The 72,089-nt window shown below is 43.2% G+C and overlaps 1 protein-coding gene across 9 annotated transcripts; it reads right to left on the bottom strand.

Annotated features, from left to right (window-relative positions):
• Positions 1 to 19,718: 19,718 nt before the first annotated feature.
• On the bottom strand, positions 19,719 to 57,397 carry tle3b (TLE family member 3, transcriptional corepressor b). 9 transcript variants are annotated; one of them, XM_061067750.1, is made up of 22 exons: positions 56,901 to 57,397; positions 56,243 to 56,483; positions 55,570 to 55,670; positions 54,957 to 55,020; positions 53,542 to 53,586; positions 47,758 to 47,820; positions 46,562 to 46,666; positions 43,178 to 43,219; positions 40,368 to 40,572; positions 39,275 to 39,291; positions 33,920 to 34,042; positions 33,066 to 33,116; positions 32,500 to 32,655; positions 31,342 to 31,477; positions 30,303 to 30,475; positions 29,345 to 29,421; positions 28,991 to 29,240; positions 26,358 to 26,605; positions 25,360 to 25,507; positions 24,175 to 24,325; positions 21,379 to 21,455; positions 19,719 to 21,147 (listed from the first exon to the last, which is right to left on the bottom strand). In XM_061067750.1, exons 2-22 carry the CDS (start codon positions 56,264 to 56,266, stop codon positions 21,040 to 21,042), a joined length of 2,364 nt encoding a protein of 787 aa, XP_060923733.1. In that variant the 5' UTR covers positions 56,267 to 56,483; positions 56,901 to 57,397; the 3' UTR covers positions 19,719 to 21,039. The 9 variants fall into 9 exon arrangements, with proteins under 9 accessions (XP_060923733.1, XP_060923735.1, XP_060923734.1 ...); XM_061067752.1 differs by having other exon boundaries at positions 40,368 to 40,569; XM_061067751.1 differs by having other exon boundaries at positions 43,178 to 43,216.
• Between the last annotated feature and the right edge of the window lie 14,692 nt (positions 57,398 to 72,089).

Here is a 72,089-nt window from a genome sequence, read left to right as displayed (position 1 = left end):
TTTCAAATATATTATTAAATATTAAAGCTTTGATTTACACTTGGGACTCGAGCTGTAACTGTAGCTTCCAGTGCAGACGTCTGGACGTTAAATGTTTCACTTCCATCGTGTAATCAGCTGTTTGAAGTCAGGTCTGATCTGATGGAAACAGTCCAGTGATGCTCCGACCAGCTCTCTGTGCGATGGCCCCACTTCGCTCTGTGGTTTCTCTTTGTTTTAATCACGGTGCCTGTCTGTGCTGCTTAATTACCAGGACCAGTGTGGTGCCCACGAGGTGCCCGAGGTGAAACCTGCATGACGCGGTGGCCAACAGCCAGGCACTGGGATTTGGCCATGACGCTTTCTCTTTTTCATCCCAAAGTCTTTGTTTATGTAAAAACAGTAGTGAGCCCTTTACCCCCAGATTACTCCCTGCTGGGAGGATAAAGACACACACACACACACACACACACACACACACACACACACACACACACACACACACACACACAGCCCGGGAACAGGCGCTGGTCCATGGCCAGCTCAGTCCAGGGATAAAGAGATTGAAGCACAGAGACAAGAGGCTTGACTACAAAACATGGACCCTTTGCCACAAGGTTCTCACTTGTTTGCTCTCAGTTTGAACGCTGTGGAATACAAGTGTGCACGTTTAATATTCACAATGTCATTCAGAATTCAAGGAATGGGCTGTATTTGGTATTTGATACAATTCTTTAGTTTTTCGAGCGCCCATATTGGAGAAGTCTGGAAAAGCTTGTCACAGGCTGTGTTCTGGTCCTGACTGGCAAAATACACAGACATTCTGAATCAACAATTCATTCACCTGCATCATTTACTGTCAGTTCCACCATGTCTTGCGTTTTCAGGTGTGTTAGTACAGACAGGAGTTATTACTGATATGGTTCAAAGATTCTTGTGTGGCTGGAGATTGTCTTAATTCTAAAAAAGAAATTCTAAAATATTGTGGATGTAAGATTAAACCTGTGATTAATGAACAACTCGCTCTACTGGCTAAGCAACAACCGATCCCAAATCTTGACAGTGAGTCGGGTTTGTGTTAAATCGAAAATATCCTCACGTCAGATTTATACCATATCAAACCCTTACTGACTTATTAGTTAGATTTTAAAACCATAGTTCCTGGCAAGCACAATCTATAAAACTCTATTCACACACACACACACACACACTCACACACACACACACACACACACACACACACACACACACACACACACACACACACACACACACACACACACACACACACACACACACACAATGCTCATCTCTTATAGCAGAGGAAACTCATTCAGCACCTTGGACAGTGCCCATTTTCCCAGAGCAGAAAGGGTGCACGTGTCGTGTGGTCGAGTTCTCTCCTCTTTGAGCTTTCAGATATCTGCCAATAATCCCATAATATAAATATACAGCAGAAAGGAACTTCATTGGAATCTGCTCCTCAGGCCAGTATGAGACTCAGTGTTTAATCCCTGTTTATGTGGGTTAGACAGGTTTTTCAAAAAACATTGAGGTCATACACAGTCTTTTTATCACATGACAGTTAGAATAATGAGTGACTCCTTGTGATTTGTAATGAACTGAGGAGATATTGATTACTGGAGAGATGATGCTTAAAGACAAATCCATAATTTCTTAGAAAGTTGCCCCATACATCATCTGAATGTGTCCGGATGTTGTGGTTTCTGACTAATCAATGAATAACCACCAGCCTCTCCTTCACTAAAAAGTACTTCAGTGAGATTTCGAGCCTTTAGTGAGATATGAATCTTACATTCTCAGCATCCATCCATGCATGGAAGTTATTTCAGTGTGTCTGGGAGACAGTTATCAGTTTATATCTTTGGCTGAGCACTGATACGTTTCCAATGATGACGCATTTTTTCAAATCAAAAGTAAAACATGGAGAGATACAATTTGTTTATTTGTGTATTTTGTCAATCGAAATGATAAATTGTAAACATTGTCTTCATGTTGTTTTTAAAAACAAAGTTATCTAGTGCTTCATACATTTGATTGATTTAAAACAGATCAATTAGAAGAGTTTTTTAAATAAAAATCTGTCAATATCAGTATCAATGTGTTAATAATCCATTATTATTCAGGCTTTACTTACTGTTGTGAGTTGCCTGACGACTGAAACACCATCTTCCTCCTATTTGCTGTAACAATCCTCTGTATACATTTCACAATAAGAGCGTTGACCGTGTGAGGCCCCTCCCTGTCCTCACCTCATCTCCCACCACACTGAGCTCATCCAGAGCCGATGCTTTATTCTCTCCAGCACCTCGTTTAATACCTGAGGGACGTGTAGTACGACTTGACCTCACCTACTTCTCAGCCACGACAAAGCCAGTCCATGTGGCCTTCAGTCCACCGCCCCCCCCCCCCTAATCCTCCTATATAATTACAAATACCTCTCCCCTCAGACATCTCAGCAATCTCCCAGCAAACACACAGGAGGCTGGAGGCGGGTGGTGGCAGAAATCAGATTAGGAGGCCTCTCAGCTTCATCAAGTGTACCCCTATCAGAGACTAAAGACACTTAAACAGTACATGGACACACACGCACACACACACACACACACCAAAGTGCATTCTTTCTCCCAGATACACACAAGGCTAACAACTGGGACAAAGAGTGAGGAAGAATGAGCTGAAATAAATAAATAATTGTGCTCAACAGCCCTCCGACAGTCTGATAATGATTGTCGGCATCGCTGATTGACCGATAAATTCATGCAAATGAAAACCTTTTTTTTCAGACGTCCACTTAAATTGCTGTTTATCTCTCCCACTGGGATGGAGCCGTGGAAGGAGGGTTCCCAATCACCCACCCATCCGTGCTTGAAGCCTCTGGAGGGGAGAGAGGAAAAAAAAGAGGGGGGAGGCTTAAGTAAACAGCAGAGAACAAATGAGCTCTGTGACAGCTCAGCAAGCACTGCCTCCCTCCTTGCCTGTCTGAATGCCTGTCCTTTGTTGGAGGCTGAATAGGAGGCTAAATATCCCTTGAAATCAGAGCCAGAGCCACCTCTCTGGATGCTCTACTCCGAGGCCGCAGCCTTTCACATGCAAATGGCACTGGGTGAGGATCGGTTCTTCCCCGGTGGTTGCCGGGCTATAATGGACATCACATTTGGGGTCAGAGGAAGAGTAATGGGGAAATATTTGGGCTTCTCATCTTCAGTTAGCTTTTGGAAGCCTTTGATTGTCCTGTGGGTTTTTTTGCATTGTGTGTTTATTCATGCTGGATTGATAAGATCTCACTTTTGAATGGGGGGGACCAGATGGTGTCTCATGAGCTGGTGTGTGCTGTGGCAGGAGGAAGGGTTCGGTGCGAGAGTAATGCTTGGTTACAATTCACTGAAGGATTAGTGTGTGTGTGCGTTTGATGAGGACACGGGCTTGTGCGTGTGTGTGTGTGTGTGTGGCTTGGCAACTCATTCATTAGGACCTACATCACCAACTAATACCCTCTGTATTCCCTAAATGGGTCGGGTCGTCAAAGCACGAGCTCACAATCTGTGGTGACTTTGGTCTGATGTTGTTGCACTGAACACACACAAGCTTCTAAACACCTGCTCAAAGCTAAAGTGACAAACAGCTACAATTACACATCCTTATTCTGAGGCCCTTTTCACACATGTAGAAAACAACAATTTGCGGAATGACTTCCATCCGAACCAGTATTTTTTGGATAGTTTGTAAAGTGTTGTGGCCAAAAGAGAAGGAAAATGCCACCTGTTAACCAAGGTAAACAAAGATTCCTGTGTCAGTCAAATCACTGTTGTGTGTGTTTGAAGTTGTGTGGCCAATTAGGCAGTGATTCACATCGATGGCAACACAAAATAAATTCAAAAGTCTCCAAATGTTTGTCTCTTGTCTTTCTGCACATCACACAAGTGTATTTGTAAAGACATTTCTCAACATTTTCACAGATTTTAAAAAACTCCTTTCCCGTCTGCACTGCATCGTCTACTGTGGATTGTTGGGTCCTCTGGAGAGTTTTATAAGTTTTCTGTGTATGTCTAAAGGCTCTTATATACTACTACGTGTCCGTTTCTCGGAGAGGTCTCAGCGGGGGGCAAAGAGTCTTTTTGATATTTACTTCTCCGACACAGTCCGTCGGAAAAATTTCACCGCCAAACCCATAGGTGGCGCAACGGAAGACGAGCTCAGAGAAGCCTACCCCATTTGGGAAGAAGAAGTCCACGTGTCTCTGTTGACATGTTAGCCTGCCTCCCACACACTGAACCATGGCAACTAACAGAACTAAATAAAGTGACACCCAGCGTGTCAAGATGCTGATGTAATCGTTTCTTAGCGCAGCGGTTCCCCGGTCTTGTTTCCGAACTGTGTTGCTGATTCCACAGCTTGAATCTGCTTGAGGCTACATGTAGCTAGAAGCTACCCGGAGCTAGCTCCCCCCAGCTTCCACACACAGTCAGCAGGGACTCCCGGCACTAACTACTACTATCCAGTGTTTGCTTCTAACCTGACGGTATTATAGAAACAGTGTCATGATAGAAGTGGAATTAAAGTCGTGACGGCGGGTTCTTGCACTGTTACCACCGCAGTTAGCATGGTGGCTAGCCTAGCCCACTAGCCTAGCCTGCTAGCGCCGTTTTGAAAGCTCGTTATAACCGTATGTGACCGTGCACACATGCCCTCAGTGCTCTAACGAGCCACCGTCAGCCGGACAACTCCGCTGGCTTAACACACACGTCACATTAATCGTAGAATCATAGTTGTGTTCGTGTTTGTTGCTACAAGTAAACAGGAAGTTTGAGGTCCGGAAATACGGAAATGACGTCATACGGAAATGATGTCGTTCGCGGACCAATCACAGCCAAGAGCGGTCCGTCGGGTCTCCAACATGAAGATGGATAGTTAGAAAAATCAGACGTGTACGAAAAGCTGTCCGAAGCATTCGGAGAGGGCGTTTCACGAGGGATAGGGCGGTCTTATCTGTCCGTAATAGAAGAAACGGAGAGGCATAAATTGGCCTTAAGTTTTGAAAGTTAGAAAAAAAACAAAGTCCACAAAGGAAGCTCCTCTGAAAACACTCGACCTGTAGATCCACCTCATCAATGGCCCGGCTGATGTATCAGTGAGAGTAAGCGCTAAAGCGAGAGTGGAAGCCAACATTTCATATATACGCTGGAAGCTGTTGACCAATCACAACAGAGCGGGTCATCTGACCAATCAGAGTAGACTGGGCTTCATCAGGAGGGGGGCCTTAAAGAGACAGGAGCTGAAACCAGGTCTTTGAGACAAAGGCTGAAAGGAGGAGCTGCAGCAATGGACAGTCTGAGGAAAGTGAGGTGTTTTCTGAACATTAGAGCTTTTAAACACTTTCAAGTAATTATCCAAATCAAAATTATGAATCTGAATATGAGCAGAATATGTGTCCTTTAAGAAAAGCACGATTCCGGTTTATTAAAATCAGTCAGTAGAACAGAAGGTAATGGAATACAATATGTCCAAAACAACCTGTCAATCCGAGGGTTTTTCAAACGGGGGAAACTCAGTCGTCTCGGAACAAAAGGAACCATGCAATTTAGTGCAGCCTTGAATAATCCTTGACCAGCACTCAGCAGTTTACTTAAGAGCAGCCGGAGCATTGGCTTTTTGTCCGTGGGAGAAATGATGGCAATTACCTGTGTCCTCTGTCATCTGGCTGCGGACAGGCTGGCAGAAACATGTGAAGGGCTGCTGCCTAAGTACAGCTTCTCTCCATCAAGTCATGACGCACACTTTCTGTTTGGTCACGACGGAATGACAAGAGGTCACCAGGTCGAGGTGAACCCGACCTGATTTAAACATAGAGAGACATTGTCATCTCTGTAAGGTTTTGTATGAGAGCTTCTCCACTCACTTCTCTTCAAATCATAATATACAATATATCGAGGCACTTTACTTAGAAGGACAAGACCTTAAACATGATAGAGAAACAGAGCAGTTCCCACAATGAGCAGCTCTTTGTCGACATGTGCTAACATTTGCTATAGACATCACGGTGGGAGGATATAATGTGAAAGAGCTCAACAGTGAACACATGAACTGACACAGAAAAGGAAACTGGAGCATTTCTGTTTCCATACGTCTCAGTTTTTCTTTAGGTGTCTGTTTTATGAGCTGGAGAATGAATATAACATAATTGATGTTTTTTAAACCCTAAACGTATAAGTGTTGGTGAATAGGAATCATAACTGTCAGACCAGGAACATGAAGCCAGTAAACATCTCAGCTTGTTGCTATTTCTGACGCTGACGCTTAATTGGAGCAGAGTGGCACATTGGAATTCATTTGCATTTTGAGTGAAGGAGACTGAGCTCGGAGATAAACACGCCTTGTTTGAGACGACGTTCAGCAAATCCTGTTTTAAGTGCTGCACATAATTCACTGTCAAATGTCATACAAGTCAAATTGTGATATACATGTAACCACTTTCCATATATAGTCACAAGTACAGTAATCAGTGAGCTGCATCAAGTTAAAGGGAAGTGTCGGTGTGCTTAGAGAACGTTTGATTACACTTCTCCTCATATATGATGTTACAGTGACAGAAGTCTATGTATTCAACAGGAGAATAGATTTAATTACTCATCTTTTCTCTCTGCTTATCTTCACTCGTGTTGCCTTTCGGAAACAATCACTGTTTTCAATCCAAAACAAGAAGTTTGTATGAAATACGTTGATCCAATGATGATTGACACATTGTGGACTAATAATTTGTACAAAAAACAATTCATAGAAACTCTCTGGTCAGAAAAAGAGAAGCAGAAAAAAACACTTACTAAGTTTACAATTTAATTGTGGTATTTACATGAGTTCCTCATAGAATTTTCCTTTCATATTCCTGTTTCCATGTTACAGAGCATAGTGTGATTATGACTCATGTCTACGTTCTTCTGCTTGCACCACCGCAACCTGAAATATATATTTACCATTTTGTGTTTTATCTTTCTAGTTTTGCAAGAGCTTCCACTTATTTTTACTTTTCATTTTGTCTACACCCAGAACATGTGACATCAAGCAGTCGTATGTCAAAATGCTGTGAAAACTCCAACAAGTCGTTGTAAAGTCATCAATTATGCACATTTAGAAAAATGCTGTTTACATGTCATTATATTATTGGTATCCATGCAAACGTGTTTAGTGAGAGTGATTTCCAGGGACATAACTAAGTGAAGTATTGATGTTGTTTGTGGACGTTTCTTTGGCAAAAACCTTCGAGGCAGCGATTAGCCTCCGTGTTCTCAGAAGTTCTGCACATTAAGACACTTTAAGTGGTTTGGATTGAAAGTTTAGTTCTAAAGTGAAAAACTTTTAAACGTCTCTGACACACATGATGATCAAGGCCACACAGCATCATCGTAAACAGCTTCTGGATGTATTTTAGTTTAATTGTCATATTTAATCATCTCTTCTAATTAAACTGTGACAACTGTCGTGTCCACTGAACAAATCTGCTTTTATCCGAGCACTTCTCAGAAATACAAGCGCACTCCAAAGTTAAGCTCTTTTCCATTGTTCAACTCTGATCAGCCGCCTGCAACACGGCAGCCTGAACCCTCGGTCCTCTCAGTGTGAGCTCTGTGGTGACTGTGTCTATACCTGGAGATTTCAAAGTAAATCTGTGAATGCAGCGTTTCCAAAGTTCTCAGATTAAGTGGCTCTAACACTCTGGAGTCGTGTGGGTGTTTATCTGCAGCAGATGAGGATGTAGTTGGTCAGACGTAGCCTCAGTGAGTCGGGCCCGTTCACTCCAGAAGAGCGCCCGACCTCACTGACGTTTGTGGGTAAATTGGAGCAAATCCCTGCAGCCTTGTTCCGAAACCCTGAGGAGAACCAGAAAACAGAAGAGTGGAGGTGAAGCCCACTGGTGAGATGTCCACATACTTTTGGCCACATAGTGTGGAAGTGTAGAATCAATTTGTGGTGTGTGAGTATTTGAGTGGTAAACTATACTCCAACCCACAACCTGTATATTCATTCACACCTGTGCACGCTTTGCCTTTCTCTGACACACACACACAAACACACACACACACACACACACAGACAGACACACAAAACCCCTCTGCACTCGTCCCGAGGACAATAGCTGTGCAGCGAGGTGAGACTGCAAGAGGAAAAGCATTTATCCTGGTGGAGTAGTGCTGATGACCTTCCCTGCCGGCTCTCTCTCTCTCTCTCTCTCTCGCTCTCTCTCTCTCTCTCTCTCTTTCTGTCTTTCTCTCCAGGGGCTAGAACAGGAAGCTTTTGTGTTGCCTGGAGAGAGTCACGGTGGTGGGGCGGGGGGGCCAGGCGAGTGGGTTAGCGGCGGGCGGACCGCTGTCACACCGCACACAGCTTTTTCAGGACACAGGCTGTACTTTTGACATGTGTCTACTGACATTACCCGTGATGCCAGCCCCTCCTCCCCCCTCTCCCCCCTCTCCCCTGGCTGGGGTTGTCTCCTCGCCTCACACGGGTAATGGTGTGTGAGACAGGTCGAGAGAGGGAGAGGGAATACGCTGTGCATGTGTGACAGAGAGAGAGAGAGAGAAACTCAGACTGGGAAACAGAAGAGTCACTGAGGGAGAGGAAGAGCGTTTTGCTTCTGCACTTCTAGAAATGACCTGTTTCCAACGACACGTCACGAGCAGAACAAACTGAGATTTACTGTTTACATCACGTACTCATGTCCAGGTTTATATCTGTATGTGTGAACTAGTGTTTCTCTATTCACATGAAGGGTTTTATCTCTACAACCTCCATTTAGATCAGGGGTCTTCAACGTTTTTCAGGCCAAGGACCCCCAAACTGGTGGACAGATGGAGCAGGGACCCCTTACTATATATATTGTATACAATTGTGTTTTATATTAAACTGGGCCTAGTGCCATGTAGAAGCATATCCTGTTATTGTGCATTCAATACTAAGCTATTCAAATATTACACAGGTTCATATATTCATGTTTTTAATTTAAAGATGTGCAAGGTACAGGGCGGCCATGCCACTGCCATTTATAAACATACAACATCTTGCATAAAACACTGAGCTATTAAAGTAATTCACAGATTCATGTTTTTATTTTAAACATACATCTAGAAGAGACAGTGAATCCTCAAGCTATCTGTGGATGACACACATACTCCCACATTAGTGAGATGTCGGACCCTGATGGGTAGCACACAACTTATCTCATCTTGGACGGATGGAGGTTGTCAGGCAGAGGGTCAAATCAACCTCACAATATGTTGGATGCATGTTATTGTGAATTAAAAGACATTTCAATTTGTGGGGAATAAAATTAGATCGAAAATTGTTTTATCAAACAAAGATTTCACGACCCCCCTGCAGTACCTCCGCGGACCCCCTAGGGGTTGCGGACCCCTGTTGAAGACCGCTGATTTAGATTATTAAAGGATCACGGCTCACAGTCACTAGAAGTCGAGTGAACACTGTTTTTGCATGAGATGGGAAAGATATACATTTATTTTGACTTGACAATTCAAGAGTGTTTTATTTATTGCAAAGTTAGTGTCATTAGTATTTACCTCATTGTTAAAACACCACTCTGTCCTTATTCTGCTTTCATCTCCTCAACATCAAGTTATTTGATTCTTTTTTTCAGGCACAACGAAGCAGAAAAGCCTCTGCTGTTACAATTAGCACTATTTTCAAGTCAAAACTTTGTACTCACAGTCGTTTAGAAAAAAGATTGAACACAACATCACTCATCACAGTCTCTAAAAAATCATTCTTAAATCTTTATTAGAAAAACCTCTAAAACCGGAGTGTTTTCTTTGCCACTGAATTAGATTGAAACGTGAACATGAAACAACTGCAGAGACTCAAACCTCTGACATTTATTATACACTTTCATATGTTATTCAGACATCTGGAGCGTCTCTTCTTTTTGTCTCCCTCTGTTGGGGTTCGGGACACGTCCACCATGTCTGTCCCTGCACTTCTATGTGTTTTATGTGTATGATCACATCTCACATCTTCCAGTCAAGGACAATCTCCAAGCAAATGCCAACTAGAGGCTCAGACTGAACATTTAACCTTGTTCGTCTTATCTGATGAAAGATTCCTTTCTGAAATCCGAAAATCACACACACTCATAGATATCAGTTCCCTAAACATGACAGGTTTCTTTTTCCACAATGATCAGGTAATTATTCTCAAGAAAATCTTTAAGATCTGTGTAAGATCTTTCCCTTTGTTCAGATCCATCTCGGCTCATGTTCTATCCATCCTCCAAGTTTCATGGAAATAGGTTCAGTAGTTTTTCTCGTTATTCTCCTGACAACAAACAAACAAAGAAACGGGTGAAAGCATCTTCTTCGGGGTGGAAACAACACTAAGTGAATGGATCTTGGTTTCCATGGCTACGACCTTGCAGCCGACTCCAGTGCAGTTGTTCTTCCACTCTGCTGTGAGTCAGTGAGGTTCAGTTCAGGACACCACCAGCGTGCACCCGTCCTGCACGTGAGCTTCATGGCTCAACAGTTTATTATTTGTTATCAGATTCTTTCTGTGGCTTCCCGCTCTCTTTCTGCGGCGCTGTGAATCACCGCTGAGCTGAAACGTGTCCATCTCATTGGCCGGCACGGAGCTGCGGCGCTAACAGCTTCCTGTTCTCTCAGTGTCAGAGGTGACTCCGTTTCCTGCGGTCAGTTCACTTCACGTGTTGACGGAGATTTGCTGTGTAGCTTCAGTGTTTGGGTCCGAGGGTTCGATCCCCTGCACATCAGTCCTTCTGTTCACTCAGGACTGAACACGCTGGTGCACTGTGACGTGTCAGAGTGCGGTGAACCGTGTCAAATTTGTGTTTGAAATTGTTTCACATTTAAAAATAATACCACCATAACCCCTTATTGCCTGAATTAATTTCCAATATATGAAAAAAATATTATTTGTGTTTTTGGCTGTCATACAGATGTTAAATAAAGTGGAGATTGTTGATTTCAATATAGCATAAACAATAGATAGAAAAATTTAGGTATGAGGCAAATTAGCGACATTAGGCATAATGGGGCATAAACGTAATTTAACAAATTTTCCAGTCTCTGGTATGTAGATTATTATACTGATGCTTCTTTTGCTTGAAATTGAATAAAAACACATGTTTCTGTACAATCATTGCTGTTCCATCATCACAGTATTTCAAATACAGCTTAATATCTCAAAATAACTTTGCTGCACAGTACCAAGGGGCTAGTATGTATTTTCCACTCCGACCACTAGATGGAAGCAGAGTACTTCCAATACCTTCATGGTATGTGTAGTATTTGCACCATCAGGCATTAGTGGGATAAAAAGACCGGAACGGGGTTTGAGGCGAATTCGCGACATTCGTCTACAAGGGGTTAAGTGTGTGTCAATTATTTCTACACATCGACTCTTTCATCTGTCATTTAGGTTTTCAGAATAGTTTGAATTTACAGGATTCTTGGTTTCTGTCAAAGGCGTCTTCAGGATCAATTGAGTGAATTAGTTAACTTCTTTTTAACGTGTGATCCCAGTGTGGCCAGTAACGTCTCATACCGGACCACTGACATCCTGCAACAGACTTGAAAATTATCCCAATAATCTCACATCTCCCTGATCAGAAGATGAAATTCTTGTTTGACGTCTTCTCAGGATTGGATCGACCCAATGTTTCTATTTCTAAACAAAATCCTCCTCACTGCTCAACTGCTTTTGTATCTCCTCCTGAAGAGAATAATAACACACATCGGACTCAGTTTGCAAGGTTTCTGTGCATGATGATTTGTTATCAGATGACGGATTAAAAAACAACGGATTTGCTGTTCAGAGACCTTAAACCTCTCAACCTGACCTCCAGGGAGATGTTTGTTTGCATGACTCTGTTGAAACTCGTCCAAAACAAACAACATGAGAGAGGAAATGTTTATTCTCTTCAGAGCAGAAAGACAAAGAATCTAGTTTCTACTTCAACATGTTGTGCACTTGTGAAGGGTTAGGAAATATTTTGTTTGTGTTTCTATGTGTAGAAATATTTTGGATCAATATGTTTAGCGTGTATATTTAGATTTTTGTAGATTTCTGTATTCATTTATAATACAATTTTATTTCCTTTTTAATTTACTATGGTTTATTGACTTACTTAATCTCTTATCTCAAGTTGTACAAAGATATGAAGAATTAATTCAGGAAATGACAAAAAACACGGATGTGGACACTGGAAGATTATTTCACATCATATTGCAGAATTCAAAGAGTTCAAAGGGTTGATCGTCCGCGACAGAACGAGATGATTGTTTTGATGGATTTTCAAACCGAATCCAGTTCTGAATCAGATTTTGATTGAGTGTGGTGTTTTGAATTCCTTATGATCGGACTCTCCTTCCTCTGCTGCTCTGAATGAGTCGTTCTCCTTTTGTCTCTGTCGCTGCACAAAGCCCATAGAAAGCCCAGGAACAGGCTCACACTCTTTTCTCCTGTCACATTAACTTGGCACCTCACTTTCCTCTGGCTCTTTAACCACAGTGCACCACCCAAACAAATGACCTGTTCATACAGCACAATGACCCCCCCGCCCCAACCCCCACCCCCGTGTCAGCCTTCCGGCTTCATTTCGCTTCTTCCTCTTTGCCGTGACCTCCTCCAACCTTCCTCTTCTTCCTTCCTCTTCGTTTGTTTTGTTCTGAAAGTTTGTTGCTTGTTCGTTATGAATCAAAACTGATTTAATTATGTCGGATGCGTTCGTTTTATTAGAAGGAACTTTAAATAACTTCCATAATAACACCTGTTCTATTTCCACGTCCAGCGTCATGTACTGTGGCTCTGGTTTAACTACAGTAAACAAGTGTCAAAAATATCAGAAGAATGTCTACAATAAAAACCAGATAATACACATAGAAGCAAAGACGATACCACAGTTTTAAAAATACATTTGTGATACTATGGTCCAACAATCTCCTTAAGAAACTACTTTACTAGATCCTGGTTTTTATGTGGATCTGCACCAAATTACAGATAAATATAAGTCCCCTTAACAAGTCTGTTTTTTATTCATCAAGATTCATGAATTATTCTCTGAGAAATCAACGAAAACGATGACACAAACCACATCCTTCCACTGAGTTTAGTGCTATTTAGTGGTAATCCATCCCGCAGTTTGCTTTTATCTTTCTTACAACCAGTAAACATACGGACAGGAGTGAAAACATAACTTCCTGTTGGAGTTAAAAGTAAAAAAACAAACATTGTAAAGTGCAAAGTCAAATTGGGCATAAAATTATCACAAACACATTTGTCTCCTGCAAAACACCGTCAGGTACAAATGAGTGTGTTGACTGGAGGTCAGGTTACAGTTGAGCTTCAGGAAACACAACAACTACAAGGAACGACATGTTTACACACTTCCAGCTTAAACAAGCAACACAAGGATTAATGGGTCGGCTGAATGACTGAGAAGTAACACAGATGTTCACCTGACTATATACACACAAAAACTCACAATCAGGTGCACTGAAATCACATGCACGCACATTCAGCCGGAGCTACGTCTGTTTGGAAAAATGTTTTTTGTTGGAGGGCGGACTGAGGAAGGTTGTGTATTCACTCTGTTTACTACTGTGTGTGTGTGTGTGTGTCTGTGTGTGTGGTGGAATCAAGTCCTCCTCTCTCTCACTCTTCTCCCTCAGAGTTGCAGAGTCACTCTTGCCCTGTGAACCTCATTATCTCGGAGGACCTCCTCATTACTGCTCCGATTGATGGAGGAGGAAGTTTGTAATCATGTTCAATTAGTGCTCCTTCGCATTCTATCCGAGCCCGTCCACGGTGCTAATGACACATTTGTACCAATTATTTGCTTTGCTGAGCTTGTTAACCCCCCCGTTCACCTTGGCAGTAAAAGCGGCTGCTGTGAAGAACGCAAACAAACAAAACAGAGAGGAAAACATTTTCCTCCGCTTTGTTTCTTTCCACCTCCTCAACAAGGAATGAATTAGAGAAGAGGATCATGGTAGAGATCCATTGGATTGCATTAGAATGTGATGTCTCTGTGACTCTGGTCCTCCTCTGTTCTCCAGTCACGGCTGACCCACTGTCCAGTCCACACCCAGGGCACTGTTAGCTTCCTACAGCCTCATTTACTGTCTTGTTTTTTTACCTGAAATCCTTTCAAAGCAAATCTCTACCCTGACAAATAATTTAGAAGATCCACTTTAAGTACTGTTCTCCCGAGTCTGTGTGATCAAAGATCAAAAGAAATGCTTTTATAACAGTAAAAGCACTGAATTATACATAAGAATCTGACACACACACACACACACACACACACACACACTCAGAGAGTCCTCTAATTTGAGCCCCTGGTTCTGAGTGGGCTCTTGTTTCCAGCAGACACTGATGAAAGCTTCTCATCTTTAGGACAGGTCAGATGATGGAGTGCGGCCTCACTGCTATCAAAGGAGCCCCAATGACCTCTGGGAGCTGAAGCACCAGCACTCTTTGCCTCTACTCCAGCTCCCTTTAATCTCCCTCTGCTCTCCACACGCACTTGGTTATCAAGTGAGTGACAGAGAAAGAAAGGAGAGAGATTCAAGTTGTTTTTTCTTTCCACATTTGTTGCTCTCTTGAAAGAAACACGGCGCCCTCGAACAATCCTCTCGTTTTTTTCTCCGGGCAAATACGATGTGTTTGTGAGCTGCTGCTGCTGCTGCTGCAGAAGAGGAGGCACAGACGTAAAGACAGGAGACACAGAAGAGAAAGACGTGGCCGGGGGAGAGTGCTGGAAATGGGATGGGAAGAAAGGAGACGGTGGAAGTGGCAGATGAAAACATAAAAAGGCGGTGTTGGTGGGAAAAGAGAAATGGGAAATGAAAGAAAAGTCTCGTCAGTTTGCTCTCCGTCTTGTCTCGCGGTGCCGTGAAAAGAGAGATGGAATCAGACGGCTGTCGGGTAGAGGAGAGGAAAACCTTTGCCTCCCTCGCTGAAATGGGCTGAGAGGAGAAAACGCAAGAGGAGAGACGCAGAGTGCCCCTGCATCACTTCTCCTCCGCAGCCTGTCAAGAGAACAAAACCACCTTTCATCAGGATTTTACAGGCAGAGCCTTTCAAAGCTGTAAAGGAGCCGTCACTGGTGCACAGGCGGCTTTTAGCAGAGATGGAGAGAGAATGTTTTTATCAACTGAGGGAAAATGGCTCCTAAATGGGAGATTTGTTCGGTAAGGTATTGAAATAAGTGGCAGTAATATAATACCGTAAGAAAACAGAAGAAAGAGAACTGATTTTTTAAGATGTCCGAGTTGGTCGCTCTTATATTTTCCAGAACTTCTCCTGCCAGCGCCCAAGTAAAATATCTGAGAATGAAAAAGAGGAATCACAGACGTAGAAGATGCTGCTTGAGATGTCACCTCGGGGAAGATGAGACTCTGGACAGACTCTGGTGGTGATGTGCTGTCAAGTGAAACACTATGCTCTCCAAAACGGAATTCAGACATCATGTCCGGCCTCGTGAATGCTCCGGTCCTACACTGTTCAATCGACTGTTCCATTACTCTCGCATTTCTCCACCTGTGTAGTTAGTCCAGGCAAAGTAACCCATTTTGGAGCCAAAAATAGAAGTAATTGTAAAAGAATTTTTTTCAGCATAGATCATTTCTATGAGGTGTCCAGAACAACATACTAAAAGTCCTAAGAAATCCTAGTTGAGGAAATATGTTTAATTCTCATCAATGTGTGCCAATAAGGCCCGGCAACAATACACCCCAAAAAGACTATTTTTTTCCTTTACTCCTATCAAAATAAAACTTTACACAATGAAAGTAACCATGAAGCATACAAATTTTTGTATTACAAGTTTCTTTGAAAATGAATTTATGTATGTATTTGTCATACATATGAATGGTGTTTCTGCCTATGCAAATTGGGACATATTCAATAAGTGTGGAGCTCATGTGCTTGTCAAATTCATTTCAAAAGAAACTTGTAATACAAAAAAAGTTACGTTTCATGGTTACTTTCATTGTGTAAAGTTTTATTTTGATTGGAATCAAGGAAAAAAATAGTCTTTTTGGGGTGTATTGTTGCCTGGCCTTATTGGCACACATTGATGAGAATTAAACATATTTCCTCAACTAGGATTTCTTAGGACTTTTAGTATGTTGTTCTGGACACCTCATAGAAATGATCTATGCTGAAAAAAATTCTTTTACAATTAGTCGGTCGTAAAACGCTACTTTGCCTGGACTAAGTCAGCAATAATGGTTTTTAGATCAGTTTCAATCAGCAGGAATTTATAGTGGCGCGCCCCAAGGTTCCATTTTAAGCCTGTTTGTTTCTTTGCATCACAGAGTATATGCTTCCTCTTTGCTCTGTTCTAAGAAAGTGAAATTTCCCTTATTGCAAAGCTGATGACTTCTAGTGTTTTATAAGTTTTTCTCTGTGAGCACATCGACTTGATTCTCTGACCTCGTTGGCTGAGACATTGGCCAGACTTGGCGTTATTGATTAAACTGAACAAAGATTACAACGAATACTCAGTATAAAAATCTAGTTTTAAAGTCAAACTCTTGTTGTTTTATAGTCTGAGACCACAATCTGTCTCCGATGACTCACAGTTGAAACACGCAGTTTCCTCCAAAACATATTAAGCAAAATCCCACAGTCATAAATAAACATGATTTCCAGGAGACGGGTGACATAAGGACAACTGCTCCTCAGGCTGGTACGATTGAGGTTAGAGTATCTGAGCAGAATATGGGCCTGTATGGATTCATAACTCCACCGTATGCAGCGAGCCTCCAGCCCACACAGGGAGGTGAAGTGTGTGGCAGAGAAATCCCCTGGTACTGCATCCCTAACCACCCTCTCTCTCTCTCTCTTTCACTCTCTCGTCCACAGTCAGAAATCACAGCCTCACAGCCAGCACCCCCACAAATGTGAAAATGAAAGCACTCGCCACCTGTGGTTGGAGCAGAGCGAGTGAGTGGGAGAGGAAGACAGAGGAGCGAAGGGAAAGACAACTGCTCCGAGCGGTGAGTCAGGAGAACAGCTTCCCAACACTCTGACAGGACACATACATCACCAGTAACTGTATGGAAGCCGCAGAAAAACACACAACAGAACGAGTCAAGAGTTGCAATTTCGTAATCGCATGCCGTTCGTTATCAACACAACATCTTTTGTGACACATTTATTCCAACAAATCCTGTTTCACAATCATCACCCAGATCGTCTGGAAGCCGCAAATTCCCAAAGTAGTTTATCTTTTTCTAAGTCACGAGTGGGAGTGTGTGAAATATGAGTGCGGCTGAATGTGTGTGAGATTCAAGTGAAGCAACAGAATAGCCTTTCAGTGTGTGTGTGTGTGTGTGTGTGTGTGTGTGTGTGTGTGTGTGTGTGTGTGTGTGTGTGTGTGTGTGTGTGTTGTGTGTGGTTTGGCAGGCCACACTGATCCGGAGCTGTGTGTCTCATCCCTCCCTCCCTTGCTCCTGTCAACAGGCCTGAAACCACAAATCATCCCGTCTGGAAACAAAGACATTAACTCACAACAGCGTCTTTGTCTCTCTCACACCTTTTCCCTTCAGTTCCAAACTCCTCCGTCTTCTCCGTCACACTTCACTGATTCCATGTCAGCGTGTGCGGTGATGAATACGTTCTGTGGAGTGTGGCCCGGCCGTGACATTCAACTTCCCATTAAGGAGAAATAACACCTCAGGTTCTTCTCAGCGGTGAGAACAAAGGACGCCGAGGTCGTGGGCGACTAGAGGCCCTTTGATAATCAAGCTCATGTTCTGCCCCCCCCCCCTCATTCACCTTGTGTGATGTTAACAGTTTCAGGTTATACACGCACACAGGTTCCCTCTGTTTCCAGTCTTAATGCTAAGCTAGGCTAACTCTCTCCTGGCTGTAGCTCTCTATTTAAGGTTCAGATATGTTGGGATTAGGGTTGCAAAGGGGTGGAAAGTTTCCGGTAAATTCCCGGAAACTTTCCGGAAACTTTCCATGGGAAGTTTAGCTCGGGAATTTTGGGAATTTTGAAAAAAAACTAAAATACGCAAATTAAACGCTGAGCAATAAAAGCATAATTCAAAACTCTATTTTAAAGATGTATGGAACGTTGAGTTCCAACCCTCAACTGTTCATTCTTCCATCACATGCACAGATAACTCCCAGCATCCTTCACTCTACAGCAGGGCTATTGAGGCCTGCTGTAGAGTGCAGGACTAGTCAGGTAAGTTTAGATGATATTACTGGGGAAAATATATTAGCATGCTGATTGAGGATTGTTCATCTGTTCATCTAGCCTATTTCCATTCATTTATCCATCAATTGTAAAATATGTTTACATACGATTCCAATTGTTTTGCTAACTATTTATATCTCTGGCATTGCATTAGTGTTTTTTTACAAACTTTTTTCTCATCTTATTCTACAGAACAATGCCACGTGCACTCTCTCATGTGTGGAGACATTTCACCCCATCCAATGTAGAAGGAAAGGCTGTGTACATTTGCAAATACTGTGCAAAGACCTATGTTAAGAATGACACAACGATGCAGAAGCATATAGTCAAGTGCCCAAAGTTTCCTCAGGGCTCAAATCAGCCTATGACACAACAAAATGTTTATATTTATGTCTGTATATGACAAGGTAAACACAGTTAGTATAAATTAACCACAACATTTCCAGTTTATTCCCGTATATTCCCGTTTATTCCCGTTAATTCCCGTAAATTCCTGTTAATTCCCGTTAATTCCCATGGAAAGTTTCCAACTTTGAATATTCCCGGAATTTTGCAACCCTAGTTGGGATCAAACATCTCATGTGATTATCTGCAAAAAAGTAAATCATTTCACTTTAATCTAGGAAACTACCTTGATTGTTCCCCTTCCGTTGCTTAAACTCAAACCTGCACTGATCTTTCTTCATAACCAGTTTCGGACATGAAACTCCAGAGAAAGACCCCCCTTGTACAGACTTTGAGTTTTCACATATGAAGAACACAGCAGGAGACTCTGGTCAGAAGCATCACAACAACATCAACAACGTTCACTGGAGTGTTTCTGTTCTCCTGCCTCCTGGAAGGAGACTTTATGTTTCCAGGTTGTTCTCTAGTTCATCGCTGCATACCAACATTTGTTCCTTTCTTATGAAGACGATATATATCAAGCAGCCTTGAGGGAAACATCTTAAATAAAAACTCTCGAGGATTAACTGATTTGGTTTTGTTAGCCAAAAGGTCAAAGTCACAGTGGCCTCAAAAAACATGTTTTATGTTTCCCTTAAATAGATCTTAAAATTTGATACAAACATTCAATTGCCCCACATTGTTGTGAAGTGATATATTTACAGAATTTCATTACATCTGGCACAAATGTTCACTCAAGGATAAACCGGGTCAGAACTTGGTGGACAAATGGTCACAGTGAACTCCCCAAACACTTTGTTGGCTTCTCCAACGTGAAATCTTAAGATTGGAAAGAAAAATGACGGAAACCGCACTGGTTACTGGAGCTAACATCTGTTTCCACTTCATCCTGAGAGATTTACATTTGTTGTATTAGTCCGAAGCAGCTGACTCAGATCATCATGTTCTATCTGCATCACTTCAGGTGATGATCTGGAGTTCAGTGCAGGTCTGAGCAGCTTCAGGTCAAACAAATGCTTAACTGAAGAACTTCACAACAAAATCAGCAGTTGGTCAATCACAAGGACATGGGCCATTCTACAAAAACAGTTTTATTTATTTATCAACAACTGTACATTTCTTTTTCAGTGCTGACAGCATTTGCTACATACTTTGGTGTGACTCAGAGGGAAGAGCGCATTTCGCCCTGTTTGTTATCTTGTTGGAGATGCTGACTTGATCCGGAGCACAGTGTAGAAACCAGAATTATTCACTGTCGTCGTTAAACGTCAACACCGAGGACACTTTCACTCATGGTGTGTTTTTCTCCAGTTCACATGAAGTGCCACTCCCTCCGTCCTCAAGAGCATTTACAGGCACTGAACAGTTTTATTAAGACAGACTGATCTCTGCGTGTAATCAGGACAAATGTCACGACCTCCCCATCACGACCAGCCAAACATATTCCAGGAATAACGATAAGATACCGAAGGGCAGAAGGATTCCAATAGTGCAGATTGGACTGTTTGAGTTAAGTCTGTAGCCAAGAAATCAATGGTGCAATTCAACATCTGTATTACGTCAAGTTAGCAAAAAGCACATTGTCATTCAGTTTGTGCCTGCAGCAGTGAATCTCCTGCCAACTGAGGTCCAAGGGTTAGGCTAAACATGATAGTCCCCCATCTCCCATCATCTAACAAGGTAAAACAAACAGAGAAAGATAGCACAGACAGAGCAGTACACTTTAAAAAGGTCTTTATATATATGAATTAAATTTACATCCATCTCTTTTCCACTCTGTCCCACAGTGGTCCAAACCAGCCGAGGCTCTGCCTGAGTCGGGGGGGGCTCCATGTCAGAGATTATGGAGTGACGAAAGGCCATTTTGAAAAAATCTCCACAAAATGTCCTGGTTCATGTTTCACGCCCCCTCTGTTTGATTTGTGAAAAAGTTCAGCCCAGAGAATGTGCTTTAAGAAAATCAAAAGAGTTAACGTTGTTTAAAAAGTTCTAGTCTACTGTCGGTTCTGCTCTCCCCGGCGTCACAGAGAGAGAGAGAGAGGGCCAAAAAAATCATCACAAGTACACCCAGGACATGAAAATATATATTCTTATAATATATATAAAATGTCTTTTATTTAATCCGATATTTACACTTTTCACACGATGTCTGAGGAAGGTTCTCCAGATGAAGCGCTGCTTCACGGGGTCGCGCCCAAATATTCTCAGAGGAAAAAAAGGAAACCCTCCAAAACAAAAGGACACAAAAAAGGTTCACTTCTCTCCGGCATAAACATCCTTAGGTCGACAGATCCATTGATTTCCACCGGTTTAGATCCTCAGTTCGTCTCGGCCTGGAGAAAAAACCTAAAGTCATCTCAGTAGAAGTGCTGGAGCCGAGCAGCCGATGCTTCTCTTCAGTAGATCACCTCGTAGACCGTGGCCTTCTTGTCTCCGGATCCGGTCACGATGTATTTGTCGTCTGCTGAGATGTCACAGCTCAGGACGGAGGACGACTCCTTCGACTGCGGGGGGGGGAGGAAACACACAACTCATTAAATCCTCCCATTGTGCGTCAGGTTATTACACATTTATAAATGTCTTCTCATCTCGTTATGGTTAGAAGTTTTTTCTTTATACTGTCATGAATCTGAAGCATGTTTTATTAATCGAAAATAAATCTGTCTCAGCGCACACATAGTTTGAGTTAAGTGTGTGTGTGTGTGTGCGTGTGTGTGTGTGATTATCGTAGTCACCTGGAATATGCTGGCACCATAAGGAGTCCTCCATGCATTCAGCAGATTGTCCTTCCCTGTGCTCACAAACCATTTACCTGCAAACAGAGAAACAAATGTCACGACAATATAATCTAAACACATGTGCTGCTACACACACACACACAGACACACACACACAGGTCGAGTGAGGAACATCCTCATCCACCTGAGACATGATGGACATGTGATTCTGTAATAACCTCTTCAATGGCCATAAAAACTAAAGGTGGTAAAATGCCATCCCATTAACAATCAATAAAAAGCACATGATAAAAAGGAGACTCACACATTTACACTCTGATGATTACTTAAATCACTGTCTTATTAATTACCCGACCGTCGAGTTGGTAATGATTTAATTAGCGACACTGAGCTCTGATGAAAGCGCCGGCGCCGATTGAATGAACAAGTTGTGCGGCGGTGGAGACATGAGACCGAGCCGAGGGGGAAATTAAAACTGACATTTCTGTTGATAAATGTCACTGAGGCGATTGTAAAACTTCAATTGTCTGAACTTTAAATTTATAACCAGCTGCTCTGCCCAACACACACACACACACACACACACACAAAACGATCTCAACGAAGACACAACACACACAATGAACTTAACGGAGATACAACACACACTGATCTCAACTGAGCTACAACACACACACACTGATCTCAACTGAGATACAACACACAATGATCTCAACTGAGATACAACACACACAACGATCTCAACGGAGACACAACACACACAATGATCTAAATGGAGATACAACACACACACACTGATCTCAACTGAGATACAACACACACACACTGATCTCAACTGAGATACAACACACACAATGATCTCAACTGAGATACAACACAAACACTGATCTCAACTGAGATACAACACACACACACTGATCTGAACGGAGATACAACACACACACTGATATCAACTGAGATACAACACACACACAATGATCTCAACTGAGATACAACACACACACACTGATCTCAACTGAGATACAACACACACAATGATCTCAACTGAGATACAACACAAACACTGATCTCAACTGAGATACAACACACACACACTGATCTGAACGGAGATACAACACACACACTGATATCAACTGAGATACAACACACACACAATGATCTCCACTGAGATACAACACACACACACTGATCTCAACTGAGACACAACACACACAATGATCTCAACTGAGATACAAAACATACAATGCTCTCGACTGAGATACAACACACACACTGATCTCGACTGAGATACAACAAACACACTGATCTAAACGGAGACACAACACACACACACAATGATCTCAACTGAGATACAACACACACAATTATCTCAACTGAGACACAACACACACAATGATCTCAACCGAACAGGAAGTGAACGTGCATGTTCCTAGAGTAACATCCTCCTCGTTCACGCACACAACTGAATTATGAGCGATTTATAAACTGTACAAGAGCAGCATTTAAAAACCTTGTCACTGTGGAAGTGATTAAACGAGTCACTGGATGTGTGAGTCCGTTCAGCTTCTACACAAACTGTCGTTCTCTCATTAAGCAGCAGAACCGACAGCAACCGATAGAAACAGTCAAACACAGGAGCTACAGCTCGTGCTCATCTACACTTCAAACATCTGACCACCACACAGGCCTCAGGGACATTTCAGGAAAGCGGGGGGGATTTTAATCCAACACAACCACCACCCACCTGAGTATTAATGGACTCCTACAAAGTCCATATTTCTTATTTATTCAGGCAATCTTTCACACCTACTTTATTTCCTTAACTTCGTCTGAAAGTCTCAAAACTGAAATTCAATCATTTCAGTTTTGCCCCAAAATCCACAGGTTTAGATATTTAGTCAAACAAATACTGGATTTTGCCGTAAATGGCAACATATGTAATACGGGTAATAACTGTGTAATATTAATGTCTCCTAATGTGAATAAACCATAGGAATAAACTAGGGCTGAACGATTAATTGCATTTGCGATAAAATAATCGCTCGGCCTGTAACGTGACTTGTGTTCGAAAGGGTTAAAAATCACAGTCTGAGGAGTGGGACCATTTCATTAGCTTCAGGAAACTGTTCATACATGCAGTTGTACTGTTTGCATTTCTCCGTTTTTGAATTTATAACTTTATTTACTTTGATTTTACAAAATATTTCAAAGTATAGTAGAGGCAAATTCTATGTTTAAGTTGTGTGAAATGTTACTGACTTGGGAGCAGTAACCTATAATTTGGAAGAATATTTTACACTAAACGTATCTAATATTGTGTTGGTCATATTTAAATCATTCATTACGTTTTGTTTGGAAAAAAAAGAGGATAAAATAAAAAAAATCGCATATTAAATCGCAATCACAATATTGGGGGGAAAAAAATCGCAATTAGATTATTTTCCCAAATCGTTCAGCCCTAGAATAAACGCTCTTAATTCCTGGAAAGGTCATAACTTCCAAGTCAAAACAGCAACAGAACTGTATAATCTGGTCACGTGTCGATTCCAGGAAACTTTTGACCTGATGTGGAAAAGACAAATAGACAAAATCCTCACGGGACAACCTTGAATATCAACAACACATTGAATCGATGCCGGAATTCAGCCAAACTCTCCAGCAGAGGCTTTTTGAATTCCCATCAAAAACCAGAGAAAAACCCTCTTATCCAGCAGGAATCAAACCTGTGTTCCTCCTGCTCGTGAATGCATTAAGACAAGTGTGTGTGTGTGTGTGTGTGTCCCTGCTACTCACCACAGTAGGCGAACTTGAGTGAGAGGACGCAGCTCTCGTGCAGGTGCAGCTGATACTTGTCGGGCTTGGTGTGATGAAGCACTTCCACGTTGCTGCTCTCCATGCCGACAGCCAGCCACTCTCCGGTGGGACAGTAGCCGAGAGAGAAGATCTGCAACCAGGAAACCGAATCTTTCAACAAGTGTTTACAGTGTTTCATCATCTTAACACAACCAAAGGTCAATTAATGCATCATAGGTAGGGTTTAAAAAGGGGCGGAAACTTTCCATGGGAAGTTAAGCTCGGGAATTTTGGGAATTTTGAAAAAAAAAAAAATACGGAAATTAAACTGTGAGCAATAAAAACATCATTCAAAACTCTATTTTAAAGATGTATGGAACGTTGAGTTTCAAGCCTCCACTGTGCATTCTTCCATCACATGCACAGATAACTCCCAGCATGCTTCACTCTACAGCAGGGCTATTGAGGCCTGCTGTAGAGTGCAGGACTAGTCAGGTAAGTTTCAATGATATTACTGGGAAAATATATATGCATGCTGATTGAGGATTGTTCATCTAGACTATTTCCATTCATTTATCCATCAATTGTAAAATATGTTTACAGACGATTCCAATTGTTTGGCTAACTATTTATATCTCTGGCATTGCATTAGCGTTTTTTTACAAACTTTATTCTCATCTTATTCTACAGAACAATGCCACGTGCACTATCTCATGTGTGGAGACATTTCACCCCATCCAATGTAGAAGGAAAGGCTGTGTACATTTGCAAATACTGTGCAAAGACCTATGTTAAAAATGACACAACGATGCAGAAGCATATAGTCAAGTGCCCAAAGTTTCCTCAGGGCTCAAATCAGCCTTTGACAAAACAAAATGTTTATATTTATGTCTGTATATGACAAGGTAAATACAGTAAGTATAAATTACCCACAACATTTCCAGTTTATTTCCGTTAATTCCCGTTAATTCCCATTAATTCCCATGGAAAGTTCCCAACTTTGAATATTCCCAGAATTTTGCAACCCTAATCATAGGAAATGTATTTCTGTCTGTGTCTGTTGTTTTTGTAAAACTGCTGAAAGAAACAGACACTGTAGCAGCTACAGTTGGACTGAATGTGTGTTGTATGTTGGTCCACTTTGTGGTGGGTAACATGTTTGTCTGACTCTCTCTCCTCCTCTACCTGTGAGGTAAAGTCGTGTTGTTGGAGCTGCCGTCCCTCCCTCAGGTCCCAGGAGCGCACGGTGTTGTCCAGGCCTCCGGTCCACAGCTTGGTCCCGTCGTGGGAGATGTCGATGCAGCTGGCTCCGTCTGTGTGGCCCTGGAACTGCCTGGAGTAACACAACATCAAACATGGAGGTCAGGAGCAGGGCAGGAAACCTTCTCAAACTCTTACATCTCACGTCGGTGGGCAAATGTTTTAATCCCGAAACGTGGATCCAGACTCCTGGTTGCTCGGCACCAGTGATGCCGGTAACGCACTACTTAGTAACGCGTTACTCTAATATGAACCCTTTTTTCTGTAACGAGTAAAATAACGCGCTACTATTTCCAAACCAGTAATCAGATTAAAGTTACTCGTCCAATTCACTGTGCGTTACTATTTTGTCTACTATTTGTTACTTTTATTATCATCTTCCGTCACTCGCACACATCAACAACCCTTCACTTCCTCATTGCCCCCCCGATCCCCAACACAACCAGCCAATGAGGGCCTGACATTCCCAACAACCCCATCCTATTGGTCCAAACAGTCACAGGTCCCACCCCGACCCCTTCACTGACCCTCAGGATATAACGGAACGCTCCTTCAACACAGTGTTTTACTGAACATACGTCAAATCCAAACATAAACATACATAAACATTTAGAAAAACAAGTATTTATGTTAAGTGAAGTCAAGAAAGACTGTCTTTATTTCATTTTAATAAAAACATGTATTTTTTCAGGAAATAGTTTTTAAGTTCAACTTTAAATGTCAGGAGATACGTTATACGTTGTTGTTGTGTACATTACTGTTAAAAATGCACTTCTAATAATGTGAGTGTTGGCAAAACCGGTTGTTATTTTTATGTTGAGGCGGCGGGGGTGTTGTCGGCAGCTGCTGAATGTAACTAATAAAGTAACTTGTAATCTAACTTAGTTACTTTTAAAATCAAGTAATCTGTGCTCGGCACTGACCTGACGAGGGTCTGGTTGTGGAGGTCCCACACCGCGATGTTCCCATCGGAGCAGCAGGAGAAGCAGACCTTGGCGTCGGGGCTGATGGCCAGGGCGTAGCAGGCCGGAGCGGAGGAAGTGAGCTCGGCCTTGATGCGTGGCGTCTGTGAGGCCAGGTCCCAGATGGTCAGCGTGCTGGCCTCCCCCCCCACGATCAGGGTGCGGCCGTCAGGCAGCAGCTTGCACGAGCGGATGTAATTGTCTCTGTTCTGCAGGGGAAACAAAAAGGACGAGCGCTGTCAGGAGGAGTGGATCGGATTTATCTACCTGTACGTTTTTCTCTCGTGTGATACAGTTGCATGAAGAAACTCAATTACAATTGTGTAACCAATAGATTAACAGGATACTTGTGTGCATCTAGAGCTGATTTCAGACAGACAGTGTTCAGGTGAGGGGGGGTGAGCATAGACATATATAAAGACTAGATGTCTCGTCTGCGTTGCCGGCCAACGGAGCCGGACGTCACCACATGGCGGCCATCTTGCTACGGGGCAGCTCACTCACCCATAACATTGTGTTGGTAAATAACCATAACTTGCTCAATCTTCAACCGATTTTGAAACGGTCTGGTTTGTTTTAAACGTCAGAGATGTAGTTATGACACTGCATAAATTATTTATTTTTTTTAGAAAATAACATAATTATTCATAAGTAGGCTATGCAGTGTCATATCTACATCTCTGACGTTTATAACAAACCAAACCGTTTCAAAATCGGTTGAAAATTGAGCAAGTTATGGTTATTTACCACTACCAACACAATGTTATGGGTGAGCGAGCTGCCCGTAGCAAGATGGCCGCCATGTGGTGACGTCCGGCTCCGTCGAACGAGACATCTAGTCTTTATATATGTCTATGGGGGTGACCACATGTTTTTGTTGTTTTGCGTCTTCTATGTGCTTTTCACCCTCTCTCTGTTTTCAGTTGTGTGTCTGTCACATGTTATAAACCTCATCAACACACCCACTCTCTCCCTGTGAATCTCCCTGAGGATCTCCTGCTCTATGTGAGTTTTTTGACTCTGGATCTTGCAGGAGAAACTCCGGAGAACGTCCCCAGCAACTGACTCAGTCATCTGCGTTCCCACACACAGACCCTCCAGAGATTCTCAGGAGACTATCCAGTGTTCAGTGTCTGTCTGAAACCAACTGAAGTCTCTTGAACTGCTCTTTTTATCGTGTGCAGTTTTTCAGACTGCAGCTCTTTCATGTTACAGTGAAGATGAGGATGTCAGCTCTAACAAGAGATTCAGGGAAAGAGGGAACGGGGGGCAGCAGTTGTTGGCCAGGCTCCAGAAGAGCGGGAAGACAGATCAATAGGACTGTGGAAGCGCTGGGTCGAATTAAAACAGCCTCCTGATGGCTTCATGAGAGCCAGCTGCACTCTGGACACACCTTCAGGGTGTCGGAGGCCAGACGAGTGGAGCGGGATGAAGCCACAGACTCAGGATGAGCAATGGGAGACAGTTGGGAGGAAGTAATGAGCTGGGTAATAGCAGACCGGGTAGGCCAGTCGGAGCATCATTACTCAGCAGGCTTTTTTTCCCTCTCACTAAGGATTATTTCAGTGCAGCAGTGAGACACTTAACTGAATTATTTACATCTCTATCTGCCGGGATCTGGGGGAAACTGAGGTGAAGTGTGGACTCGGGCAACATGTGACGCTCAAGAAAAGAGTTAATCCCCGTCGTCTAACGGGGATTAACACTTACTTCACATCATATGTGATATGTGTTCATATAAACCATATTGATATTATATATCATTTTATACAATAATATTGTCTTTTGCACACTCTGTCTACATATTCTTACACTCATAGTTTATTATATTATCTATTGTATAGTCAAATACTTATATTTATACCTCTACTATATATCAGATTATATCATACTCTGTGTATATTCTTTGTATATATAAGTCTATATACACATATTTATACATGTGTCCAAAGAAAACTTGTCCGTAGATGAGGTTTTCTCCTTATTTTCTATAAAATTTTAAACTGTAATGCTATGAAAAGAACGCCTCGACCATGACCTTCTCTCTTAAGACGAGCTAAATGTTTCCGAAATGACACTCTGCGCTGCGCATGTCTATTATTATTATATATACTGTTGCTGCCATTATTACTATATACTGCTATTATATTGGTATAAGTACTATCATATATAAATATATATTATGTTATATTATATACTGTACTATATTTATATACTGTCAAACAATAACATTACCATCATATCATCAGTACTATTACCATCATCTTGCCACTGCAGCTTATCTACATATTTATCTTGTGTTTCTGTTTTTTTATTCTTTCTACCTCAATATTTTTTATTTTATTCTATTGTATTGTATTTTTTATTGTATTCAAATATACCGGCTGCTATGACGACTTATTTCCCTTCGGGGATGAATAAAGTTATCTATCTATCTATCTATCTATCTATCTATCTATCTATCTATCTATCTATCTATCTATCTATCTATCTAATGAAACACGAGAACATCACGTCCGGCTGCAGTAATAACACACATGTAAAAGACTCTTCTCTTGTGTCGTGACTCGTAACAAACAATAACATCTCGTTACCAGGCAGTCGAGCTGGGACACTGGGCTCTTGCTGCCCGGTTGGCTGATGTCCCAGATCTTGACACAGCCCTTGCCGCCGGTGTAGACGTGACGCGTGGGGTTGCTGATGGTGACAGCGCACACCACCTCGCCGTGGCTCAGCGTGTTGATCTGGCGAGCGTGGCGCGGGATGCCCGGGCCCACCAGGGCGTCCGGAGGGAAGGGCACGGGCTGCATCTGGCCATCTGCACTCACGTGAAAAGAATAAGCTCTGCAGAGGACAGGGAAGGAGAGAGAGAGAGAGGTTTAGTTTGAAGTCATCTGTTAATAAAAATTTAGTTAAACACACATTTCAAATAAAAAACAAAGACTCACGGTTTTCCTCCAGAAATAGACGTGAGGCTGGCTGGCAGGCCCGGAGCTCTCATGTGAGAATGAGGGTCAAACCCCGGCTGCACACACACACACACACACGGAGAAACAAGAGTTAAACAGTCAATAACCTGCAAAGATAAACTAGACTAAACCAATATTCAAATTGAAAACTATGCCTCATTTAAGCAGCTAACACCCTGAGGAGCACTCGTTTCCAGGCGAATCCCTTCAAAAAAGGTGCAAATTCAGCTTCATTGCAAACAGGGAAGCTTTGCACAAGGCTCCCACTTCCCACTTGCTAATGCTAATGAAAGCCTGGGAGATTTTCAAACATGCACCAGATGCATTTTGGGGGCGAGTCTCTCTTTTTTCTTTAAGCCTTTTTAGAATGCTAACGAAGTAACATCAAAGTAAAAGGAGCTCGGCTCGTCTTTGTTCTCTCATTATGTTTACACAACATGCTGCAGCCAGCCGAGCGGAAATATTCACAATGAGTTCTGGAAAAATACACGATGAATACCCAAAGTTTCTCAAAGTCATTCTACTCGTACTTTACCACGCTGGAGAATTCACACACATGCTGGTGACGGCTTTGAGTCAAACTGATGGAGGTGGAATATACAACACGTTTACTGTACGTGACACGCTTTCAAGTCAAATTAAATTAAATTAAAGATCTATGTCAAGTACAAGTAATTATCAGATAATTATTAACACTTGAGCATAATTGAAGAAAAGTTGAAGTAGCCTTTAATAACCCTCAGTTACGAGTCTCTCTGAGCCAAGCCGAGTAGCTAAGACCTACCTAAACACATTCAAAACCTAATATTTGAACATATTTAAGATGTTTTAACGTTGAAATTTCTGATCATTACATTTTTATCATTGCAGAGACCTATTTAGAAAGATATGTAAACAATAAATGAACATTTTCATTCATAAAATGAAGAATAATTACAATTGGTGAGCGTCCGTAGGCGGCAGCAGCTGCAGCGCTCATCTGAGGCGAGATGAGACCCGGGTACACGCTGGGGCTGGTGAGGGACCCGTTCATCTCGTGATGACTCATCATTCCAAACGGCGTGGCGTAGGAACCTGCGATGGACAGCGGCGTGCGCAGGGCGGGAGCAGCTACACAACACCAAAGACACAAGACACATAATTTAGCTTCAGAAATAATATAATATGCTTAATTACAATGAGGTAGGGCTGCAACTTTATTTTTAACCCTAACTCTATTTCATGAAATTCCATGAAAGATAATTATTTTGTTTACTCTTTTCAGGGTTCATACACATTTTGATCAATGGATTTCCATGACTTTTCAACAACTTTGTCCAAACATTTTGTGAAATCTCTGTGTATACATGAGAACGTGACAAAATGTAGTATTTAAACTATCCATGAGAATTCTAAGGCATACAGTATACCTTACGCTCTCATACTAACTCAGTTAGTTTGAGAGCGTATGCCTGCTTATATTTTGAGCGTATTTCTTTAAAAGCATATGAATCATTTAAAACTGTAAATTAACGACATGAAAATATGAATATAACAAATTTCCATGACTTTTCAACAACTTTAAACCAAATTTCCATGTCCAAACATTTTGTGAAATCTCGGTGTATACATGAGAACGTGACAAAATGTAGTATTTAAACTAGCAATGAGAATTCTAGTATAGTACAGTATACCTTACGCATACGCTCAGTTAGTTTGAGAGCGTATGCCTGCATATATTTTGAGTGTATTTCTTTAAAAGCATATTAATCATTTAAAACTCAGCGTAAATGAACGACATGAAAATATGAATATAACAAATTTCCATGACTTTTCCAAAACTTTTGGGGTTTTTATTTTTTTCCAGGACTTTTCCAGGCCTGGAAATACACATTGTAAAAATTCCATGACTATTCCAGGTTTTTCATGACCGTAGGAACCCTGTCTTTTGTCAATCAATCAATCAGTGTTGAGGGACATTATGTGCGTTTACGTACTTAGTGCCTCCATGCCGGGGGGTTTGCCCAGCGTTAGCGGTCGGAGTCCTGGAGTGGTGCTGGTTCCTGGGGTCGGCGCCTCGTTCCTGGGTGTGGGCGTGTTGGACTTCAGGCTCGGCGTGGACGACTTGTCGTTCTAAAGCAGAAAGATGCTCTTAAGCCTTTGTGTGCAGCCTTGTTTTGTATCGTCATCGTCAAACACTCGAGTTCACTTCCTCCCACGCTCTCAGCCACACACACGGAAACCAAACAGCATCCATGTCAGCGTTAAAAAAAAAAAAAAAAATGTCCCTACTGGCAGGAAAATCCAGAGTGACAATCTGAGTGGACGGCTCAAGGTAATCCAATCTAACACTGACACTTCATTACAGCTGTGGTGAGTGTGTGTGTGTGTGTGTGTGTGTGTGTGTGTGTGTGTGTGTGTGTGCGTCAGGGGTAGAAGTATAAACCTTTACTTAGAAGTCAAGCTTGTTAAGAGTGGCTAGACAAGCAGGACGGTGACCCAACCACTCCTCTCATCATTAATCCATCTCCTTCCTCTGCAGATCAAGCTAGAGACCCGAGGGTTTAGCTGGTGGAGGGACCGAGTCACGCTGGGTGCCACGGGAGCTGAAGGCTGCTGATACGGACTGTAAATCTATCCTAATCCGCAGTTCAATCGTTATGTAGAACCAATGCATGCAGACTGTTTCAGCCCTGGTGTGTAAGAGCTTTAGTGTCTGACAGAAAATGGGGGATGGATGGAGAGAGAGAGAGAGAGAGAGAGAGAGAGAGAGAGAGAGAGAGAGAGAGAGAGAGAGAGAGAGAGAGAGAGAGAGAGAGAAGATGAGATGGAGGAAGAGGAGGAGACAGCAGCTCCCTTGCCGCTGTGTCTCTGGGTTATTTACAGCCTCGGGCCGAGGAAGAAATGACCATTTATCGGGTAAGCCATAAAGAAGATTGAGAGGAGTGAGCCGCGGCGTTTGATTTCCTGAGAGTGCACCCACCCTCTGCCCCTTCAAGACCCCTCAGAGCAGCCCACTGCTAAGCCGTCTGCGTATTAGACTAAAGGGCATTTGTCAAGTGCAGTGGGCGTCTGTGTGAAGGGCTGTCAGTTCACCCATCACCCCCCCTCCACCTCCTTATTTCATCACGTCTCTTGTCTTTCGGTGCACTCACATGGGCGTGGTCCTTTGCTTTGGAGGACGGTGTGCTGCCGGAAGAGGCGACGGAGGCGGGGCTGTTGGGGGCGGCGTCCTTCTTCAGGCCCCGGGATTTATCGAGGCCGTTCTCCGGAGGCGAGTGGGCCGGGCTGGCTCGGGGGGTGGCCGGGTCCTAGAGAGAGTTAAACGAGACAGACGGAGAGCAGGACTGAGCAAACAGAGGGCAGAGGAAAGCCACCGGCGTGTAACATGTGGGTCAAACAAACTGGGGCCTCATGTGCAAACACAGATAAATATACTCATGCGTGCTGGTTCTCTCCCTCACACACACACACACACACTTTTCATTCACCTGTCACTCCCTTTTTCTCTTTGTGTTCTTTGTCTTATTACTTTCCGCATGAACGGCAAAAGAAATACAGCGAGTGAGCACACAGCCAATATTGTGACAGAGTTTTTTTTTGGCAGCGCTGTGAAAAGCGTTGAGGTTTCTGCAGACAAACGACAAAGAGCCGTGTTTGGTTTCGACGCGGCGTTCACGCTGGAATGTGACCGAACGGCTCAGTTCAGACCGAGTCTCACCTCGTTGGACACGTCCACCACCAGGTCGTCACTCTTGTCTCCGTCGCTGTCCTGAAATGAAGGAGTCACAGGGTTTAGTTTCCTGGTCGATCACTAACGGTGGTACAAAATTAGGCTACAGAATACAGGGTTCATACACATTTTGACATATGGATTTCCATGACTTTTCCATGACTTTTCAATAACTTTAAACCAAATTTCCATGACCGAACATTTTGTGAAATCTCGGTGTATACACGAAAAAGTGAAAAATGTAGTATCAAACTAACAATGAGAATTCCAAGGCATATAGTATACCTAAACAAACCCAAGTATGCCTGCCTATATTTTGAGCGTATTTCTTTAAAAGCATATGAATTATTTAAAACTCAGCGTAAATGAACTAGGGATGGGCATTCGATTAAATTGTCTTAATCGACCGTCTATTAATTATGCCCATTCCAAAAATGAACGACATGAAAATATCAATATAACAAATTTCCATGACTTTTCCAAAACTTTTGGAAGATTATTTTTTTCCATGACTTTTCCAGGCCTGGAAAAACACATTTTAAAATCCCATGACTTTTCCAGGTTTTCCATGCCCGTACGAACCCTGAGAATATAACCCAGCTTCTGTAACATGTTTCCGACTGTAGCGTTTATTTATTTACTTTAAATACTGTAACCAGACGTAACCTGAAACTGGGAAATTCTATATTTTACCGGTCCCTTATTTCCAAATATTTATAATTTCAAATAACATTTGAAGAGAGGCCTAATCAAGCTACAGAGTTAATCGAGTTAAAGATACAAACAGAAACATGCTCAGGATCAGCTTCAAACCAAAGGAACCAGTGAAGGTAAACACTCACGTATCTGCTCATGTTGTCCTTGTCGTCCACTTTGCGTTTCTTGGAGTCGAGGCCGTAATCTGAAGAGCTGCGGTGCTTCTCGCTCGCGGCCCGTAGGCTGTCTGACGGCGACACCGAGTTATTCTGCCAACAACAACACACACAGACCACACAATCAGTGTCCAGCTCCCAGAGTCGGCTTTATATTTAACTCCTATATAAAACCCTGCAGTGTTCAGGGACACACTTCAACATCCATGAGCATGACTGAGTGTTGCATCGTGTTAATGTGAGAAAGTAGTGGTGGGGGAAAAAAAATCGATTCTGTTCAGTATCGCGATATTTTGCGCCCGCGATTATATCGATACTGTAGCACAAAGTATTGCAATATTTAATATTTATTTACAATTATATATGTAACAGCCCCTGGCTGGCAAAGCATGACGAGGAGAGTTTCAGAGTTTAAAAGATACCTAGTGTGTATGTGGAAAGGATGTTCTCCACTGCAGGAGATATAGTAACGGCCCAGAGGAACTTTAACATCTGAGCAGGTTGACCAACTCCTTTTTCTGAACAAAAATGCCAATATTCCCAAATGAATTAAACTTTTGGGTCATGACCTTGCAGGTCTCAATTTGATTGAAGCTCTAGGTTACTCTTATTTATATGATTGAGCTCAGCGTTCATGTGAGAGGTCTCCTATTCAGAAAATAATTACAAAGGTCCTGTGTCCTGAATGTTCAAGGACAAAGTTTTTGCACTTCAGTTAATGTGTAGAAGACAATGTTGTTCACAGAATTAAATGTGACATTTGAAGTGAGTTGAGCAGTCTTATTTTCCTCATTTTTTGTAATGCCTTTGAATAATATGGGGGACATGAATCGCAATACTTGCATTATCGCAATATATCGCAGAATCGCAATACTATTGAATCGTGGCCCAAATATCGCAATACTATTGAATCGTCACATTTTTGCCAATTCCCACCCCTACTTGCAAGTAATTAAACCTCTTTGTTGCCTTAAAAAAAATAACAGAGCACAGTTCTGCCACTGTCCAGACATGTCTTCTTTCAGTCAGGTGAATGTTTTGAGGTTTAAACGTGACGAACCCTGAGAAAAACCAGAAAAGCCAGGAACTGACAATTGGTGCATTTAAGCCCAGATACGACTCTGGAGCCGTTTCCTTTATCAGAGCAGTGACAATATTGACTGTACAGCTAAACGTACAAGGCTCCCAGACTGAACTGTTCTGATTTAGGATGGAACGGACAGAAGAGGATTCTGGGACGGCTTAGCCCCGCTGCTGCCACCGTGGCAGTGGAGCAAGTAGGAAACAGACGAGACAGCTGAGCACACACACACACACACACACACACACACACAGTACACCACTGGAGACAAAACACCCCGGATGTTTACCGCAAAGAGATTGATCAGAACATAAGAGAAGATGTGAGGTGGAAGCCCAGTGCATCATGGGATATTTGGTGTATATAAACAGAGATAAATGAAAAAACGTGACATTGGATCCTGTTGTAGAGCCTAAGGTCAGACCCACTCGAAGCAACATGTAACACAACCGCTTTCATTCCTGACTAAACGAGACAACATGTAAACGAAAACAACAAAGACCAAGATATGTCACTGTGTGTGTGTGTGTGTGTGTGTGTGTGTGTGTGTGTGTGTGTGTTAGCACCGTGGCAGGTCAGTGACAAAACGGCATTAAAATGACTGACAGAAAAGTTCATGAAAACCAACTGGGATAAAGAAGAGGAAGGACAGAAAGACGCCTTTGAGGGAAACTGGACAAGAGTGCAATGTGAAGACACAAAGAGGACGTTGCCAGCGGTGAAAAGAGCCATGAAAGAGGCAGAGTGAGAAAATGAGAAAAAAAAAGAGGAAGAAAGACAAGAGAGCAAAAACAGGAAAGGAACTTGGCAAGCAATGAGAGCGTAGCAGTGTGGCAATGAGTCCTCTCCACCAGTGGGAATGCCCGCATAGGCTGGCACCATCTCAGAAACAGCAAACGGGGGGGTTTTGTAGTCTGGGCACTGGTGTGGTCGGGTGGCACCGCCAACCAGCCCAACAGGCAGGGATCGGGGGGGGGGGCAGGAGGCAAACCCTGAAACCTGCCCACAATGTCGGGCAGCTCAACAAATCCCTGCCTTCATCCGAGACAGAGAGATGTGGTGAAAAGAGGGGAAAGGAAGATGTCTGACATCTTGGCTGCAAATAACGGAAAGAGAAAGACGAGAAGAGGAAGGCAGCAGCCTGAAAACTGAGTGAAAGGGTGACATTAGAAAAAGCAACAACCTCCTGAGCCAAGGAGAGTGGAGAGAAATTTAAAAAAAACACTGTGGTTGGGCAGTTAATGGCACACAGGCATACTTATAGCACCCCCTTCAGAAACTGGCCCTGCCTCCTCCACACTGGGAGTCAGACTTCTCCTGAAGGTCTCAGCCAACCTAGAAGCTTTCTGCCCTTTCCACACGGACTCCTTCAAAATATGGACAATTGCTCAGCTGCTGTTGTGGCTTAAAAAGAAAAAAGCCACAAGAATAGTTTTATGCTTCATCCACACAACTGCAAAACAGTCTCTGTCCACACAAGCGTTTTGGCCCAGTAACAGTTTTAATCCCAACATGACTGGGAATTAGTGGTGGGGGAAAAAAATCGATTCTGTTCAGTATCGCGATATTTTGCGCCCGCGATTATATCGATACTGTAGCACAAAGTATTGCAATATTTAAGAAAAATATCTACAATTATATATGTAACAGCCCAGAGGAGCACTTTAACATCTGAGCATGTTGACCAACTCCTTTTTCTGAACAAAAATGCCAATATTCCCAAATGAATTTAACATTTTGGGTCATGACCTTGCAGCCAGCTGGACTGGACTCTAGTAGTACACATTTGTTTATTTTTCTCAATTTGATTGAAGCTCTAGGTGACTCTTATTTATATGATTATTCTCAGGTATATGTTACTCTATTATGTCTGCTTGATGTTACTGAATTGTATTTAAATAATTGTAAGTTATGTGCTGGGAGCTCAGTGTTCATGTGAGAGGTCTCCTATTCAGAAAATAATTACAAAGGTCCTGTGTCCTGAATGTTCAAGGACAAAGTTTTTGCACTTCAGTTAATGTGTAGAAGACAATGTTGTCTGAATTAAATGTGACATTTGAAGTGAGTTGAGCAGTCTTATTTTCCTCATTTTTTGTAATGCCTTTGAATAATATGGGGGACATGAATCGCAACATATCGCAGAATCGCAATACTATTGAATCGTGGCCCAAATATCACAATACTATTGAATCGTCACATTTTTGTCAATTCCCACCCCTACTGGGAATGCATATCATGTGACCACTCGCTCACACAGGAAGCATTTGGTTGTCAGGTTAAACAAGAGCTCGTCTCCTACACATGCAGTAATATCATTGTAAAACATATCCAAAATATTTTCAAATTAAAACGTAGTAGTGTGAATGAAGTCTGAGTGAAAGTGTGACGTTAAAAGAAACTTCACGAGCCAAGGAGAGTCACAATTAGGGTTGCAAAATTCCGGGAATATTCAAAGTTGGAAACTTTCCATGGGAATTAATGGGATATACGGGAATTCACAGGAATAAACTGGAAATGTTGTGGGTAATATATACAAACTGTATTTGCCTTGTCATAAACAGACATAAATATAAACATTTTGTTTTGCCATAGGCTGATTTGAGCCCTGAGGAAACATTGGGCACTTGACTATATGCTTCTGCATCGTTGTGTCATTCTTAACATAGGTCTTTGCACAGTATTTGCAAATGTACACAGCCTTTCCTTCTACATTGGATGAGGTGAAATGTCTCCACACATGAGAGAGTGCACGTGGCATTGTTCTGTAGAATAAGATGAGAAAAAAGTTTGTAAAAAAACACTAATGCAATGCCAGAGATATAAAAAGTTAGCCAAACAATTGGAATCGTCTACAGCAGGCCTCAATAGCCCTGCTGTAGAGTGAAGGATGCTGGGAATTATCTGTGCATGTGATGGAAGAATGCACAGTGGAGGGTTGAAACTCAACGTGCAGCGTGTGATGCATTCCATACATCTTTAAAATAGAGTTTTTAATGATGTTTTAGTTGCTCAGCGTTTAATTTGCATAGTTTTGTTTTTTTTTCAAAATTTCCCAAATTCCCGAGCTTAATATTCCCGTGGAAAGTTTCCGGAAATTTACCGGAAACTTTCCGCCCCTTTGCAACCCTAGTCAAAATTAAAAAAACAACACACTGTGGTTGCGCAGTAAGTGGCACACACACACACACACAGACACACACTAACAGCACTCCCTTCAGTAGCTGGCCCTGCCTTGGCCTCGCAGCTTTCTGCCATTTTCACACCCCGTTCTTCCAGAGTCAAAACATTGACATTTACTCAGCTACAGTCGTGGAAAAGAAAGCAACAAGAACCGTTCTGGAGCAGCTCGATGTGACGAAGCCGCCCGACGGACAGAAGATCTCTGACCTCATGACAGCCCGACTATGAATCTGCGCCTGTGACCTTTAAAAGGACTGCCTGGACTCAATAACCCTGCACTTGTCTCCAGCGTTGGTATCAGATGACCTGAGACAACAGGACAGGAAGACGCTGCGTGTGTGTGTGCACTGGGAGAGAGGGACAGCGGTGGAGAGATTAGGTGAGGTGGAATTGGCAGCCGCTCGTCACCATACGAGACGAGAGTTTGGGTTTCCTTCAGACATGAGTGGCCCTATTCAGGATGGCCAGTCAATGGGAACTCAATCTGGTCGAGCAGATCCAACAGAGCGTTCTGCTCCAGCTAACTGAGAGCTTTAAGCCAGTCCAATAAACAGGGACTTTAACATGAGAAGGAAGAGAGAGAGAGAGAGAGAGAGAGAGACAGGGGGGGACAGAAGAGGATAAGAGAAGAGATAAGAAGAGAGAGCAGAAAATAAAGATATAGGCTAAATAAAAGGAGAGAGGCAGATAAAGAGATGAAAAGGAGTCCGGTATCAGACACATGCAACAGTCAATCCTCTACAGAGGTGAAGAAAGAAAAGGAGTCAAAGTCGTTTTTAATTGTGCTGAAATTAAAGGAGGTAGCCGACTATTAATCCGCACCCAGTGATCGCAATCGGTTTCCACCAAGATTAGATGGCACTGGCTTATTTGACCAGACTTAATGATTTGATTTCAGTCAGCTTATACCTCCCGGGAGTACAAAAATGTGTATGTTCTTATGCACAGAGCATTAATTTCTACTGAGCAGTGAAGCCGAGGTCTGTAAAGTACACCACACACACAGAGAGCCGGGGGGCCGACAAAGTCAAGACACACACACAGGAGAAGCAGAGTCAACGTACCGTGCTCGACTCGCGCTCTTTCAGAGGAATGGCCAGAGGTGAGTGAAAGGATGAGGGTCCAGGAGGGAGAAAAGCAAAACACAAATTAGTACGAGTGTCCCCACTTATGAGAGATTCAATCACATAAGTATTATTTAGGAAACACAAAGCTCTCATATGTGCAGCTCAGCATCATTGAATGTACCACTTTAAATCTTTTATAAGTTCATAAGTTGTGATAAAATAACTGTTAATGCTTAACAAACACTGATGCATTATATATGTCTATGAACTTTGGCTTTAGGTTGACAGGTTGTAAAAACCTGGTGATTGTTCGCAATTACGTTATCTTTATCAGGTTTTCAGTTTAACAGGTGAACGGACAACTTGACCTCTGGAAGTCTGGGTAGAGACTGTGGCACCAAGTCCACGTTTAGAAATATACATTTACAAGTGCAGACGTGATGAAATACTAAAAACTCCTTTATCAATGATATAATCCTAAGAATTCTGACTCAAACAAGACCATTTATTGTTGTTTCTCTGTAAAGCAGCAGACCTGATGGCGTGTGAGAAAGTGGGAAAGGTTTAGTAGATCATCTTTACTTACATTTAATCTATTGTCGCCTATATAATTATTAATAAATCCATTAATAACATCAAGTTCCTGTGTAAAAGTTGACTCACTAATTGGTACCATAACATTTAATGACAAAAATACAGATACAGGTTGTAATTTTAATCTCCTTTAAATTAGACCAACATTACTATCAACATCCAAACTGAACAGTTCTACACTGTCTTTATTTTTGCATGCTATTAAAATGTGTTTATCCTCCAGTGTGCAAACATCTAAAAATTTCCATCTTTCCTGTTTCGTGATGTTGGTATAAACTATTTTCACATCAAAATATAATATATTAAAGCCAAATAAAATGACCCTTATAAATATTTCCTCACCCGGTAATTCTGTGCACAAACACTTAGTTTTTAAAACATACAGCGACATGTTTCTTATGATAAATGCGTCTGGCTGGTAGAACCTGTTCTTGGCAGCTACAATCAGCAGTGAAAATGCTCCGGGGCGGTTTGTGCGGCCGGCTGTGCTCCTCACCTCGGTGCTCCAGGTCGTGGTGGTTCTTCTCATCCTTCACAGGCAGGTGGGCCTGACTGCCAAGAGCTCCCAGAGCCAGCAGGCCGGAGCCAGCGCCTGTCACCGAGGGGATGCCAGGCGGCTGCAGGCCTGAGGGGTGAGGGGGCAGCTGGATCGGGGGGCCGTGGGCGGCGTGAGAGAGGTGCTGGGCCTGGAGCTGCTGCTGCTACAGACAAATGCAGAGAGACAAGAGACAAGACAGAGGACAATTGGGTCGGCTGGGAAGAGAATCTGTGAATGATCGCACTCTGCTCCGGCGTTACAGCTGGATCTGACAATATTTAGTCCGCGGCCAAAGCGATTATGCATAATATCCGAATGACGACGCCTCCCCAACATGCTGTTCCAGCTCAGTCACTGTCTGAGGGAAGGAACCGATTCAGTTTGTCTCTGCAGATAAACAGTGTAGTTATCATCTGCTTCAACATGCTGGATTGACTGAAACTGTAGAATACATTTGTTAATTGGTATTAGTCTTTAATTTATCTCACATTCTCATCATCTTTAGCATTTGTCTTTACATCATTAACACACATCAGAGGGCACGGTCACATGTCTTTGTCACAGTGAAGAATAAGACGTTAATAAATAACTTAAACTGCTGTAGATTCATTCTGTGAGTTGAATAAAAGTCTGGTCCACTGACACAGCTCTGAGCCAACGTCTGCACATGAATGCTCCTCGGTGTCGAGCCTGTGAAACACTGCCTCCAGGTTTACATGACAGATGTGTTTTCTCTTCTCATATCACACCTCACTCACTACAACCCTGCCACACATCATCGCTGCTGCTCTACAAACTGCCTGTTGTCTCTGTCTGAGGATACAAGACCTTCATGTGACAACCATGTTTGACGACATGTCTCCCCCCTGGTCGCCAGAAAAGACACGAAACATTTTACCCCCAAATCTCTGCGCCTCAATCCTAGTTGGAACCGTTTCAAATCAATAGATCTATATTTGAAAACCTCAAAACCTTCTGGAAAAACCAAGCAAGCAGGCATAGCCCACTCTTCTAGCAAAACGCTGTTAAGCACAGACACACACTCTCTCTCTCTCACACACACACACACCTCCCAAGAGGCCATGAATATCTGCGTGAGAGGCAACCAGAGAGGAGTGAGTAGATAGACAGGAGTTAAATAGCCACTCAGGCAAGAGGGAAGCAAGTGTTTTAAAACAAGGTTAAATAACACTTAGCACATCCATCAACTGCCTCTCTAAAAAAAAAAGAAGAGAGAAAAACATGATTGCTATTCTGCTTGCTAGATAGAACTTCAATAACCTCATCCATACATTCATTACACGACAGGGGGGAGGAAAAACCCAGACAAGGTTATATGTAGTGGCTTAGCACATTTAAAAGGTTTATTTAGCAGCTGGCCATTACTCAGTCAGCTCATTATGTGGAGCTGGACCTGAAATCGCACAATGGATATAAGCAACCGAGGGGCGGCATTGTTAATCGATATTGTGCTGGTTGTGCCCGGCAGCCTATTTGTTGTGTAAAAAGGAAAAGCGAGCAAAAAAGATAGAAAGAGAGAGAGAGAGAGAAAGAGAGAGAAAGGGGGCAGTCAGAACAAGAAGGAGAGGGGGGGGGGGGGGGGGGAGCGGGAGAATCAGGAAAAAAAAAATAACAAGAGAATGAAAGAGAGAGCGAGCAAGGGATTGAGGCAGGGACGTCCCTATTGAGTGTGCCTAATGAGGAAAAGCGTGCAGGGATCATTATCAAGAAGCCTCATTAGCAAGCCATGGCTGAGGAGAGGAGGGAGGAGGGGCTAGGGAAGGGGAGAGGGAGAGGGAGGTAGCGGGTGGGCTGCTGGGGGGGGGGGGTAGAGAAAATTTCAGAAAATAAATTGCTTCCAATTCAATATTCATGGATAAAGAGCTGGCTTCCTTTCACACTTATCTTTTTTCATTATGTGTAAATGCCGCTTCAGCTCAGGCAACTTCCACAGGAAACAGGCAATTAAAGTTAACTAGGCGGAGCCGGCTCCCTGCAGAACGCCACTGTCAGGTGGAACAAGCATCAACAGCAGCGGCACAAACCAGCTGGCACGCGCCGGCTCGATAAGTCTGGCAACGATCCTCACGTTACCTACTCGTCTTCTGCAGTACTCAAACACGTTCTCTTCAGTCGTGGCGTAAAAAAAAAGATTAGACAACGCCTTCTGCTAAACGCCAAGCTGACTCGTCTGAGGACACGAGTCGGATTGACACCAGGGGGTTTTGATGGTTAAAGCAACGTCCTGTCACGTGTCTTGACACCCGAGTAAGACAGATAACACACAACGATGCCAAAAATACAACCCAAACACACCCAAGGTTGTGGTCTTCAAGGGGCATCATCAGCTCCCTTCACAAAGACGTGTGTTAGGCTGCCAGCAAGCAATGCAACAGAGTTTCTCTGGCTACATCCATACTAATACGTTTCTGTTTTGGATCTCCAACCACTTGAGCGTAAATAAATCGCCACTAGCACGTCTGAAAACATGACCATGCCCATTTGCATGCGCTGCACATGTGCGTGTCTGTGAAAACAGAGAGTAGATTGTCTACTCTGCAGTTGGCTGTTACCACACGGTGAGAAGTAAGATAAGGGATTAATATTCACGAACCGATAATTAGGTGGAGCTTTATTTCAAACTAAAATGGGGCCAACAACGCTTTCAAACTTCTCAGTTTTAGGAGATAGGCACTGATGGGTTGTAAAACTAAAACGCAGTAATGTGGATGTAGCCTCTATGTCCCATAACATCCCTGAACACTGACCATGAAGGCTGGATAGGCACTATGAGGCGGCGGCTGCTGCTGCTGGGTCAGAGAAGAGAGGGAGAGATTCAGCCAGAAATTATACAAGCAACAAGCCATGGGTAGTAAATATTATAACTGTTATTTCATCACTTTATCTGTATTTTTCACTTTTTTTTCAGTGATCTTTTGATTATTTTGTTCATAAAAAAAAAAAAGAAAGAAAAGGAGTCTGAGGTGAAGCATTTAGATCACCAAAGATATTCAGAGTGACAACAAAGAAAAAACAACAATATTAACATTTAATCCGGTGGAAGCAGCATTTTACTTGGAAATTAACTGTTTGGGAAAAGGGGAACTGCAAACTGTTGGCAACAAACGTGTGGGATGTAAATGAATCAAACTGCGTATACACACACTCAAACCAGATGGAAATATGACCTTCACATGCAAATTTTTTTTTCACAAAGGAGATCACTGTGAGGAAATGAAGCAGAGTGACATCACAGACAAAACCAGGCAGTGTAAAAGCTGTGCTCTACAGATTAGCATTTGTGCAAGGGTTGGTGATAAGCAGCCCCCCCCCCCACCTGTAACTGACTCGTTAACCATTAACCGAAGCACAATCTCACCCTGTGTGGAAATCATGGAAATGAGACGACAGGCCCCCGACACTTGTCAAATCAAACTCATGTCTCACCTCTGGAGAAACCAGGGCAGGAGCGTGACGCCTGTTTGCATCTGTGTCTTTGTGCTCAGCTCAGTTGGGGTCATAGACAATATTTTTGGGAAATGTATTATATATCAGGCAAACATTGTGTTGACATTTCTAAAAATGAAATTATGGCAGTAACTTCTAGTTTGCTTTGGACAGTGCATCACTTTCATACGTCCTGATGCGAGCTGATGAGAGCAACTAACCATCACAGTGTCAGGTAAATAGATTTACACAAGGACCTAGTTTTGAATTTGCCTTTTCTTTTCACCTCAGGTAGATTTTTATAGAGATTTTATTATATTTCCAATGTTTGTACAAAGGCTTTATTAAAAAATGAAAATGAACATAGGGTTGTGACTTTTTTTGTTAATTCTTTTAAATAAGGCTATGGGAACCGGGATTAAAACGGATACAGAGCCAAAACACTTACGTCTGCAAATGAGAACGGATTGTTATGGACGTAGCCTGAGACTTTACTGACATGTCTCACACCGTGGGGACCTGGAGATTGATCACTTCCCATGTCTTTGCCGTGTGTGTGTGTTTGTTTGTGCATGTGCATCTGGCCCTGCCAACCCTTAATGAAGACAGGGTCACTCCTGTTGGAGACAGTCTCACTGAGCCGGGTTTCAAAAAAAAAAATAGGAAAGGATGGAGGAAATAGGAAGTAATTACCTTGAAAACTGGAGGTTGTGCTCCTGGCTCATTTACCTTAATCGAATTTCGATATCCGCCTCTCATTAGACGTGACCCCCTACCACTGGGACAAGCTAACTGCTAACTAACCTCTGCTACAGAGGGCTAATCAAAAGGGTCAGCTCTCCATCTGGGTCCAAGCTGGCTATTAGAAAGCAGCTAACCTTCTCCCTCTTTTTTAAACAAAAGCAGATGGAAGAAATCTCTAAAAAAACTATTTTTAGCCAGAGTGGAGTTTGTTTGTGTTCAAGGGTTGTGGCTACAATTAAAAGGTCAGGAACGGAATTTTGAAGTGCTCTTTCTAATAAAGTTTAGTTTGCCACAGATGCTCTCAAAGGAAATTTACAAATTAAGGACAATAAACTTTTATTATAAGGATACTGAGTTTAAAGCTTAGAGCTAAAAACCTTATGAACCGGTGAGAATTAGATCAAACATGATGCCACATAGATGTCACATTATTCACATCTTCATTTTGAGTATGATGAGTAGAACCAAAGTAAATAAAAGTGTTCACAACAGTCTTGTCATAATGACTACAGGTAACAAACTGGGAAATTGCAAAGTGCACAGTTACATGCAAATGAGATCCAATATCGACACTAATAGATGGCCAAATTAAAGGAACTACATACCACAGTGTTTGTTAATATCCAGTTTCACTCGTTAATAAAAAAACAATACGTGACAGAAACAAGTAGCCTATTTAGCCTGGCTAAATAACGAGACTTCAACGCCATCAGTGGGGGGGGTAACCATCATGGAGTAATGTGAGCATATGATCTATCACAGGGTTTCTGCAGGTTTCAACAAGTTCAATTTAAGTCTTTCTGAGACCATGATGAATGAAATTTAAGGCTTAAAACGTTAAAGGCAGATACAGTAGATATCCATAGTCTTTCCTACAACCAAGCTGAGTGTGCTGCGATTACTTCTGCCCAGAGTGTTTGTAGGGGATCAGTTATGAGCTCCATGTTGGTCTTAGTTGTAGTTTTATTACAGCATACAAATTTCTGTATCGCTGAGAAAAAAAACTACAATACACTTGATGTTACAAACTACACTTGCTCAAAGAAAATTGCTCTTTAAAGGGCAACAGAAGTTTAATGAATGCAAGCATAATTAAGACAATCTTTACGTGTTTAACACACAATATTTGAACATATTCAAGACTTTTTAATGGCCAAAATTCAGATTATTCAATTTTAGACTTTTGGGAAGACTCTGATTCTCCTGTTCCTCCCACTTTGACGACTTTGCTTGTATGCGACCTGAATCTTTTTTCCACGACACCTCACAAACGGTCGGTGCCTGTGAAGTCCATGCTGCTGTAATCGCTGCTGCAGTCACAATGCTTGTCCTAGCCTGAAAGCTCTAATTCCTCTTGCTATTGGGTCAGAGGCAGAGGTAAGCCTGTTGGCTGGAACCTTTTATGTAATTAAAGTGCAGCCAAAGTGAAACGTGAAAAACACCATGATCTGATCTCAGCCTGGACTGTGTTACTCTGTATCAGATGTTCTTTGACTCCGCCTGAGACGGGGAAAATCAGAGCGGAGCAGCCGTTAGGAACTGCAGCCTATTACCAACAGTCAGTGGAATTACAGCATTGAACACATCGAGAGCACATTACAAACACTGTCAACTCAAATAAAAACATGATAAACCACTGGAGACCGGGGGCAAGTCTGCACGAGGGAGGACCAGGCACGTTGCTAGTTTGTATTCAGCAAGAATGTTCAAATGCCACAGAGAAGAGGAGGAGGAAAGTGGAAGCAGATTAATACACTAAGCTTCTCTTTTTCCCTTTTCACCCCTATTTTCCTCTGGAATCTATTGCCCTTTCCCAGGCTGTCCTTGACATACAACACTTATGCTGAAGCCTGTGAGCGTAATGTAGCTTGCTTGAATAGCCTATATGCCGTTTTCCTCTACGCATGCAGTATTGCCCCCGACCTCGGGTCAAATGAAGGAAGAAGAGGGGGTATACACACAGTGAGAGGCAGATTGGGAAGTCCACGTACCCCGATGATCGCATTCAGCTCAGTCATTGTCACCTGCTTGGCCCGTTCAACAGCTTGAGCCACCTGCTGTTGATGCTGCAGGACACATGAACACACGGATGAGACTCTTGATGGGAAAGCATTCATAACTTAAGACTGATAAAAGACGGCTCACATTCACAAGTCTAGAAAAAGACACTGTAGCTGAGATAAACAGAAATATAATGCACAGAAGTAATTGGAGTAAATGATGCTACAGTCAACTTAACACCCTAAGCATCTGTGGCTCTTTTTCCACGAGTATAAAAACCTGTTAACACCCACTAACATCTGGCTTTCTGTCTGTGATGTTAATGGATACACTCCTAGAACAACTGACTCTGCAGAAACAGGTTTTGTCTCTGGCTCCGATCTTTAGTGATGGCCACATGACACCTGGTGAATGTTCCAGTTTCTGCTTCTTTATTTTGGAAGTCTATGCAATGTTATAACGGACATTGCACTTCAGGGCATTGGTCCATTAATAGCCATGAATGTTTTTTGTACGTTGGGTTTTTAACATCGTGGGAACGACAGCAATTTTTTCTTTATATTTTGAAACGCTGTCAAGTCAGGAGTCAATCGCCTCTTCAGTGGGTTAACTTGGGTGTACAAAAACTGTGTTTACTGGTAATTTTGGTTTAAACATTGTGATCATAGTTAATATATACCAGTCGTATAGAACTCTGTTGTTTAGAAATGGGTATGGACATTTTTAGTTCCCCGCGTGTTTCAACTTGTCTTTGTTCTTCAGATTAAGTCTTTCGATTTGGCAGAACTATCATTTTAAATTTTTTCTACTTTGTTTGGCAGATGGTTAAATAAGGTGGGGACCAAATGGGAGCTGCATGTCTTAATAATTGTGAGTGATAAAACGAATTAACATTTTTATTTGATTTATGATCCCAATACATTAGTTAGTGTGGTTGTGCGGCTGAAACTTGATTCAGTTACATTTCATCATTAAGACATTTGCTGTTTCTGTTGCTATTAAGCAATAATGAATGTCTTGCTTTATCTAATATGTCATTGGGAGGATCTCTGTACAATGAGACACTTTCACAGTTTCCTGTACAGTTACGACACTTGATGAACGGAATGAATCTCATTCACATCCTTTAAATGCTGTTAGCGGGGTTGACACTCACCTCTTGTGACAAGAATGGCATGATCTGAGCCAGAATTGCATTGAGACGTTTGGCAATCTCAGTCTGTAGGCAGAGAGAGAGAGAGAGAGAGAGAGAGAGAGAGAGAGAGAGAGAGAGAGAGAGAGAGAGAGAGAGAACATATTAGAATAATCGTCCTTCAGTGCACTGCATGCCACGGGCAACACTGTAATTAAGCAGTTAAACTACCTATAATACAAAAGGGCTCATGTTTGTGCCCACACACACACACACAAATGTGTCCAGCGTCCATCTGGGTAGACCTTGTATTTCTTAACTAAAATAGGACAGCCTTAGAACAAATCCCCCCCCCCCCCCATCCACCTCCCTCTCTCTCCTGCTTCCATTAGGTCTTATTTCATTAGGAGGCTGAAATATGCTAATACCATCTGGCTGGAGAGACCCTAATGAGGTCCATACTTCATAATTACAGCCCACAGAGAGCAGGGTGGGGAATGCTGAAGCAGACAGGTTAACTCTCCGGCCCGATCTATCAGAGGCATCTTTGGTATCGACCACGGAATATTAGCTGGGAGAGTAAGATGATACCACAGGCCTCGAACAAACACCGAGCACTTTGCTGTGCTCGATTTGGACAAATGGATGTGCTCTGCAGCCCGTCTACTGCGATCGAACGTCCCAAGACATTTTGCCCAAACCCAAACCCATTTCCTTTTCTTTTTTTTTTTTTTATCTGTACTTTCCACAGAGAGAGGGGCGGCATAAAAACGAGGCACACAAAAGTAGAATAAGGATAAAGGACAAGGGCTGGTGGTGGTGGTGGGCTGTGTGGGAGTGATGAATGGTGAAGGGAAACCCTCTGATTCGACACTAAGGTAATGTGGTTTGACTGAACTGAGGGAGGTGAACTAATTGATTCTGAGAGATTAGGGGTGGAAGCCCAGCAGGTGTGTGTGGGGTGAAGAGGTCTTTCCCGCCCGTTTTATACGCTGCTGCATTCCACTCGTTTTCTCCCTCAACCTTGTTTGACTGTGAAAGGGGGGGGGGAGGGAGGGAGGGAGGAGAAAGCAAGTGAAAAGGAGAGGGAGGGGCCGGTAGCCTTTTTGCACAACGTCTGTGTCACTCTGTCCATTTTTGGAGGAGGTGAGACAGGAAAAGGAGGACAGAAGAGGAGAGGGACAGATCCGTACTGGCCTGTCAGGAACTATCTCACAACCTCCTGCTTGACCTTAGACACACTCTGCTTTCTCTCTCCATCCCCCCCCCCACCTTCCTTCTCCAAACCCTTCTTCACACCCCACCATGCTAATCTCCACTACTCTCCTCTCTGCCCTCCCTCCCTCCTTCCTCCTTCCTCCCCCTCTTCCTCTCCCATCTTCCCCCTCCTCTGTTGCTGGGGCAACGCTATCTGGCACGGCTGATCGTTATGTAAATTGGGTTGGGGCCCTGACCAGAACAGCCTGTAAAATCATATTAGGCGCAGCACAGAGGCAGGTCATTAAATTGAATTTTCGGCCTGTCGATCTGATCGGCACGGGAAATTAATGAGGGATAACTGGGAGTGGGGAAGAGGCTGCACGGGGGGGGGGGACGCATAGAGAGAGAGAGAGAGAGGGAGGGAGGGAGAGAGCTCTATGGAGACTCATAAACCATCGTCATTAGCGGGGGCTGGATACAATGCCACACAGTAGGATTAGATTGTTTCAGTATCACACCACTTCTCTGGAAATGGCTGCAAGGGGAGCCACATGGGGCTGGTAGGAAACAGTGGTATGCTGATACACTCGGCTATTAGAACAACAACATTGCAAACCCTCACCGCAAACCAATTCCCGACGAAAAGCCGTCTGATTGTTCGCAGCAAATCATCACTCCGGAGACATCACTTAAAAGCCAAAAGCATTTGTGGAATGCAGGTACACTGTGGTAGAAACACAGGTTTCACTCAGCGGTTTCATTCTGAAAGAGGAGCTGCAGCACCAGGTGTTTTCAGGAGCCGAGGCCACGCCGAGTCGGGTCCGGGCTTCTTTAAAGGTTGAATGTTCCCCGACCCTCTGGAATTCCTTTGAAAATTCCCCCCCAAAGTAAAATGATTGCTTTGAAGACAGGAAATAAAACAATAGAGCAGACATCCTGTTTGAGCTCTGACTACTGTCGTGCTGATGTTGGACTTTTTTGATGTTTGGTCATTTCTCAGCAACACTTTCAGGAGAACAGGAGGCCGAACATGACTGACGCACCAACCTGAGAGAGCGACAGTCAAACCTCTCGACTGAATCACCATCATCAGCTACATCTTGTCCTTGCCTTTCAGATTTAGTCACTCCGCTCTGTTCAGGCACAGTTCACACATGTGCTGGAGACCAAATGGACACATGGCTTATTCAAATGAACTTTCGACAGCTAAACTGAAGGCGAAAAATACCGATAACACATCACATCGAATGACTTGCAGCATTCCTCGGTGACTCCCAACTTTAATTTGGAGGCACTGTTTTTCACAGAGCTTTTAGTTCAGAGACAGCCACTGGAAAGAGTTTATTGACACTTAAAGCCAGTGAAAACAGAAGCCTTTAAACCAGCAGAAGCTTTTCACTGCAGCTCCACAATTACAGGTACTCAGGGTTCTCTAGTAGCACCAGAGCTTGGAGAGGCTCTCTCTCTCTCTCCCTCTCTCTCTCTCTCCCCACTGCATCCCTCTGTCTATGGGGCGCTGAAAGCCATTTGGCTGTTTGTCGCTCCAGGCATTAGCCCCCGAGTGGAGAGCACAGAGTCTCTGACGAGGTTTCAATTGGCGAGGAAAACAAGTGGCATATGATGGGAGGAGGGCAGAGATGGCTGTTTGGGAATTATCTTCTCAGCCGGAGCAGAGGAAGAAAGAGGCACTTAGAGGTATCTGGTTCATTACAAATGCATGGGAGAATATTTTTGCATGTGCATGTCGTTCTATTTTGAGCTGGTACACGTAGAAATGAAGTGACATCCTCTTCTGCAGGGGGGGAGCAAGTGGAAAAAATGGGACGTTTTCCAACAGATTGCGTTCGATTTCACTAAGAGCTCAAATCCTAGTGACATGCACAATATTTCTTGTTTTGAATTATGCAAATGCACCGACACACAAGTATTTACTTCCATTTCACCACATCAACAGAGACACACAAAACCCCATCATCAGCTGGTTGAGTACACACTCACACGGCCAGACACTAATTGTGTAACTCTGTTCTACCAGCCCCCTCTAGCCCGGCTATCAAAATAAAGCGTGTCTCACAGCCTCCAGTAACCTCGTCAACCTCCCTTGAGAGACTGTGTGTGTTCTCATAGTCAGTTTGTTTTGGCTTAGAGAGAGGTCGGCCATCATCACCTTGGCAAACAATTCCAGGAATCCACTATAAATTATTCATTTGCACAAGCTCTCTTTCTCCCTCCCCCTGTTCCTCATTTCATCCTCATCCCTCCATCCAGGAAACGGACATGACTCCTTGATGAGGCGCTTTCTCGGTTTCCCTCATTCAGTCGACGAGGTGAGAAAATGGGTATTAATAACACGATTAACAAAATGGCTACCCAAAGGTAAAACAAAAAATATGCATATTAAGGAATATGATCAATTGATGGTTAATTGCCTGGATTGATGTTTTTTTCTACTCGTGTTCCCTTTGCTTTCATTTCACCAGAGAGAGCTGAAATCAAAACGAGATAAACCGGGACCACAACAGAGAGGAGAGGGAGTGAAAAACAAAGCAACCCCACCCCCCCACACCACACCACCACCACCACCACCACAAAGTCAGCAGGGCACGTTGCTGAGGCAGGCTAATGAGCTGCGCTAATTAAAATCACTTATTGACAGCAAGCGAGGGTGATTACCTCCACCCGGCACTCTTTGCCATCATAAGAGACACTGTCAAAACAAATTACCCCCCCCCCCCCAGCAGCCACACAGATCCCTGTGCTGGCAAAACCATTCAGATCAGCAGGAAGCTGTGTCTGTCGGAACTTGAATTACTATGTTTGTGTAAAGTCACAACTGGTGTTACCATGTTAGGGATGCGAGTATTTATTTATATGCACGTGTGTGTGTGTGTGTGTGTGTGTGTGTGTGTGTGTGTGTGTGCCCATTCCCTGGCTTTTCAATCCTGATTTGTAGCTATAACACAAAACGAGTTTATCGTGTCTTTTTTCTCCCTGCAATAAATCTTCTTCACAAGCAGAGTAATATGCCTGCCTGCATCCAATAATCCAGCCCACCTCTCTTCCTACCAATAACAGGGACGGCTATGGGCTGTCGGTTTACCTCTCGCTGATGTCATCAAAAACACTCGCTCACCGGGGATGGGGAAGAGAGAGGGAGAGAGGGAGGGAGAGAGGTGGCAGGAATCATGCATTATTCACAGGACTCCGGGTCGACTTCACCGGGCTTATTGATAAACAAAGAAGATGCACGGGAGAGGACTTGTCGATTAAACCCGTTTACCCCGAAGCCTCTCACTCCTCTCCTCCTGTTTCCATCGCTCCTGTTTGCCAGCTTGTCTCATCCACTGCCACCAGCATCAACACACAACAACCAGCTTCACCCCCCACCCCCACCCAGCAGCGCCCGAGCCTCCTTGTTGCTGATAAGTGCCTGACAGAAAACGCTCAAGAATGGGGAAGGGGGGGGGTTGAGTCGCAGCGAGCTCCGTGAAAAACACAAAACACACCTACTTAGCACACATAGCAGCACCACACACATACCCACTGCCTACAAAAAAACATCTACACCTGATGAATTGTGCGGCGTGCTGCTGTTCCAACTGGGCCACCCCCTCCCACCGACGCCATTAACCTTCTGGATCTGAGGGGCCATGACGCCTCCGCCCCCACCTCTCGGTCTCGCCTTCTCCCTCTCTGACAGACCCCCACTTTCATACATCATATCAAACAGCTAATGACACGAGGGCCATCATTCACATCACTCCATCGGGGTGGCAGGGGGGGGATAATGAAAAGACATAAGGGCACCAGGAGGAGGTAGGAGAGGAGAACTGAGGAGGAGCGAGGGGAACAGAGAGCTTCAGGGAATCTGAGGGAATGGATATGTACGTGTCAAAGATAAGAGGGACATCGTGAAATAGTTTCAATCTATTTTTCTACTTTTAAATAAACAAGATTATGCTAAGACAAAAGAAAACTACAGTTAAAATGATTTTATCGCCTCCAGTCTACTGATGCTGAATCCATTGGACTACGTTTTAGTCTTTGAATGCATCACTCTTACTACTTTTGCATCATAAAACGTCATTAAACAAAAACATATTAATATGGATGTAGCCTGAAACTACTCATTGGGGGGGGGGGGGGGGGGGTGGTATTTGAGCCCTGTTCACCAGGAGAAGTCTCTCCACTGCAGCGTGATGCCCAGTGCTGGGTGGCAGCTGAACTAATGAGCTTTTAGCCCAGCTGGCACTGGGGAGGCAGACACACAATGGTGCAGACATGTCTCCGCACACACACACACAGACAGAAGGACAAACCACACAAAACCACATTCTCTCAGACTGTCTGCCAAATACTTCACTTTAATCTTATCAAACCATCCCCATCAGGCAACGCGCCCTTCGTGTTGTTTAGCCTGTCAGCATTTTCACTACAGGAAGCCGGGATGTGTTTCCCTCCTAATGGCATTTAAGGATGAGGGCAGAAACTGAGGTCAGCGATGTGTGTGTTAGTACTTAGTAGGTGTGTTTATATTCCTCAATCACTGAGCGGAAAAAACAGCAGTGTTTTGGATTCACACAGACCATCTCTGATATGGCTACATACCTGTTTGTGCATCTCAATGTTGAGCCCATAGGACATCTCGTAGTACTGTAAAACAGAAGAGAAAAAATTCAAAACATGTTCCCAAACACATTTTAATTTGTACATTGAACCAAAGACGTAATTAGAGGCAAGATGTGCCGCTGCATGTACAACACAAAAAAGGAATCTGACTTTTGTGGACTGAGGAACAGAGAATGTGAGAGCATCAAAGCTAAAAACCGTGGTGGTGACATGAACAACAAAAGAGAAGTCAACTATATGTTCCAGCACTCGAGTGAAAGTTTAAAAAAAACCCACAATGACTGATTGACCAAAGAGGTGGAAAACGTCATGTTCTTTCTGCAAACAGACGATTGGCTACAAGCTAATGCTATTATTGAAAACAACATTATCTGCTGCCTGGTGCCAAAAGCTTGTGAGTCCACCACCACCAGATACAAACTGAGACTCAATAGTTTGTCTTGTTTATCTAACGCACACTAAACAGTTTCCATTTTTTTTACAGCTACTCCCACCACCTTCTGCTTTCTCAGAAGGAAAATAATATTTAACAAACGTACTGTTGCGCTTGGTTAAAGTAATTCCTTGCATGCACAAACAAGATAAGCTCGCATGTACACAAACTACGGGTGAGCTCTTAGCCACATCACCTGTAAGATAAAGGCTGATCTGTTTTTCCGTGCACACAATGCAGCTTTTTCCGGTATCAGAAATAACCTTTGAGTTGAGATTTCCTTGCACAGATTTCATTCTCTCCATCTGATCACCGGGGAGCCCCATGAACTGAATGTAATACGATTTAATTGCAGTTTTTTTAGCCGTTTTGCATTAAACCTGCCACGCCGCTTTGATGGAAATCAAACACCTATCAGGAGAAAAACGCCCCGGCCCTCAGAAAAGCACTCTGTTATCTTTATGGTTGGAGAAAAAAGACATAAGTCACCTAATATCTACGAACCCCTGGGTGTGTCTAAAGTGTCTGAACGAGCGCACGGTTCAACTTAGGAGAATTTAAAAGAGAAAAAAGAAAAAGAGTCCAGGAAACCCTGTGATTCATGTGCAGAGCCAGCAGACCAGTCATTAACCCCCAGTGGGTCACGGTGGGTGTGTTAGGGAGGGGCGGCGGAGGGTCATAAAGAGGACCCCTGAGCCAGAGCCACGGGGAGGGGGGGTCGTCACACCACACAATCAATAGTTGGACATTTGACCCCATGCTGGAGTCTCGGCTGCCTCTCCTCACACCCCCCCACCCTCCACCTCCTTATCCAATGAAAACACAGGTGTGAGTCAACAGCCGCGAGCAGGAACAGACGCTAACACGCCGGGCGCTGCACCACATGTGACTGTTCACCTGAGGCCGAAAGGGAGGATGTGCTAGTAAATCAGATTCACGGCTTCATGAGGATCGCTCTTACCATGACGTAGTGACGCTGCATCTCCGTCTTCTCATTGGCCAGTTTGTCGTACTCCACTTTAAGGCTGAAGGAAAGAAGGAAAGAAGCGTTTAATTTCAACACAGTGGACACACTGATTTATGGACATGAGAAAAACTAAATATGGAACATAAGATACGTTTGTGTTTCATTCGTGTAGAGTTGTTGAGAAATGATATGGACGTGAAAAAGATAAGAGGGACATCGTGAAATAGTCTATTTTTCTACTTTTAAATAAACAAGATTATGCTAAGACAAAAGAAAACTACAGTTATGGTTTTTATGGCCTACAGTCTACTGATGCTGAATCCACGAGACTACGTTTTAGTCTTTGAATGCATCACTCTTACTACTTTTGCATCATAAAACGTCATAAAACTAAAAACGTATAAGTATGGATGTAGCCTGAAACTACTCATTGGGGGGGGGGGGTGTGGTGGTATTTGAGCCCTGTTCACCAGGAGAAGTCTTGTGTTTTTGTGTTTCGTTCGTGTAGAGTTGGTTGAGCGAAGTGGAACTAAACAAGAGGCAGCTTCCTCTTCCTATTCTTTCCAGGAAGACAGCGTTGTTTACCGGGCGGGGGGGCAATCCTTACCTGTGGTACTGGGCCTGCAGGAACTGGAACTCGTCTTTGATCCGGTCGCAGGACTCGGCCACGGTGAACTTGAAGCCAGGCTGCCCCGGCTGATGAGGTGCCTGGAAAAGTGCAAGGGTTGGGAAATACCACAGGTGTAAGTAGCGGCCATCACAGCCCCGGATAATAGCCTCATCTGTCTCTCTCCCTTTCTTTCTCTCTCTCTCTATGGTTTGTCCTCACATTTCCCCTGAGCCCTGAATGGTAGCGGAGGATGATGGAGCCGCTTTCACTCAACAACATGTGCCATGATGACAAGAGAGGAGGAGGGTCACTCCTTCATCCAGCCTCTCAGTAATGTTACACACACATTGAGAAGAGGAGGAGGAACACTTTAAAATCAACACACAGTTGTGGGTGTGTGCTGTGCAACAAGCACACAATTAACCTTGTCGCACTACAAAACATGCAGCAACGGCAACAAGAAGAGGAATTTAAGTTTGTTTCTATATGATCTGCTGTGGATAATAAAACACGATCTCCCAGTTCCAGCGGTGCAGAGCATGAAGGTGTGGATCAGCAGCTCCTCTCTTTCTCTCTTATTCTCTCTCTCTCTGTGACGAGCTAATGAGGCTGTTGTGCAGGGCGGTGCGGTTGCATCAATTCACAGTGACAGACAAAGACAGCTACTTACCGGATGCCGGCCTTGTGGATACATGTCGGCTCCTTAACACGATATAATCTGCGTGGTTTCTCTCTCTCTCTCCCAGTGAAGGTGCGGGAAAATCACCGCCACCACCTCCTCCTCCCCCTCCCCCGCACACGCACGATGGCGGCGGCGGCGGACAAAGCCTTGTTCTCGGCTTCGAGGCGGCGCCACCCCCCCTCCTCTCCTCTAGGACCTGGATCTGGATCGCGATCACCTGGTTCCGGACCTGGACACACACACAGAGACACGGGTTCACACACAGCAGCTGAGGAACCGGGACTCCTCCTCCGACAACACGAAGACAAACTTAAAACCTATTAAAAAAAAAACAAAAAAAACTTAAAAGTAAATGGGGGTAAAAATCTAGAAAAGAACTAATGGCAGCGAAACGAGTAAATCCCCCAAAAGTTGAGATGGTTTGATCCCAGCGGGTTTTCAAGTAAAATCTATGTCTTCCACGAACAGGAGCACACACACACACACACACACACGCAGACTCACACACACACATACACGGGGAGTGGGGGGGTGTTTCGGTGTCCGGGAAGATCAGAAAACAAGGAGCCGCTGCCATGAAGCCACAACACCTCCACCTCCTTCACCTCCTCCTCCACCTCCTCCTCCCGCCTCGCTCCGTGTTTACCTTTGTCTCAGGTACCGAAAAATAATCCAGACACGAAACTTAATATCCTCTAGAAAGGGAGCTGGAGAAACAAAAATGTCCGTCTCCGCGTCTCTTTCTTCTTCTTCTTCTTCTGGTCCTTTTCCTCCTCCTGCTGCTCCTTGCTCCTCCGGGGAGTCGGTGACCCGCGGCGGGGAAGAGCCGAGCGGGGAAGAGCCTCGGAAGCTCCGTCCGGCTGAGACGTCTCGGAACAGCCTCGGACGGAAGAGCCGCTCGGTCGCAGGAAGAGCGAGCTGTTCCCCCCGCGGACAAGTTGTCAGAAAGCGGGTGTCCTCGGTCCTCCGGGTGTCCTGGTCCTTCCGGTGTCCTCGGTCCTCCGGGTGTCCTCGGTCCTTCCGGTGTCCTCGGTCCTCCCGGTGTCTTCCTCGACGCTTTCTGAGAGAAGATGTCGTCCAGGTCTCGAGCTCGTCCCAGCTTCCTCCGCCGCTCGTTACCACACACACACTGCTGCCCGGCACGAGGAGCCCCACAGCCCAGCAGCCAATCAGCGGGCTCGGCGGCGGCAGCCAATCGCGGCGCGGCGCTCCCACGTGGGGACCACCTCTCCCGATTGGCCAACAATCCGTGACCTCACTCACTCACACCCTTCCCCTCCCTTCCTCCACCACCACCACCTCCCATTCGCCATTTTGGATCTGCAGCTTCTTCAAATAACCATCACTTCTGGAGGCTCGCGTTGCATCTGTGCATTCAGTTTCATCAACACACACTTTACAAGAGACTTCCGGTTTCATTCAAGACGTAGAAATGACGCAAGAGAGAGTTGTATGCATCTTAACCATGAGCTTTTAATATGTTGTTCACATGTGAGGGAATCACACGTGAAGCTGGTCTGGAGCAACTGTGCACATCTAGAGTTTGTTCCATCAATAAAGTTGAGATGATTCAAACCCAAGACATGTTTCTTTCAAGAGGAATAACATTGTGAGAGCTCTAGAGAGGATCCATTGTGTTAATATGAGATTTAAATGTGTTTGAAATGAGATCAGATCTGATCCGGAGCTCGTCTGGGGTTTGAAAATCCAGAAAATACAACTTTCTGCTCTCAGGTCAAATATCTAGAAAAAGGAAATGTGATCCTGAGAGGAAGGAGGTCGTGGAAATGTTCCTTCAAGAGCCTTCGTGTTCTTTGAAGGACAAGAATGGATCTAGATGTTTGTAACCAGACCTAGAGCACCTACACTTCTTCATCTTCATCTTCATCATAAGCATCTCAATCATCATCTTCATCAGCATCTTCATCATCTTCATCAGCATCTTAATCATCATCTTCATCAGCATCTTTATTTTCATCTTTATCAGCCTCTTCTTCTTCATCTCCATCAACAGCAGAATCTTCTTCATCATCATTATCTTAATCATCATCAACATCATCTTTATTATCACTATCTTAAATCATCATCATCTTCATCACTTCCTCTTCATCAGCAGGTAAACTACCACCCGTCTGTGCTCCAGGATTTCAGCCTATCACGTGTTGCCGGCTGCAACCCGGTCCCCACGTGGGTCCAGCCCGCCTCCTCTCCCTCCTCTCCCTCCCTCCTCTCCCTCCCTCGCTCCTCCTCCAGCCAATGGCGGGGCCGCTGTCTCCCTGCGCGGCCTGTGATTGGCCGAGCGCCGTGGAAGCTGTCAGTCAGGAGCCCGGCGTGTCAATTAAAGCCACGTTGGTCCCGGGCGCTGACAAATGGCTGCGCTTCTCCCTCCTGCCTGCGAACAGAGCCCGGAATGGCTGCTTAATTAGCTTCGAATGGCTTTTCCTTTCAGCTCAAACAATCTGTCACTACCATGTGGTAAAAAGAGCCGTGCATAAAACAAAAGGAAAAAAGAGAAAGAGCCAGCAGGGGCTAAATATCAGTTTGATCCCCCCCCCCTCCACCTCCCCCTCCCTCCCTCACCCAAACCCTCCCCCATAGAAAACATGTGCTGCAAAACAAAGCTTCTACCTCCATCAAACATGGTTTCACTCATCTGTCCACATCTCCATCTGAAAAATCTATATGTTGCTTTGTTTTGTGTCCGTTCACGTTCAGATTCAGATTCTCCTTCTGGAACAAGTGCACCAGGTTTCACCGGCTTCTAGACATTATCATTTTACTGCTTGATTTATTGGGAAGTTGTTAAATGTTAGGGCCGGTAGTTAAATGGCCTTACGGTAAGAGATCAGTCATTTAGTATTTCATTTTTTTTTTTTTTCTAACTGATTATTCATGTTATGCTCGACTCTGGTATAGCCGAGGCTAACGCCGGGTGTTTTCTTCTGGAAGAGGGTCATGTGATATGAGCCTGACGAATCGGCGAAGGCCATGTCATGACGGGAAAGAGCCAATCAGCAAGCGGCTGTGAGTTTCTCCCTCGGTTCTGTCGTCCAGACTAAAACTAGCTTCTACGACCTTTTCCTTTTATTACTTGATCCAGTAGGAAGTTGTTAAATGTTAAATGGCCCGGTAGTTATATCGCCTTAAGTTAAGAGATCAATCATTTAACTTGTATTTTTTTTATTACTTCAAAATAAATGTCCCTCAAGACGGATTTAAACGAGAAGTATTTTTATTTGCATGCGTATCATATTATCAGATGTAAACAGGGAAGTTAAGAAGATTCTAAAATAGCTTGTGAATAACATGATACAGGATGTTGAATAAGTCAGTGACATTAGCCAGAGCAACTATTTTGGTTTTTCTATCTAACATTTCTTGTGTTTCATATAGTGACATGAGTTTGTGTCTCCTCATTGGATTTTAACCTTTTGGTTTTGCTTTAATTTATCATATTTAATTGTGACATATGATAAAGTGTCTGTGTCTAGAAAAACCTAAAAATCATGTTCAGTACATTTCACATCGACAGCAGAATAAATTGCCCTAAAGTCAAAAAGGATGCCAAATTTTAAACATCACTGTGTAGCTAGCGTGCTGCGAGCTTGAGCTGTTGCCTAGCAACAAATGGATCCCTCCTGCAGATGCTCCGACATGATTTGGGATAATAACTCATGTACTGAGGACATGTCAGTAAGCTACACACTCACTGGGAGACTTTACAGGTCTGTCACACAGAACTTGTAATGATTAGTTATCTTAGTAGACCTCGTAATAATCATAGTAGTTTTGTATGTAATCAGACTTTCTGTGCTGCACCTCTTGAGGGAACTTTGTTACTGGCAGCTGAGAAAACTAATAATTGCACGGACTGGACCGACGTGTAGATTCCACACATTGACCTTTCATGTTATGGCATCAGTTCTAATAAAGGTGTATTCAAAAGAGAGGCGGTGGACTTGTGGCAGAAACTTGGACTATGGGCAGAAAAGGTCTCTGGTTCGTCTCTGGTTCGACTCCACGGAGAAACAACAAAAAGACGAACCTGGATTGATCTGTCCAAAAATCCAAGAGGATTCTCCCTACCCTGTCTAGTGCCCCTGAGCAAGGCACCTTACCCCCCCCCAACATCTGCTCCCCGGGCGCTGTACATGGCTACTCACTGCTCTGTGTGTCCTGCACCAGATGGGTTAAAAGCAGAGGTTCAATTTCCCTCCTAGCATGAGTGTGCTTGTGCATGTCTGTGCATGTGTTTGGGACAAATAAATGTATCTTAATCTTATTCTTAAATGTCATTGTTGCTTCAAAATAAAGCAGAAATACATCCAAATATCTCAGGGGAATCACAAAAATGCATGAAATGTTTTTGCGTAACCTTTTGACATCGTCTCTCCTTACCAAGGATGCACTTGCATTTCCAGGATATTCTGCAGACATGTCACAGGTTAAGTTTCAGGAAGTGCTTGAATATAAACTTCCCCAACGAGGCTTCAGAGATTTGTTCAAAAACAATGGAATCATACCAGAAAGTTTTCACAAAGGTTAATAACATACTCCAAGTTATAATGTGGTGATATATTCCCATCTTTACTTGATGTTTTTTAATAAAAAAGTTTGAAAGGTTCAATATTGGGTTATGAACAAAAAATCTAATTAACAACCAATCTTTCAGTAAAAGGAAAAAAAAGCCCCTGAAATAATTTCCTCTGTGCCTCCCCGTGGTTTGACCTTTGACCTGGAACAGAATGTGGATCGGTTGGATGAGTTCAGGCTGCGTGTTCAAGAAACACTTAACAAGAGAGGAACATACTAAATGAATCCAGGTTTGTTTCACTCATGTTGCAGAGACATGACAAACTAAGACCTCATCGGTACTACTACGGTTTTCATTTCAAAAACAGCGCTTTCAATCTAATATGATCTCCGACTTCACAAGCATTTTGGCTCCGGATCATTTTTTAATCCCCGTCCATACTAACACACCTGAAAACACACATCACATGACCAAACAGGAGTTGACAGCGGTTGTATCGTTGTAAAATTCAGCATTTAACTGCACAGCAGCTGTAAGCAAAGACAACAGGGTCAGCAAGGCGTTGTAACCAGATCTCCATGTTCCGTTCCAGTAGCCACTTGTTTTCTGTCAGGAGACGGTCATGTGCTACGTCATGACTGACACGACACAGTGAGTCAAAGCAAGCTGCTGTGTGTGTCATCATTTCCAAACATCACATCTTCACATCCAGAGTCAAACCATCCCCGGAGTCTTCAAACTAAAACTGACCGAACTTCTCAATTTCAGTGAGTTGTGTATAAATCCCCTGCGACCCTTGGGGGTGACTAAATGTCTAAGTGTGATTTAAGGTTGTTTAGAAACAGAATCAACCACCGTGTTTTTTGTAAAGTTTGCACGACTGAAGTGTCCGTGACGAGTGGCAATGCTTTAAAAACCTCTTCCTCCACCTCAAATATGGGATTCTGCCAAGTTTACAGTGAGAGCAGCTTACTAAATATTTTATGATAAGTTGCGAGTCCTTTGCCAAGGCACTATTTCAACCGACTCATTTCCATGTCACTGTACTTAAAAATGACATTGAGATGGTTTGTTAGTTTTATATTTACTGACTGTTTACACAAGTCTCACTCAGGTATTTACACCGTTTTATCTGTCGCCTTCACTCAAAATGATTTATACTGAACAGAAACAAGGAATAAATTAAGGAATAAAATCAAGATATTCTGTAATGTCATAATAAGATGAACCACAGCCAAGTAAAATCATCCCTGCAACGTCTTTCGGATCTTGTCTGAAATTAGCTTATGGAAACCCCCCCCCTAAAAATACCCCAACCTGTCAAAAATAAATTGATGTAGAGAGCGAGAGCCGACCTGAAAGCAACCAAGAGGCAGCCAGACCCACTCTGAATAGACAGAATAGATACTGAGACGACCCAAAAACAAACCCTCATCAAACCAAAACCACAAAGTCAGACATCACAGAGTTCCTGAAAAAGTTGCTCGGCCATTTGCTTTCCCACATACAGCCCTTAAAGGGACTCTTACCTTTGTTGCATTTTTACACTTTTTGTGGATAAGGTTAAATTGGTATTAATAAGGTAATGACACTCTAAAATGCAAGACAGACCCACCAGGAGTAAAAACAAACAATTATTTCACTCTCGTAATATTTAGTGAAAACTTCAACCAATAAAATTCTTCGGACCGAAGGACCTTATTGGCCGACAGACCTGTCTGTTTGCTGCATGGACATGCAGGTTTTCCGTCTGCTTCTTGTGGCGCATTCGGGCCCGCGTCATCAAGGCATGTGAATGTAAATGTATATAACTTACCGAATCCATTGCTTTGGTAAACAAAAACTCACGTGCGTGCGCGGAGGCAGTAGGTTGTAAGTCTGCTTGTAAATAAAGTTTCTTCAAAAAAACACCGCGGATGGGAACGAGGGGGTGGGGCATTGGAGGAAGGCGGGATGATTTGAATGTGCTGTAATTCTCAAATGCAACAAAGGTAAGAGTCCCTTTAAGTGCAAATCTAAAGGCAGCTGAAGACAGGTCCGCTCTTTAAAGTAGTGACTTAGTGAATCTGTGAACTTCAGGATGAATGAAGTTTCTGTGACCTCTACGTCCCAGTGACAGAAGACTGTATTTCAGTTTGGCGCACACGGCTCATACCTCCTCCTCTATTCCTCACGCACTCCAGTGAGCGAGTGCTGTTGGCTTATGCAGAGTTGTTGGTCAGCAGTGCTGATATTTGTCAGTTTGCTCTTCGCTGAGGATCCTGGCCCGCTGGTATGTGTAGGTGCAGTGTGAAGATGTGGGTTATCTGGGAACTGGCAAACACAGCGGTGGTCTCCACAGGCCCCCCCCCCCCCGGGTCTCTGATTCAAGAACCACAGACGAACATTATCACACAGCTTCATCTGAGGGACTGGGGATGTGTCACTCACACTCACACACCAGCACGTAAACACTCGCACACACAGATCCACTTTTCATCCTACTCAATAGTGAGTGGGCTAGATTAGGGAGCACCAAAGGGTGGGCTTCACCTCTGGGACGAGGGGGGGGTTCTACCCTTGTAGACCTCTGCACTGTTTATTTGCTCTGGAAACCCAGACGCTGTGAAACTCCCACTTCACAAATATTGGGGCTATTTGCAGAGGTGGTTTTAATTCTTCACAGAGCAACGATTGGCTCTTTTCACTCCCATCTCTGCGCGAGCTCGCCCCCCCCCCCCCCAACGCACCCCACACCCCACCCAGCTCACACCAGCCCCCAAAATAAATAGAACCGATGTATATTTTCAATAGTTTCGTGGCCACTAAAGACTCAAATCCCATTTACCCTGCTTATGCTATCACATTCTTTGCTCCGACAAACCCTCAGTGCCGAGAGTGACCCGATGCTAGTTCCTGCTTCTGGATCTGGATCCTTCCTGAGAAGAGAAACCCTGTTCTCTCGCCTCTTGGAGACCCGCGGTGTGAAAACAAGGAGGAGCTGTGCAGAGCCGTAAAGCCGTTCAGGAGATATCTGCTGTGGCATGTGTGAACTTATAAATGAAGAAGGATTGAATACTTCTTCAAAAGCGTGTGTAACTAATCACCTCTGTGAGGTTATTTATGTATCAGCATCCATCAGATTTATTGCTTCATTTATTCAACTGTCCGTACTTCCAACCGTCCCAGTTCCGTCTCCTTGGGCGCAGAACAGAATGAGGCCTATTTCCATACTGGTCTGGTTGGTGGGTTGGTCACAGCGGTATTGTGAAGCACCCACTGACTCAGGATTATTGACATGCTTTCACAGGGGAGTTCAGGCCATGAAAGGAAACATTCCTGGTCACAATGGACCCAGTGTGTGTCGCGGGGGCTGCGGACTTGAATAGGGCCCCTAAGTGTATCAATAGCCCCTTTTATACACAGATCCCGCTATATTGCCGCTAGGAAGACCCCCTCATTATGCCCTCTTTGCTTGTTTACACTGATCCAAACACGCTGGCATAGTGCCACCGCAGTGTGTGATTCTACATGGCATGCTGACGTTCCAGTATCAGAGGTGCGACATGTAACACAACAGCGTCAGCGTCTGTCCCTCCGGCTCGTCCTCGACCACAGAATCCACTCGGCTCTGTGACTATACCTCTGCCGGCCCGGCACAAAGACACAACAACAACAACTGCCTCCTGTTTACCTCCCTCTTTATTCAGAACCAAGGCACAACATCCCGGTCTTTAACAGGCTGTGTAGGAGAAGCTACTGTGTGTCGTCGGCCTGGGATCAATGCAAACAAGTGGAAAGGAGCTTTTATCAAAACAGGCAAACACAGACGTGAGCAGCGAACACAAAAGGTGACGGCTTTTTGTGGCTGGAGGCCCTGTGTTTGTTTGTCCTGTTCTCTGGTGTGTTTACTGTATGTGTGCATATATGTACATGGAAACATGATGCATGTTTGGAGAGGAACATTTGCAGTCTCTGATGCTGTCGTCATTTTATAATGGATAGCACCGCGAGAGTGAGATGTCTGAAAGCCATGATGTATTTCAAACACAGAGAGGAACCTGAGGAATTTCTTGTTTAAAAATCCCATCCGGTGATTTGATGTAATCCTTCTCTGAAAGCCGAGCACATCCTCTGCAAAGAAAACCAGGGACAAGTGAGCTTTTAAAAAACACAGATGTCTATCAGGGCAATTTGTTAAAGTACTAAAGGTAAACAAGAGGAGGAAGAGAGACGAGTCAGGAGACTCCTCGTTGAGCCTCGACACATTTTTCTTTTGCTCTCGTCTCTTTGTGAGAACTTTGAGACATTGACACTTTGAGTTGAAAGACTTATTTCCAGCTTCCACATCACAGGTTAAAGATGCTCAGACTTATTCATAAGCACGACTGACTGAAAAATCTGTAATTGAAAAACTGTTTTAACCTGATTACAAAATTATGATTAAATCGTGTTTTTTTTATTTTGTTTTGTAGTTTTGTAATAAAAAAATCAGCTCGCTTGTAAATGCAGGTTATTTATAGTGTTATTGTGTTTTATGGACCTTTTGCCCCGGAACATAATATAAAGCGCTCGTGCAGTTTGAGTGTTTGTTGTGTTGTCAATTGGAGACGAGTTCACAGTTGTTGATACTGAAAACAGGATTGAGCCTTTTGTCAGACGGCCCTGCCGAGCATTAATGAATTCAGAATGACTCTGCCTCTGGTGCTGTCTGTGATTAATAAGCTCATTAGTCAGCACTCATTGTGACTGAGTCCACAGCCCAGCCCGGCGCGAGCCTCTTTAGTGGGCTGGTGTTATTTTTTGTGATTACCGTCCAAGTGGCTGCTGTAAAAGGCAGGTCAACACCGTGACCTCATCCCGTCCTTCAGCTGGAGAGTGAGAGGGAACCTGGTGATGACAGTGAGACCCACTCTACCAAGTGACTGATAACACATCCAGCGAGGAGCCAAGCACCACTTCTACCACTGCTGGGACCACCGATAGAAAAACAAGAGAGTGCCTGGTTAAACAATCCTGTCCCAGAGAAATGACCTTTTTACATTACCGTACTGTTTTCTCTATTATGTCGTGCGGACAAATCTAATCGCTCTCTGGATTACATTAACAGGCAACATTCTTCAGAGTGACTGAAGCACTACGTTAATGTTCTGCCGCAGAGTGACTGGACGGAGGGAAAACCACAGGATGTGACTCAAAAGACCGGGGTTCACATCCATCCCGTCTGTGGTTTGGTTTACGCAGTAAAAGCACTTTGGTGTGTAGGTTAAGGAAGGAGGGTGGTTTAAGTTAAATGTAACAATTACATTGTGTGTCGTGAATCAACTCAATCGCAGACATTTCCGTATTAAATCAGACCACAACCTTTCCATAGTTTAAAGATGGATAAAGTATTATAAAGTCCATCCTTATTATTATTATCCTATTATTTAGTTACACAATTCAGAGTTTTTAGGTGTATTCCTCGTTCACTTAATAAAAAACAATATGGTTTGCATTATATTCCCTTTAAAACATATAGGCTCTGTTACAGATGAGTTGTTTTTAACCACAGTTTCCAGAAGCCAGGGTTTGGTCCACAGGAGCAGAGAAGTTCATCTGAGGGCACACGTGTATTTTCTATTTGTTATCATATTGTGACCAGACTCTTATGTTGAGATAATGTGGTTCTTATATGAATAAACCATGGATCAATTTTAACATAAGCTATTACAGTTTCATATATCATATGTCTCTTTGAATGTATTGCAATTTAGGTGAAAATAAAAGTTAGCATATTTAGAGCTTTTTAACATACTTGGCCACGAAAGCTGATTTGATTCTGAGAACAAAGTTGTAGCCGCGTTTTCTCGCCTGTTAATCTATTACATCTCATAAACTCATCTGTTCCACCTCATGAAGCTGATTCAGTTTTAATGTTTTATTCTGTAATTCACATGATGGTTTGGACATGATCTGTTTCGTCATCTCAGAAGATTAAACTGCAGAAAAACATCTAAGAAAAAAAAATGATTAAATTGTTACATTATGAGAAATAGAGGTTGTTCTTCATTGGCAGAAGTTTGTCCCTCAGAAGAAAACAGGAATGTGAGTATGTGAGAGCAGCCTGACATCCTGGTGACATTTCAAATGTCTCCTCCAGGTAATGATCTTGTTTTTGATCAGTCACTCCTCAGGCTGCTAGATAACCGAGTTCATAATGGACCAGAACAAAATGTGGTTTCCAAGGGAACAAGCCCCCACATGCACTGCCTCAGGTCTGGAGGCAGGATGAGGTGTTTTCCTACGTTTACCTCAGGGGGAATTGTGTTGTATTTATGCTCGCTTATGGAGGGTATGCAATCGTGTGCGTGGCCTCGTGTGCTGGCGCTCGTGCACGTGGACCCGCTCAGCCTTGTGAGATAAATGGAATGAGGTAAATCACCTGGGAGATTGCAGCCAGGTCATCGATTTCATGGGTCATCAGATAACACTGGGGCTTGCTGAGCACATGCCCTTCAGCCCTGGGCAAAGGCTATCGTTTAGCCAGATCAATGGCTCTAATTACTCTGCTCCGCCCGCTGCAATAAATTCAGAACCTATCATATTGTGTTCCAGAGGCTGGAGCGAGGAGGCACAGTATCACTGATGTAATCACATTGAAGTTAACTGCATTTTTATGAAGATATAGATTGTTTTAGCATCATGTTCTGACTGGAGAGTCGTTTCATCCAGACATTACCTTCATGTCAGCTGTTTTCTCACAGGGACACTTTGGATTTCTTGGTTCACTCATGATTGATTAAATCAAGTTGCTGGTCTGATTTTTGATATAGTTCATATTTGGCATAGTTTATATAGCAGTTGATTTTTTTTTCGATAGACGTTATTTTATTTATATTTTTATTAGGGTTATATAAGTAAATACAGTGGTGTAGAATTAAAAGCATTTCTAGTTGTAGTTTTTAAATAACAGAAATGGTGCCACAAGGGTATAGAGAGGGTGGGAACCACACCAACATCACAACGTCTCTGCACAAACAAACAAAAAACATTAGAAAACAAAAACAAACAAGTAAATCCACAACAATGAAAAAAATTATACCCCAAAAAAATGTTCCTGTGTCAAGGCCAAAACCTTCAGTAATATTTTCTTAGAATCACTGATCAGAAAAAGACGTGATCGAGAGATGTGGAAAAGTGCAAACGTTCAGTTACTGTTGTGTTTTTAGTTACAAATCACACCTCCACCATGATAGTGGATGGGACGTAGATCATTTTTAGGTATCAAACTGATTTCTGTTCATTGAGTTCATTTTATTCCGGTATGTTTGGCTTAAATTAGTCATTTGATGATTTAAAAACAGGTTGAAGCATCATGATTGACAGCTGAGACTGACGAGATACCACAACCACCGATACGTTTGTACAATGGGAGGAAGTGGAGACCCGTCGTCCATTTTCATATACGGTCTACGGTTTGTTAACATGTGAGTTGGGAACTAGTTTTGGTTTATAACTGAGAACAGGACGACACAGGGATATAAATGAGCTGCTCATGTGAACGCAGCCCAGTCAGCTGACGTGGTTCAGGTTGTTCTGAGTCTTTTGTCTGATTCAAAACAAAAAAGCTCACTGGTCCACTTCGATTTCCTCTCAGCACGACTATTGCTTTGTGTGTCACTAACTCATCACACACACACAGACACACGCACACACACACACACACCGAGAGCATCTCATGTTAATATCTTCAAGCCGTGCACTTAAAAGTAATGCTGTTGTCAGTGTGCCGCACCCCCCCCCCCTCCCCCCCCCCTCCCCCCCCCTCCCTCACCTCTAACATGCTGAGTGCTGCCATCCTGCTATCGGGTTTCTACACACTCATAACTCTGCAGTGGTCCACTTATCACGGAGGCTGGCACGCAGCCCACCGCCCATCACGTCCTGTCGTTCACTTTCTCTCTCGCTCAGACGCAGGAAGCTACTCGCTCGTGTGAATGAAACTCGGATGTTGTGATCCGCTGTGTCCGTTGCAAGCGGAGAAAATCTTATAATGATGTTATATTATGATTAGGGTTGCAAAATTCCGGGAATATTCAAAATTGGAAACTTTCCATGGGAATTAACAGGAATATACGGGAATTAACGGGAATTAACGGAAATAAACAGGAATAAACTGGAAATGTTGTGGGTAATTTATACTAACTGTATTTACCTTTTCATATACAGACATAAATATAAACATTTTGTTTTGTCATAGGCTGATTTGAGCCCTGAGGAAACTTTGGGCACTTGACTATATGCTTCTGCATCGTTGTGTCATTCTTAACATAGGTCTTTGCACAGTATTTTCAAATGTACACAGCCTTTCCTTCTACATTGGATGAGGTGAAATGTCTCCACACATGAGAGAGTGCACGTGGCAATGTTCTGTAGAATAAGATGAGAAAAAAGTTTGTAAAAAAAAAACTAATGCAATGCCAGAGATATAAATAGTTAGCCAACCAATTGGAATAGTCTGTAAACATATTTTACAATTGATGGATAAACGTATGGAAATAGGCTAGATGAACAGATGAACAATCCTCAATCAGCATCCTAATATATTTTCCCCAGTAATATCATTGAAACTTACCTGACTAGTCCTTCACTCTACAGCAGGCCTCAATAGCCCTGCTGTAGAGTGAAGGATGCTGGGAATTATCTGTGCATGTGATGGAAGAATGCACAGTGGAGGGTTGAAACTCAACGTGCAGCGTGTGCTGCATTCCATACATCTTTAAAAGTAGAGTTTTGAATGATGTTTTTATTGCTCAGCGTTTAATTTGCGTATTTTCTTTTTTTTTTCAAAATTCCCAAAATTCCCGAGCTAAACTTCCCATGGAAACTTCCCATGGAAAGTTTCCGGAAATTTACTGGAAACTTTCCACCCCTTTGCAACCCTAATTATGATATAGGTCAGCTGATTCTGGTTATAATAGTGTGCTACTATTTTTTGCTCATCTTAAATTGTCCCTTTTATTACCACAACCTGAAGGAGACGTGACAATGTGAAGAGTCTCGTGTAATAATGAACCTACAGATAATTATCTCCTGATTCTGCAGCTCAGCTTTACAGTGTCAGCTCATTGATTAGTTTCCAGCACAGACGCTGTTCACCGCTCACACGGCTTCATTTAGAGCTGCAGCACGGAGCTGTTTCCACGTAGGTAGAAGTGTGCCGTGTCTGCTCAGCACCAGGCAGCCGACAAACACAGTTAAAGACGCACCGGTGAATGTGATGAAGCGTTTAGCAGCTAAACAGTCGGATATTTCCATCGGGAGCTGGTGGAACGGAGCTAAAAAGAAAGAAGCGCGAATGTTGTCCAGAAACAAGACGGCAAATGAATGATAATGTCGCTCTCCGCCTGCAGAATGTGTGAGTGCATGTCTGCCACGAAATTCACCGCATCAAGGTGATGGTATGGCAAATGTATTTCCAACTGTTATATTCACTAGAACGACTGTAGAGCACGTACCTCCACCGAGGTCCAACATTTTAACTTCCACACCAAACCTGACATGATATTTATTACATAGTTCCAAAATGATTGAAGACACATCGATTCCAACTGAATCCAAACTATCTCAGCTACACATTGGTGGTAGTTACAGATACAGATAACAGTTAGTAGATTCACTTGGATCTGCACCAAATTGCACACACTCATAGATGTAAGTCTCCTCAAAGTGCCTGATTGTTTTCAAATCAATCAATCAATCAAATTTTATTTGTATAGCCCACATTCACAAATCACAATTCGTCTCACAGGGCTTTAACATTGTGTGACATCCTCTGTCCTTAACCCTCAGCAAGAGTCAGGAAAAACTACTAAAAACCCTTTAACAGGTAAAAAATATGTAGAAACCTCAGAGAGCCACATGTGAGGATCCGTCTCCCAGGACGGACAGAAGTGCAATAGATGTCAAGTGTAGGAAAACATCATCGGGATTAAAGTTTTTTAGCAGCATCGATGAGGGTAAACATTTTTCAATACTATAAGTCACGCAGTCCTGCTGCAATCATAGTCTCTGGATTTCATCGAGAAATCTTGTAATGTTAAAGTAAGTGATGAGAAATGACTGGATCCACCCCTTGGTTCAGATTCTGTCTTAGCCCATGTCTCCAACTCCCGACAAGAAATCCATTCAGTAGCTTTTTTGCATAATACTGCTGAAAACTTTTATTCCACCCCCACACCTCTAGGATGTGTTAAATTAACACATTATATCATATTATATTATATTATACTGCTTACATTGCATATTGTAATCTGACACTGTTTTGCATTTCACTTTTTACTTCACTTTTTATATCTTTTTATCTTTTATAAATTTTTATTCAGAAATGTTTATGTCAAAATAAATGTTACTTTGTATAAATATTGGTAAAAAGTGAGTAAATAAGAAGTAAACAGTGAGTAAATATATACTGGTTTCCTATTTTTTATTGCTCTCCTATGTATGTTGTATTTATTGCGTTTTTATGTTTCTATGTTCATTGTTTGCACCAATAACCAGAGCAAATTCTTGTATGTGTAAACGTACTTGGCAATAAAATACTTCTGATTCTGATTCTGATTCTGACAAATGGACAGGGGTACAACCATAACCCCAATGGCGGAGGGTGCAATAGTAAAATAAAAGTCTCCCTTAAAAAGCTAAGAAATTGTTTTCTGAGAAACAGAGAATCAATATAAATAAATGATCAACCAATGAACAAGAGTCCAGTCTGAATAAATCCTTATAAATCTCAGGGTTTAACGTTGGAAGCTTCTCTCTTAAATCAGCAGCGTGTCTTTAGAGAAGCAGCAGCGTGTGTGACGTGACCTGTCAACACGGGGTAAAGTACTTAGCTCTGTGGTATGACGCAGGGTGTTTCTTCCTCCTTGTTCCAAGGGCTGGGTCTAATTCATGGTGAGTCACGAGGTTAATTCAGTTGGAGGCATCTCCTTTATCTGTTGGCACAAGTTTTCAAGTCATTGAACGGGAACACACCAGCTCCTGTAATGTCAGTCTTTAAGCAGCGTGAGCTTGTTTTCAGCCGCTGTCTGACCAAACACAACTCGTCATGTCTTTACTGCCAACACAAAATGAATACAGTTAAATCTCTTGTTGCTAAGAAGTGTGTATTGGTTTTCACCCACAGCCATGTGTGTGTGTGTGTGTATGTGTGTGTGTGTGTGTGTGAGCTCTATCAAACTGCGCTGCCCCCATACTGGCAGGCCACTGCAATGCAGGCACATATCCAAACATGCCCAGCAGCCAGCCTCAGGGCCAGTGTAGCTGTTTAGCCCATAA

Source organism: Limanda limanda, chromosome 3, assembly GCF_963576545.1.
Source record: "Limanda limanda chromosome 3, fLimLim1.1, whole genome shotgun sequence".
Lineage (NCBI taxonomy): Eukaryota > Metazoa > Chordata > Actinopteri > Pleuronectiformes > Pleuronectidae > Limanda > Limanda limanda.
This window is presented reverse-complemented; position numbering and strand designations above follow the sequence as displayed.

Bases quoted from the DNA above. Each gene is read 5' to 3' on its own strand.
- tle3b (XM_061067750.1), bottom strand. From the start codon at position 56,266: ATGTATCCACAAGGCCGGCATCCG. The intron at 30,476-31,341 runs GTACGTAAACGC...GGTGTTGTGTAG, and splicing joins CCCCGGCATGGAGGCACTAA to CTGCTCCCGCCCTGCGCACG. The intron at 29,241-29,344 runs GTGAGTCTTTGT...TGTCCTCTGCAG, and splicing joins TCTATTTCTGGAGGAAAACC to AGCTTATTCTTTTCACGTGA.